Consider the following 71,651-nt stretch of genomic DNA (forward strand, 5'->3'; position numbering starts at 1 on the left):
AAAATAACTTTATGGTTAGGATTACCACAGCGAGAACTATATTGAAGAGGTGCAGGATTAGGAAGGTGAAATATTCTATCCTGTAGAGCAGTCCATCAAGCTCAGAAGAAAGAAAAAAAAAGAAAAAAAAAAAAGAAAAAAAAAAGAAAATAAAAACAACTTAAAAGCTTTAGGAAGTTCCTGAAACTGACTAGATTCACTAGCTTTCTCCTTCTACCATCATATATATGGGATAAAGACTGCTAAGAAGCCTGGTATAGTGGTGTACCCTTTTAATCCCAGCACTTGGTAAGAATACCCTGCCTGTGACTGGATGGTAGCTGCTGAGACTTGAAAATCCCCCACCCCCATGACTTAGTCAGAAATCCCTGTCCCCACCAAACAATAACTTCCGGGATTGCCATACTTTTCCACTAGTTCACTATGCATGTTCCAAAAATCCATAAAAGCCCTCCCCTCTGTTGTCTCTCCCCCTGTTCAGAGGTAGCTACCATTCTGTGTCTATCCACAATAAACTTGTGTGAGGTTCGTTGTATGGTGTGATTTTGTGGTATTTTTGGCTCCTGACTGCCAAGATGCCCTTGCACAGGAGAAAAATCTTTACACTTGGGAGGCAGAACCACAAGCATCTCTGTGAGTTCAGTGCCAAGCTGGTCTATATAGTGAGTTCTAGGATAACCAGAGCTATATAGTGAGACCCTATGTCAAAAAACAAAAAACAACAACAACAACAACAAAAAAAAAAAACCCAAACCAAACCAAACCAAAAAAGATTGCCGAGAGATACTCACAGATTAGCTGAGCTGCCTGGAATTGCTCAGACTGAGTTACCTGGAAGAGACACTCTCCAATCTGTTGGGCTGCCTGCAGGCTGGGCAGTATGCTCCAAGTTCTCAGCTTTTGTGAGCTGTCACCCATGCTGGGGTGAGCTTCAGTGATCCAGCTGTCTTTGAGTCATGTCTACTCTTGTAAGAAACTCTGTATAAGTGTTACAACTTTGAGGGGGAAAGGTTTCCCTAATACAAGCATTGCAGCTCTGAAGGGAAAAGTGTCCTGGCAGTTGGGAGCCAAGGAATACCACAAAGTCACACTGCACCACAAACCTCACAAGAGATGTATTGGGAAGGACACAACAGGTGGCTGCCTCTGCTTTGGCTAGAAGCAGCAAAAAACTGAGCAGGAAGCAGGCTTTCTATAGAGTTTCTTGTGGGGATGGGGCTTTCCAGGATGGCCTGGGATTGGTAGGATTTTGTAGACTGATCTTGGAAGAAGCTCAGGAATTGGTGTGGCTTTGAGCTTAGGGACTGATGGATGTTTTCATAACCTGGAAGTGAGCTTGACCATCTTACCCTATACATATTCCTGTAACTAATCCCAGTAAAAATCAGTGGTTTACCAAGTGGGACTTGGGTGGTATCTAAATTTTGGTTTGTTGTAGCCTCCTTATTGGGGGGCGTGAGTAGTCGTGTGTGTTATATCTATCCAGGAAAAGTTCTGTCACACAACATTATGTCTTTCTAGGATTACAGCATGAGCTCATGAGTTCATGCTGGCATCCTACCACTCAAGAAGCTGAGGAAAGAGGATTTAGAGTTGGAGGCAAGCCTGGGCTAGATATCAAGACCCTATCTCAAAAAGGGAGAAAATGAAATTATACATTCCTAACATATTTGAAATATATGATAAGCTTATGTCCACATCTTTGTTCCCCTAAAGCCTGTTATCCTCTCTGACACTAGTGAATGGAGAATGGTAAGCAAGCACACTGCCTTAGAGTAAACCTCTAGATCCCCTTCCTCTCCGTCACTTTCTCATGTACAACAGAGCTCAAAAGTAAAAAGCAAAGCAAACAACAACAACAAAACCCTCTGCTCCTCAGAAATGAGCCTGTGATTGGAGCTTTGATCATCATCTTCTTTACACACTACCTCTCAGTCTCTGATAACCACCTTTCTCTCTTTGCTTCTGGGTTCCATTAGATTTGATATATGAGTATGAATTAGCTACTTGTTTTTCTGAGCTTGTTTAATTTATGACATATGATGATCTCTGGGGCCATCAATGTGATTGCCAAAAATAAAGTGTCATTCATTTTTATGACTGGTTACTATCCAAATTGCGTATGTGTACCATGTTGTCTTTTATTTTAATGATGCTGTGGTAAAGTTTCATTAAATATATTTTAAGTGAGACAGACAGATGACTAGCTCTTGTTCCCAGTGTTAAAGAGGTCTGGCAGCTAGTTAGAAGTGCCTAGTGTCCAGGGAGCACTGCAGGTGCCCCTAAGCTTATAGGAACTCTTTCTCTGCCCTGCATCACCATGCCTATACAACTTCTTTAGTACTTTAAAATGTATGGATTCAGCAGGCCAGGATAGAAGCACAGGGACATGTAATGAGAGAAGAAAGCTTTGCTCAGGAGTCTAACTGAAGCCTATCACCATTTGAGAATCAAGTCTTAACGCAAGGGACTGGAGAAATGGTTCATTGGCTAAGAGTACTAGTTTCTTTTCCAGGAGACTAGGTCTGATTCTCAGCACACACATGGTGGCTCACAACTGCCTCTGCATACATACACACAGACATACATATAAAAACCTTGGGTATGGGTACAGAGTTCTTATGAGAGAATGGGCTGTCATAGCTTCTTTATTCCTTCATCAATTGACTGATATGTAGGCTGTTTCTATTGCTTGGCTGTTGTAAATAGTGCTGCAATGAGGAGAGGTGTGCAGATCTCTCCTCTCCATACTGATTTCACTCCCTCTGGGCATATACCCAGGACTGTGACTGCTGGGTTACATGCAGTTCCATTTAAAAATTTTCAGGAATTTCCATAATATTCTCCACAATCTTTGTAGCTATTGATATCCCCCCTTTAAAGATTTACTTTTATTTATGTGTGTGCGTGTTTTTGTATGTATATGTACACCCATGTGTGTGTAGGTGCCTATAGAGACTGAAGAGGGTTTAGGATCCTTTCCTAAAGCTGCAGTTATAGGCAAGAATGCTCTATAAGAGCAGTAAACACTCTTAACCATTGAGCATCTCTTCCAAGCCTCTTCATCTTTTCTAACATAGCCATTCTGACAATTGTGTGGAGTGGTTTAATCTTTTTTTTTTTTTCTCTTTTTCTTTTTGGCAAAGATTTTGTTTGTTTGGGTTTTTTGAGACAGGTTTCTCTGTATACTTTTCCTGGTTGTCCTGGAACTTGCTCTATAGACCAGGCTGGTCTCAAACTCTGAAACTGAGCTCTGCCTGCCTTTGTCTCTCAAGTGCTGTGATTAAAGGTGTGTGCCACCGTGTCTGGCTATTGGAAAAGATTTTTAAATTATATTTAACAAATACACTAGAGAATCATGCTATGCTACCTACATTGGATGCGATTCTGTGCATAAGTCTGTACATGCCTTTGCAAGTGGACCTGTGATGGAGAACTCTTCATTTTAGTGTGACCCCCTGCAGTTCTTCTAAGTGAAGACAGCCATCTTTTCTCCATATGACTTCTATGGTTGAATTACCACTGCTTCATGAACCTTTTCCTCAGCTCTGGCTTGCCTTTCTTAACTGTAACTATCACCATGTTACCTATATCAGGAGCTGGAAGTCTGTCTAGCCATCCCTTGATTCCCTTCACAGACATGATATACAAAATTTTTCCTCCTGTCTTATTACATTTGATCCCAGTTTCTACTAGACAGGTCTGGTGGTTTGATGAGAATGCCCCCCACCCCCCCATAGGCTTATATGTTTGACTTATTGGTCTCTAGTTGGTGAGTTGTCTGGGATCAAGGAGATGTGGCCTTGTTGGAGATGTCTAACTGGAGGTGGACTTTGATACCACATCAGGCCCAGTCTTGCCTCTCTGCCTGCAACTTGCTGATCAAATGTATGCTCTCAGCTATTAATCTAGTGCCATGCCTGCCTGCCTGCCCCCATGCTCCCAACCATGATGTGATGGCCATGGACTAACCCTCTGAAACTGTAAGGAAGCCTCCAGTTAAATGGTTTCTTCTAGAAGTCGTTTTGAGTAACTAAGATACGGGGAAATGCAGAATTTCTCTCCAGAGGACCTACCACGTCCCTGCTTTGACATTTTGAATACCTGGAAAGAGCCACAAAGAAAGTTCAAAGGGTACTAGGATATAAATATGATGAATGGTTTTGAACACTATTTCTCTATTGTTTTTTGTTGTTTGTTTTTTTTAGATAATCTTGCTATGTAGTCCAAGCTGGCCTTGAACTTAAAGCAGTTCCATTGCCTCTGCTTCCCAAGTACTGGGATTAAAGGTGGGTGCCACTACTCTCATGTTTTAAAATATGCTCATTATTTGTTTATCCCTTCTTTGGAAAAAGGAATTTTTTTCTTCTAGTTATTGTGTTTGGAACTGCTGAATGTTAGGAGTTCCTGATGTGTTTTGGCTGTTGGTCCTGTATCAAATGCATAGTTTCAAACATTTTCTTCTATTCTGGAGGTTGTTTCTTTACTCTCTTGTGTCCTTTGCTGTGTAGAAGCCTTTTCCTTCTCTCTCTCTCTCTCTCTCTCTCTCTCTCTCTCTCTCTCTCTCTCTTTTTCCTTTTTTGGTTTTTTTTCGAGACAGGGTTTCCCTGTGTAGCCCTGGCCATCCTGGAACTCACTCTGTAGACCAGGCTGGCCTCGAACTCTGAAATCTGCCTGCCTCTGCCTCCCAAGTGCTGGGATTAAAGGCATGTGCCATCACTGCCTAGCTTTTTCCTTCTTTGACTATTTGACACAAGGTCTTTGTATGAAGCCCCTGGAGTTGCTCTCTCCAAACACTCTTAGCATGCCCTATTCCACATGCTGCTGGGATTGCAGGCTTGCCCCTTATTGCCCAGCTGGCTGTCTTTTATTTTGATGAGCTTTCTGAATAGAAAAGAAAAAACAAAAACAAATAAAGGGGAAAGGAAAGGACATGACTGCTCCTAGGTATGGTGGAGGAGAAAAGTCACTATAGATATAAGGGAGGCATAGTCAGAGGGAGACACATCTGGGAGAGTCCAGAGTGGTCATGACCCTGAACCATGTGAGGAGAGGGGAGGTGTGGGGAGAGAGGGGGACTAAATACAGCAGCAGGAGGACAAAGGTGCAAAAAGTAGATAGGTAGCCAAAACATCTGGATTATACAGGGAAGGGCAGCTTAGTCCCTGGGATGGGAAGTTCAGGGTAGAGAGTGATGTATACTGGCCATACTCTGGAATAGGTAGGGACTGAGGGATGCTGGGAGAACCTGGAGGCCAAGTTCTACTAAATAGGTTAAATAGTCACTTCAGCCACTTGTCCCAGGTTTGAAATTTAACACTTTTAGCCTGGCGCTGGTGGCGCACGCCTTTAATCCCAGCACTTGGGAGGCAGAGGCAGGCAGATTTCTGAGTTCGAGGCCAGCCTGGTCTACAAAGTGAGCTCCAGGACGGCCAGGGCTACACAGAGAAACCCTGTCTCAAAAAGACCTAAAAAAAAAAAAAAAAAAAATAAAAAAAAAAAAAAAAAGAATAAAAAAAAAAAAAGAAAGAGAAAAAGAAGAAATTTAACACTTCCTCCTTGTCTAATCTTTGCTTTTGTTTCTAGTGTTTTGGGATGAAGCCTAAAGAAATAATAGCTTGTGTTTTAGTAGTCTTTTTTTTTTTTTCCCATCCTTGACACAGGATCTTATTAGGTAGCCCCAGGTGGTTTGAAATTCACTATGTAGACCAGGCTGGCCTCAAAGTTACATCAATTTATTTGTCTGAGCTTTCTGAGTCCTGGGATTAAAGGTGGCTAGCCTCCTTCATGCCTCCTGCTAGCTTTTAATGTGTCTGTGTCTTTATGTAGGTAGGGGGCAGTGTGTGTAGAGGCTAAGAAACAAGAAGGGGTAAAATAGGCTTGGGGTGCGTGGGGGAGGTAAACTGTATAAGATGTGAACATAGAAGGGTGAAGACTGGGGCAGGGTCAGGGGAGGATGCAGGAAGGGAGATAGACAGAAGGAGTGTGCTGGAGAAAGGTCGGCCCAAACTAAAGACAAAGTTTCTTTCTTTAGGAAGAAAACTTGCTACTTTGTAAGCTATCAACTACACGTTATAAACTAAGCACGGCAATGGGAGGAATGATAACTTATACTAAAAACTTATATGATTCTATAGTCAATCTTGCTCTAGGCCCATATTTATGTTGCTTGTTTTAGAGATGGGGTCTCCTGTAGGCCAGGTTGGCCTCAAACTGATGATAGCTGAGGATGAATTCTTGTTCTTTCCCCCAAGTGCTGAGATTCTAGGCATGGAGCTCCACCATGCCAGACTCTGACCTTTCCCGATATGTGTTTAATTTTATTAACATTTAATTTTATGTGTATATATAATTTTTAAAAAAATTATTGTTTTTTCAAGATAGGGTTTCTTTGTGTAGTCCTGGCTGTCCTGGAACTAACTCAGTAGGCTATGCTTACCTTGACCTCATGCAGAAACTCTGTTTCTGCCTCCAGAGTGCTGGGACTAAAGGTGTGCACCACCAAACCTGTTTATTTTATTTTTTAAAGAGTCTTTCTGCATAGCTCTGAGTATCTGGAAACTTCTTATATATATCAGGCTGGCCTTAAACTCAGAGTCAGAGATCCTCCTGCTTCTGCCTTCTAAGAGCTGGGATGAAAGGCAAGCCACACCTGGCTTATTTTACAGAGTCAAAAAAAAAAAAAAAAAGTCGGGCTACGTAGCTCTGACTGGCCTGGTTCCCATTATGTAGACCAGGGTGGCCTGGAACTCACAGCAATCCTTCTGCCTCAGACTTGGGATTACAGATTTGTGTTGATTAAATTTTCTAGAAAATTTGGAGGTAGTTTGTGTAGGGAAGAGGATTTGTTTTGACTCTAATCTCTAACCTTTTCCTTTTTGTTTTTTTGTTTTTTTGTTTTTTGAGACAGGGTTTCTCTGTATAGCTCTGGCTGTCCTGGAACTCACTCTGTAGACCATGCTGGCCTCGAACTCAGAAATCTGCCTGTCTCTGCCTCCCAAGTGCTGTGATTAAAGGCGTGGGCCACCACCGCCTGGCTCTAACCTTTTTCTATGAGATAGGAAACACCAAAGAGCAGAGAACTCACTGACCTAGCAAAATCGCATGTGGATCTAACCATTTTATAAACCTAACACTTTTGCTGCAAGCACCTATGACCAACCAGCAGAAATTTAAGTCGTTTTAGGAGATCAAGAGCTGGGCGTGGTGGTGCACACCTTTAATCCCAGTGCTAGGGAGTCATAGGCTGGTGGATCTCTGTGGTTGAGCTCTGGGGGCAGGAGAATTTAAATCTCAATGGAAGGAATGTGGGTGGCGGTGGGGTAAAAAAAGGAAGGAAAGATTCCACTGATTTCAAATCCCACTCCATGAAGCTGAAGGCTTGTCAATATTTGTTTTTACTTCTGTGACCCCGGGTCCTGCTGTGTAAGTCAGTTTGAGTTGGAACTGGAGATCTCTCCTACCTCAGCCTTCTGAGTGCCTGGAAACAGGTGTGTACTACCATGCTTAACTGACCCGTAATTCTTGAAAAGGGGGATTTAAAATAAGGGATTTTCACAGGGAAAAGTGGGTTGTTCAGAACAAGCGGCAGACTTGAGCTTGGAACCTATGGCTTCATGTGTGCCTGGCAATTTCTCTAACAAAGCCTGGCTCTGGGTGGCCCTATTATTCTTTGTTGTTATTTTAAGTTTTTTTTTTTTTGTTTTGTTTTGTTGTTGTTGTTTTTTTTTAAGACAAGGTTTTATTATGCAGCTCTGATTGTCCTGGAACTCTTTTTTTTTAAAAAAAAAAAATCTCTCTGCCTTGCCAACTTGAGTGTTGGGAGTAAAGGCGTGGGCCACTAGGTCCTGCTTCCTTGACCTTTGGTGCTTAAAGTTGAAACAGTTCTGCCGGCTGTGGGACGTGTGAGAGGCACATGAAATGATTTTTAATGAGAACCACGTGGTTTAAGGGTTTACTGTAGTTTCCCCGGCACCTGTGTATCGCAGGGCCACACTCACCCTGAACACCTGGGGTCTAATGGAAGCAAACAGATTCAAGGCAGTTGCTTCAGTCTGAGGAATCTCTCGACTGAAGGGCGGAATTTTGAAATCTGCACCTCAACACAGCCCATTCCCAGGCCTTTGTTATGCACACCATTGGGCTCTTTCAGCTACACTTTTTCCGCCGAGAAATGTGCTGCAACTAGTCCCCACCTCATAGAAGAAACTAAGACTAAGTAAATTTGCTAAGGTCACAGACCAACGCTTGAATGTGTTTGTTGCTTTTGATGTGCCTCTGACTTAACCCATTGGGCTGGAGCTTAGAGACAGAAAGCTAGGTTTAGCAAGTGGACCTCAAGAAAACAAAACAAAAAAAAATCCAACACCCAAACAAGCCCAACTCTCAATCAAATGGTTTTGTTCGCTCATTTTGGAAGCCCTGGGTTTGGGAGTTTGCAAAGTTGGGCTGATGAGCTAGTGGATCGTGTCAGGTGGAGCTGGGCACTAATTTCCATCACCAATTTCGAGGCCCAGCTGGAGCGATACACGCCCCCCGAGGTGATCCGGGGGCGGGGGCGGGCAGCAGGCCATCGAGCAGCCCGGCGCGCCACCGCCCGTTGGATTGGCTCGAGCCTCTCCCGCCAGGCCTGCCCAGCTCCCGCGCGCCGCTGGGCCCGCCCCCCGCCGCCATCTTGGTCGTGGAGGAGCGGGCTGCACGCGTGAGTAAATAAGCGCGAGCCGGGAGCGGACGGCTGCCCGGGGCGGAGAGCGGCGGAGCGGACTTCCCGCGTGGGGTGAGGAGGAGCGGGAGTCTCGGCCAGCGCCGCCTCTGCCCCCTCGCGGCCGTGCAGCCTGGGAAGCGGCGGCGGCGGCTGCGGCGGGAGCCGGGCGGGCGGACGGGCGGGAGGTCGGCCTGCGAGCGCGCGGCCCGGCGTGCAGGTGAGGGCGCCGCGCGGGCTGTGCCACCGGTCACTGGTGTCTTCCGGCCTCACTTCAGGGTGGCCGACATGACGGCCCCAGGTCGCAGCCCCCTGGAGCCGCTTCTGGAGACTTGGGAGGACCCCTCGGTGTCTCCCGGAGAGCAGACGGACGCCTACCTATCTCTGACCAGGTGAGGCGGGCCGGCAATGAGCCGAGGCGGGAACCGGGGCAGCGGGGGGAACCGGGCGGCCGCGGGCAGCTTGGGGCGCATCGGGCCATGCCTGCGGGGTGACGTTGCGGGGCGCGGCGGCGGCGGCGGCTGAGGGCTGCTTCGGGGAGGAGCGTTGTTGTCCCGGCCCGCAAACGGGAGCCTTTAAAGAAAAGTTTGAGCCGGAAAGGAGTTTGAAGAGCAGGGCTTCGCACTGCCAACCTCCGACGCCGTGGGAAAGTTGGCGGACCGGGATGACTGGATTTAGTTAGAGTCTTTGACACAGGCTCACTCCAGGGCTTCCCTCCCGGACTCGAACTCGTGATTCTGCCTAAGTGGTTGTGATTCCAGGTGTGCGAGCCCGCAAACCGGCCCCAGAATGGGCTTTAAGAAGCAGAGGCAGGAACCCCGTTTTTTGTTTTTTTGTTTTTCTTTATTTGAAATACTTTAGAAAGTTTCTAAATTTTGTCAGGTGACCGTAAAATAGAAAATATGACTAGGGAAAGGGATTCCCTTTTCTTTACTCAACCTAAAAAAAAAAAAATGTTGAGGCCAAAAAGATTTGAGGCAAGTTACCGCTTATATCTGGTGTAATTTACAATTCTTTTCTATGTATCTTGAACCATCTTTAAGGAAGAGGTTAATTTTCAAAGGTTTGAAAGTAATCTTTAAAAACTTAATACAACAGAGCAAAACAAAAAACCAGTTACAAGTCGATACTGGTGGTTCCAGAAGCCAGACGTGTTGGATGGCCCTGGAACTGGAGCTACAGGTGGTTGTGAGCCACTTGATAGGGTGCTGGGAATTGAACACCAGTCTTCAGCCAGAGCCTCCATGTGTTCTTACCATGGGTCATCTCTCCAACTATGAAAGTAATCCTTAAAATGATGACAGTAGGTGGGCAGTGGTGGTGCACGCCTTTAAGCCCCCACTTGGGAGGCAGAGGCAGGTGGATTTCTGAGTTCCAGGCCAGCCTGGTCTATAGAGTGAGTTCCAGGACAGCCAGGGCTACACAGAGAAACCCTGTCTCGAAAAACCAAAAAAAAAAAAATGATGATGACAGTAATTTTTTGGTTTATGCTTTCGACTAAGCTTATGTTCTATTTCCTTTAAAGTCGGATGACTGGAGAAGAAGGAAAAGAAGTCATTGCAGAAATCGAGAAAAATCTTCCTCGGCTTTTCACAGTTTTAAAGGTCTGTGCTTCTTAATGACTCCATATTGCCTCAGTCTGATCCCACTAGACTGAGCCCTTTGAAATCTTTACTTAGCCTTCCAAATCTGGGATTTCAGGAGCAACTCTTCTTTCTAATAAAATGGTTTTTCACTGTGGATGTAGCATTATCCAGTGCATTGTTAATGCACTGAATACAAAATACCATCAGTTATATTGATTCGACTATTATGTCAAATGATTTCATATGGTTCATCAGGTGCTCTCAGTTACCTCATATGTGTTCTTTCACTTCAGTTCATGTATGCACCACTAAGCTACATCTGCCCTACTTTGCAGGTTAGCAAATTGGTTCATTTGCCTAAAGTGTTCAGGGTTGTCAGTTCAAAGCTTGTCTCTTATATAAAAATAAAATCTGTTTGTGTTTTGGAAGTATAGTTCTGAGTAAGTTGTCCTAAAATGCCAACTATCTTGGTCTACTCTTTAGATAGACAGTACTCATATACATACATTTTTTTTTTGTTGTTGTTGGGGCAGAGGGATTTTTCCCAGATCGGGAACCAGGTAGCTTAGCTAAGGTGACAATCCTGCCTCTGCCTTCCAAGTATTGTGGTTATAGGCTGGCACTGACATCCCCACAGTACATGTTATTTATTTTTATTTAATTAATTTTTGCTAATTTTGCTTGTTTGGAACACTTTAAAAAATTACAGTTAACTTGTTTTCCTTGTTTAATGGTAATAGTTAATATCAGACTGAGTGTATTCTTAGTCTCATCTGACCACTTGGTGACTTCATAACCTGCCATCAACACCTTTTAATCTTGTTTTTAGAATGAAAAGATTGAACTGAATATCCCAACCTTATTGAAATTATTACTATTTTTTTTGACAGGGTCTCTAGTCCAGGCTTGCCTTGGACTTCTTATATAGCTGAGGATGACCTTGAACTTCTGATCCTCCTGCCTCCCAAGTGCTGGGATTACAGGCATGTGCCACCACTTTGCATTTATGCAGTGCTGGGGATTGAACCCAGGGCTTCATGCATGCTAGACAAGCACTGTACCAACCGAAGTAGATCTCCAGTCCCAAATTTCTTGAGCATTTTTTAAGACCGAGAAAAAGTGCCTGATGTATAGTATACTTGAGAATTGCTACATTGCAGCTTGCTTCCCTTTCCTAGTCTTAGAGGAAGAAGGCATCAGTCCATTCTAAAGCTAGGGTGTCAGTTTTGCATTTGAGTCTTTGCTTATTCCTTGTAGAAGAACCATGTTGCCTGTTTGTTTCCTGTCTAATAATTTTAACATTTTTTTAATCTCTTGGCCTTTGTTTTTGCATGGGAGATGTCATTTGTCTTTTCTTAAAAATGTTCTTTCAGTTGATTTTTTTTGGCTTATTTTTTTATGTGTATGGGTATTTACCTGCATGTATGTCTGTGTGCCACATGTGTGCAGTGACCCCAGAAACCAGAAGAGGGTGTCAGAACCGTAGAAATTGGAGGTAGACAGGTTGTGAGCTGCCATGTGTGCACTGGGAACCAAATGTAGCCAGAGTAACTACTGTTATCTTTCCAGTCCCTTTCAGTTGATCGTTTTCTAGTTTCCTCCTCCTTTGTCACGCTTCCCTATCTTTTTTCACTTATTCCCAAAACATTGGGTGATTGGATTAAAATGTAATGAGTTTGGGTTGCAGCTGGCTTTAACTCTAGAAACTCTCTGCTGTCAATGTATTTTGTTTTGTAGGCTCACATTTCCAGTCAGAACTCAGACCTGAGTAGTGCTGCTCTACAGGCTTTGGGATTTTGTTTATATAATCCCAGAATCACCTCAAGATTTTCAGGTAGGTAAAATGATTAGTGCTATTAATATCTGTTGACTTTATAGTTTTAATATAGTTAAGGTACTGTTATCTGTGGATAAATATCACTCCTCCCTCAAGACATTAATTTGGAGCAAGTGCACCTAAACTGAAGTGCAAGAGTCATATCTACCATGTAGGTTCTGGGGACTGAATTTTCTAGGCTAGATGGCAAGGGCCTTTACTGGCACAATCTTTTTAGTAGAACATAGTAAATTGGAAGTTAATATCTGTTTGCTGTCTGACTTAGGATTGATGTGGCAATCATGCCCTTTAAGGTACTTATTAAGATGAAGAGTTCTTATATAATAGTAATAAATGTTACTCTGGAAATGGTAATAAAGTATAGTAGTGCTATTGTTCTGCAGTTGGTAGTTTGCAATTATAAAAGAAACCTACAAGATCACTATTAGAGGAACTGAGGGGTAAGCAATAAGGATCTCATAAGTTGTTATTATTTCCTTCTCTCAGTAGAGTTGCAGTTTTTTCTTTTGTGTAAGTCTCCTTAGCATCCTAAGATGACAATAGTTAATTGAGTTGTGTAAGATTAAAAAAAAAAGGTTAGCCGTCTGCTACTGTATATTTCCTCTGGTCAGGATTGTTTATCTTTGCAAGAAGTGATACTGATCAGCATCTCTGTAGGTTTCGTAATCATCTAATCATCTGCACTTTCTGAACATCCACATCTGTCTTTGTTACTTTTATTTTACTTTTGTAGTTGAGATTTTAAAGATTTTAACTATGCTACATAAATGAAATTAAAATGCTTGTTTTTCAGAGGCAAATATTCAAGAACTGCTTTTAACCTTGAATCGTACCATTAAGAGTTCAGACAAAAATGTGTGTACCAGGGCACTGTGGGTAATATCCAAACAGACGTTTCCTGCTGAACTTGTTGGCAAAATGGTGAGTGTTGTTTTGGGACATCTGAATTATATGCCCAAAAGACAGGTGTGACTCATCTGATTTGTATGTGTTTTTGTCATTTAGGTATCCAGTATTATTGATTCATTGGAAGGGATACTAAGTAAAGGAGAGATACATTCTGCTGTTGTTGATTTTGAGGCATTAAATGTTATTATAAGGTATGCAGTTGGTTCTTATATAAATTAGAATAATCAAGCGTTGGAATTTTGGGGTTCATATATTTGATGATGTGATAGATGTTAAGCAATGGGGCTGGCATTTGCTGCTAAGACTGATAACCTGAGTTGAATTCCTAAAGTCCATGTGAAAGGAGAGACCCTATTCTCTGACCTAAATATCATGAGTGTGTGTAGACAGTCACACTCGTACACATACATGCACACACATAAAAGTTTAAAACAATAATGTTTAAAAAAGTTGAAGAGATGGCTCAGCAGTTAGAGCACTGACTGCTCTTTCAGAGGACCTGAGTTCAGTTCCCAGCAACCAAATGGTAGCTCTCAACCATCTATAATGGGATCTGATGCCCTCTTCTGGTGTGTCTGAAGACAGCAACAGTGTACTCATACATAAAATAAATTTTAAAAAAATTGATTATCCTTTAGACCAAGTTAAACAAGCGAAAGGTAACAAGGTGGAAAACTATCTGTGAGTTGGTTCTAAAAATTGTAGGTTAAGGCTTTCAAAATAAAATGTACTCCTAAGTGAGCCTAGGCAGGAACATCTTTGTACCTTAGTCATAGACATGCTGACAGTACAATTTTGCTTAGTTTTAGTTTTCAAAGGTTTCTTGCAGTTGTCCAACTATTTAACTGGATTCTAATGCTGTGACTGACTTGATTTCTCATATAGTTCTCAAATAGTTGGGTCATGTTACGCATATTTCTGTGTGATGTTCATTTTCCTGATAATTGGAGACTAAATCTCATCAAATTGCCTAAGGTTGGACATGGCCCACCGTGGACGTGAAATAGGCCTTTGACCCTTGTGATTGTAGCCTCTTGAACAGTTGGATTTATAGCTAAGCCTAGCCTGCCCTAACTTCTTGATAATTTAGCTTGACCTCATCTTTTAAGTTTAATTTAGTCATTGGTTTCTTCATTGTAGGCTAATTGAACAAACCCCAATTCAAATGGGAGAAGAGTCTGTGAGGTGGGCCAAATTGGTTATACCATTAGTAGTTCACTCAGCACAAAAAGTACATCTGCGGGGAGCCACTGCTCTAGAGATGGGGATGCCATTGCTGCTTCAGAAACAACAAGAAATAGCCCTGATTACAGAGCACCTTATGACTACTGTAAGTATTTCCTTTCTTTTGTATGTGGTATGAAATAAATGATGGAGTGGCTGGTGGGGCCCATGTTACTGGGTCCTCCTGACAAATCATGCTATGTGACAGACTGGGTATAGTAAGGGAGTTTTATTTGGGGGAAGGGAGGGGAGCGAGGACCTGGAGAAGAGGTAGAGGCAGACAGATAGGAGTAAGAGCTAGGAGGGTAGAAAGGTAGAGAGAGAGAGGAGGACCATCCAGGAACACTGGGAACAGAGAAAGGGGGAAGAGGGGAGGGATGGGGGGTGGTTAAGGGAGCTAGGGAGTGAGCACGAGCAGTCCTTTTTTAATGTGCTCCAATACCTGGAGGTGGCAGCAGGTTGCCAGGACGGTGGGAGGAGCCTAGTAGAATCATCTCTAAGTTAACAGACTTTGCTGAGTTCTACATTTAGGAATTTCTACCTTGAGCTTAAAATTCAGTCTAAATTTATCTATATAGCTACACCTCTGAGGAGTTGTGTTTTGAATCAGAACACAGATTTGGACTGGATGTAGCTCTGTGGTTGAGTTAGTTTAGCATGCACAAAGCCTTGGGCCCAACCTTGGGCATCACGAAAAAATGCAGAAAAGGATTGTTAGTTTAATCAAATTACTCATATAATACATGAATTGAAACATTTTTTGCTACAGTTTAGATATTTTATCCCTTCTCTAATGAGTGAATAAAGAGGGCTTATATTCTGAAAAAGGAAGAGTTATGTTGAATTCATTTTCTCAGCAGACACACACTTAATGCTTATAAATTCATGTAATGCAGTTTCCTAGTTACTGTTTCAGGTCTTAAAAAAGTTTACCAACTTGTATTCTTGGCAATATTTAATGGACAATCGGTTTTTGGTTTTGTTGTTGTTTTCGCATGAATTGTTCTTAGAATACTATTGGCTACTGTGTAAACTTGCCAGGTTTATATATGAGGCATATATATAGTATGAAGAAAAGTGTGACCTGAATTGATGGGCACCTGGATGGTCAGTTGGGCATTAAACTTACTGGTAGAACTAGGTGCTTTCTTTTTACTTTTTTGCTTTCTTCAGAGGATGTATACTCTCATTGTGGAAAAGGTTATTTGGCTCAAAAAATTAATGAATGAAAAGTTCTTAAGTGGATGTTTTGCCTTTTAAAGTATTTGATAAATGTTTAATTTTGTTCACAGAAATTAATCTCAGAACTCCAAAAGCTATTTACGAATAAAAATGAGACTTATGTGTTAAAACTATGGCCTTTGTTTGTCAAACTTCTTGGAAAGGTAAGTGAATTACCTTGAAATTCTTGAATTATTTTGGAATGGATAGTGAATTAGTTGGTATTTTCATAATTTGAACATGCCAGAATTTTTACTTTTTAGTGTGTCTCTCACAAGCTTCTGTGGAACTCACCACTTAGCACATAGCTTAAGGCACACCCCTGCAATTTTCATCAATCCTCCTATATCAGCCTACCAAATTCTGGGATTGTAGATGTGAACCACTACGCCCAGTTTATGTGTATGCATGCTTGCGTGCTCATATGCACATACATGCATGTGGAGGCCAGAAGTCAACGTCAAGTGTTGCTCATTAGGTGCCATCTGCTCTTTCATTTCTTTTTACATTTATTTGTATGGCTGTGAGATATGATAGCCATCAGGACTGCTTGGTGTGGGGGTTGGTTTGCTTACTCTTCCACTGTGGGGTTCCCAGCAATTGAACCCAGGTTGCCAGATCCACCTGTCTTCTGTGCTGGGATTAAAGCATCTGCCACTGTCTGTCCAGCTTTGACCTTCTTTGAGGCAGGATTCTCACATTCCTGTGCATTCACTGAGTAGGCAGCGGTTGCTATGTTTCTGGCACTGGGATCACAGTGCTTGCCTCTATTTCCATCCTTAAAAATATATATGTGTGTTTATTTTAAAAATTTTAAAGTGTGCACAGGGGTTAAGGCAACTTTGTGGAGTTTTTTTCAACTACCACTGGAGATCAAATCCAGGTTTATAGGCTTTTTTGGGGGGAAGGGGAGTTGTGTTTGTTTTTGTTTGTTTGTTTGTTCATTTAGTATAGAGTTTCTCTGTAACAGCCCTGGCTGTCCTGGAACTCCCTCTGTAGACAAGGCTAACTTTGAACTCACAAAGATCTGCCTGTCTTTGCCTCCTGAGTTCTGGGATTAAAGGGGTGGGGTACACAGTAATTGCTCAGCCATGTTTTAGACCTTCTGTATGGCTAAGCAAAAGCATTTGTACTCCTGAGCCATATCACTGGCACTTTTGCCTAGTTTGGTTTTTTTTTTTTTGTTGTTGTTGTTATTTTTGGTTTTTTGAGACAGGGTCTCTCTGTGTAGCCCTGGCTGTCCTGGAAGTTACTCTATAGACCAGGCTGGCCTGGAACTCAGAAATTTGCCTGCCTCTGCCTCCCGAGTGCTGGGATTAAAGGCATGCGCCACCACTGCCTGGCAAGCTTGTTTTGAGACATAGCCTTACTATGTAATCCTGAGTTGAATGTAGGGCAGACTGACTTTGAAGGCCAGTTTTTTGCCTCTTACATGCTTATGTTTTGAACTGGTTTCTGAGGATTGGTTGAACTTGGGTCCTTAATGAATAGCAAGTACTTTATTGAACAAGTTATCTCTTTTCCTAGACCCTTAGCTTTTTTAACTTGCTTAATATATATTTATTACTCCTGCTATAGATTTTTATTTGTAAGTAATGTGACTTTTGTTTACTGGTTAGATTTTGAATTTGCAAGAACATATAGTAAGTGAATAAATAACCTTATGATGCCTTTTCTCCTTTCTTAGGCCTTGCACCGAAGTGGGAGTTTCATCAACTCTTTGTTACAGCTGGAAGAACTGGGCTTCCGTAGTGGAACACCCATGATTAAAAAAATAGCTTTCATTGCTTGGAAAAGCTTAATAGATAATTTTGCTTTAAACCCAGGTATCTAAAAAGTCTTAAGTCCTTTCTTTTGGCATTTATTTTTGTAAATTTAATTGTGTCTGCATGCTGGGTGTGGTGCGTTTGATGAAGGAAAATGTGCTGTGCTAAGAAGGATATTGGATACTTTGTGGAGTCCATTTCTTTTGCCATTATTGCATGGGTTCTGGGAATCAAACTTAACATCAGCAGAATTGTACAGCAAGCCTGAGACATCTTGCTGGTCATGTTTTACTTTTTTGAAGCAGGTTCTAAGAATGTAGGTGAGATTGGTGTTGAACTAACTAGGTAGCCCAAACTAATCAATTTTTTTTAAATATTTATTTTACTTATTTATTTAATTAATATATATGAATACACTGTAGCTGTCTTCAGAGGCACCAGAAGAGGGCATCAGATCCCATTACAGATGGTTGTGAGCCACCATGTGGTTGCTGGGATTTGAACTCAGGACCTTCGGAAGAGCAGTCAGTGCTCTTACCTGTTGAGCCATCTCACTAGCCCTCAAATTTTTAATTTAGCATTGGAATCATTTACTGTTCTGATTTTTTTGGGGGGCTTTATATTGAAATGTTGTTCTTAGTAACTTTACCTTAAGGGAATAGGAACAAATATATAAATAGATTTAAGAGACATTGAACATTGCTAATATATGACTTACCCTAAGTTATTTCAGAAGTTGAACAAAGTGAAAACCTATTTGTGGTGTTCTACCGAGTTAAATGTCATATGTGTCTCTTTAAAGTCACTACAGTAGGTCTGATTTTATGACTACTTTGGAAAACCTGATTTATCAGGAGGAATACAAACAATAATTGAAAAGAAACAGTGATAGCCATTGAATGAAGATATCAATAACTTAGTTTTCTCCCCATAGCTCTAGAAATGTGCTCCAAACTGGATTCCTTTAAACTTATAATGCTCAGGTGGGGTATTTGACATGTATATATGAAAATAGCCAAAAACATCAATATAGATATTTAACAGGCTAAGTTAAGTCTTATAGATTAGAGATGGTGCACTCCTAATCCCAGTTCTCAGGAGGTAGAATCGGTGGGTCTCTGTAAGTTTGAGGCCAGCCTGATCTACATAGTGAGCTCTAAGATCTACAAAAAACCCAGCTAGGAGAGATAGTTTAGATAGTTTAATATCCTAGGTTTGATTGGTAGTGTATGTTTGTATCTTTGTTGCATAACATCTAGATAACATCTTGATAAAGGAGACATACACCATTAAATACTGTCTTTAATGATGTCTCAGTCTTTCTGAAGTATTGTGATATGATGTGTGAGCAAAAGATTGTATCTTAGTTTTCTGTACCCAAGTCAATGAACACATCTAGTAAAAATATTTTTTAAAGAATTGGCTTTGAGGAGCTGGAGAGAGATGGGTTAGTGCTTAAGAGTGCTTACTGCTATTCCTGAAGACACACCCATATTGGAACGCTTTACAGCTGCTTGCATAATTCCAGCTCCAGGGTGTCTGACACCCTCTTCTGGGCTCCAAAGGCCCCTGCACATGGCATGTACTCCCCCAAACATACACACATACATGTAAAAATGAAAGCAAATTTCAAGAATTAGCAAGTAAACAAAACAACAGGACAAACACACATTAAGTTTCACTTTTGTGTTGAAGTCTGGCAGTCATTAAAGTAGGGGGCAAGGCTGACTAAATGTGTAGCTTTCTAAAAAAATTAGATGGCACTAGTGGTAATGGTGCTCATGTACGTATGTATGTTTGTTTTTTAGGACAGGGTTTATTTGTGTATCCCTGGCTGTCCTGGAACTCTGTAGACCAGGCTGGTCTCGAACCCACAGAGATCCACTTGCTTCTTCCTCAGATTAAAGGTGTGGGTCACCACTGCCTGGTCATTATTAGTTGATTTTTAAAATAGCCTTTGCTGCTGGGCGGGGTGGCGCATGCCTTTATTCCCAGCACTTGGGAGGCAGAGGAAGGCGGATTCAAGGCCAGTCTGGTCTACAGAGTGAGTTCCAGGACAGCCAGAACTATACAGAGAAAACAAAAGAAAAAGATTTTTGCCTCAAAACAACAAAAGAAATAGAGGCTGTCCTGGAACTTACTCTGTAGACCAGGCTGGCCTGGAACTCAGAAATCTGCCTGCCTCTGTTAAGGCAAAATCTTAAGTTGACCATGTTGTTGATTCTCCTGTCCCTCTGTCCTGCAGGGCATGAGCCACTATGGTTCTTTGTCTCTTTTCTTTTAGGAAATTAGAACATCCTTGGCTTGAATCCACTAAATGCAATAGCATCCCTTCAGTTTTAACAACCTGAAACATTTGCCACATGTCCACATTTTTGATGGGAATAGCTACCCTGTTATGTTACACTGTATCTGATACTACAGTTCCTGTTCTGGTTTTGGCCTCCTTGTACTGGAGTTTCTCAAAGCGAGAAGTTTATTTTGACCTTTTTTGCTATGGTAGTCTTTAACTTGTGTTCATATTTTCTTTTAAGATATACTTTGTAGTGCAAAAAGACTGAAGTTGTTAATGCAACCTTTGAGTTCCATCCATGTGAGAACAGAAACTTTAGCATTAACAAAACTAGAAGTCTGGTGGTATTTACTGATAAGACTTGGACCTCAGCTCCCTGCCAATTTTGAACAGGTAATATAATTATTATCTATTAACTTAAACATTCATGTTGCTTTTTGTTTGTGATAGTCTTACTATGTACCCCTACCTGGCCTGGAACTCCCTCTGTATATTCCACTGGACTCAAATTCATATATACCTCTGCTTCCTGAGTGCTGAAAATAGGGGTATTCACCACCATACCTGGCATATGTCCTTAAATTTTTACCAATCTAATCTCAGAGGGTTTTTTTTTTTGTTTGGTCATTTTATATCAGTATTGTGAATGTCTTTTATACTATAAGAACTTAAGTGTGTTTCAGAATCCTCTCCAGTGGCCTAAAATAGGGTATCATCTATAAACCTCTACTCATCAAATGCCAACATACCTATTAGTTTAGAGCAGTTATTTTTTATTTAAAAATTTATCTCATTTTTTATGTTTTTGGGTGTTTTGCCTGTATGTGTGCCTGTGTACTGCTTCTGTGCCTGCCAGAGCTGGCCAGAAGAGTGGATCCCTGGGACTGGGATGCTGGTTGTGAGGTGCTATGTGGGCACTGGGAATCAAATCCTGGTCCTTTGGAAGAGTAGTCAGTGCCCTGACTGCTGAGCTATCTCTCCCCAGATATACTTTATGAAATGAATTTAGTGTTTAGCAGTCAGTTAATTAACATAAATGTGCTATTCCATAAGGTTAGTAGAAATAAGATTCTTTTTTTTCCTCCTTAGTGTTTAGCAGTCAGTTAATTAACATTAATGTGCTATTCCATAAGGTTAGTAGAAATAAGATTCTTTTTTTTCCTCCTTGTTCTAGATGACATAGTTATAAGCAGTCATTTAAAATATATACTGACACTAAACACCAAACAGATTAAATTATCTGAACCAAGCCTATTTTTGCAATTTTTTGGTTCCTAATAAAAGAAAACATTAAACGATAAATTTTACTTGTATATCTGTAGTGACTTACTTTTTTGGAAGGTGTATTTGTACTAGATAGAGCCCTTGCTCCCTAATGGTGCCCTTTCATTAAGGCAGGTTCCTACAGTTTAAAATAGATTGGCCTTGAACTTGAGGCTGTTTTTCTCTTTGTTCTCTTGAGTTACTGGCATTATATGAGTGAGCTATGAGCTCCACCATATTGTTTAGGTTTTGTGTTTTTGAAGAGACTGCGTCTCATGTTCAGGGCTAGGACTTGCTTTGTAGCCAAGAATAGCCTTCTGATCCTCCTGCCTTCATCTCCTAAATGCTGGGATTATAGGTGTTTATAGCTTTAGAGTACCAGGGATCAAAACCAGAGCTTCACACATGCCAATTAAGCTACATCCTTAGCCATACTATTCTTGTTTGGAAGGCCTGGGGGACCCTGTGTATACTAGGGGTGGTACCAATGAGTTTTATCACTGGCCTTAGATCCTGAGTTTTAGATAGAAGCCTTCTAAAGTTTGATATAATTGAAAATTGACATTAAGGGATGGAGAGATGACTTATTGGTTAAGAGCACTGACTGCTCTTTCCTGAGTTCAATTCCTAGCAACCATATGGTGGCTCACAACCATCTGTAATGAGATCTGATGCCCTCTTCTGGTGTGTCTGAAGACAGCTACAGTATACTTACATATATAAATAAATAAATCTTTAAAAAAAACCTGACATTAAATAAACTATAATGAAATCCTCAAATTCTGCCAAATTAAGATCCTAAGAGTCTAATCTAGTTGTCTTAATTTATTAGTTGGAAGAGCATAGTGAATAGATGAGACTGGTAGTGGAAGATTTTAGAAGTAAGCTTTAAACTATCTTGATATGTTCTAATGTGACTTCACAAAAGCGATATATTGCTTAGTGGTGGTCAGTATGCTTAACTAGTGCCCCACCATGAGTTTATTTTTTGGTGTAGGTGTGGGTTGTGTTTGTTTCATTTGCATTTTCAAGACAAGTTCCTGGCTGGCCTTGAACTCAGAGATCTGTCTCTTTACCATGGGTTTTAATCTGTAATACCAAAGAAGAATTAAAAAACTTAAATCAGGTAGGCATCGTGGTACACACCTTTAATCCTAGCCTTTGGGAGGCAGAGGCAGGTGGGTCTTGGTGTTTGAGGCCAGCCTGGCCTACAAATTGAACTCCAGGGTAGCTGTGAGCCAGGACTACACAGAGGAACACAATCCCCAATTCACCTCCTCCTACCCCCCAACCCCCCTGCGAGCCAAACAAAAGAAGGGTTGGGGATTTAGCTATATTGACTGATGCTTGCTTAGCATGCCTGGTAGCCTAGAGTCAAACTTCAGAATCAGGAAAATGGGAATGTACTGGAGTGTAACCCTAGTACTGGAGAAGTAGAGGAAAAAATATGTTCAGTCATCTTGGCCATATGTTGAATTCAAGGACAGCCTGGGTGGCAGAAAACCCGATTAGGGGAAAAATGTACAGTAAATACAGGAGTAGCATGTGTAACTAACTGGGAATTTATTTGCCAAAACTAATGTATGCAGTTTTGTTTGAGAATTAGAACTAACCAAAACTCAGGCAAGCCAGGCAGTGGTGGCGCACGCCTTTAATCCCACCACTTGAGAGGCAGATTTCTGAGTTTGAGGCCAGCCTGGTCTACAGAGTGAGTTCCAGGACAATCAGGGCTATACAGAGAAACCCTGTCTCAAAAACAAAACAAAACAACAACAACAACAAAAAAACCTCAGGCAAATATAAGTGTAGAAAACTTGAACCTGTGTTTTAGTTTGTTTGCTTTTGTTTTTTGTTTGTTTTGTTTTGAGACCAAGTCTTGCTGTGTAGTCTTGGCTGGCTAGGAACTTGAGGAGATCCACCTACCTCTGCCTCCTGAATGCTAGTATTTAAAGACATATGCTTGTCCTTAGGAGGCTTCCATTTTAGTTTTTAATGCATGGAATAACCAATAGAATTTAATACAAGTTGAATACTTATTGAATAAAATACTTATGAGTATAAATGTTTCATATTTTTCTAGACCTTAGGAATCTTTTCTTCAAAAGAATTTTTTAGGTTTAATTATTTTTAAGAGTATAAGTGTTTTACCTGCTTATTATATCTATGTATCATATGCTTACCTGGTGCTCATGGAGGTCAGAAGAAGACATTGAGTCTCCTGGAATTAGATGGTTGTGAGCTATCATTAAGCTCAGGAAACTGAACCCATATCTGCAAGAATAACAAATGTTCCTAACTTCTGAGATCTTTCTACCTCCAGATCTTCCGATATTTGGATATAAGGAATAAGACTAAAGTTTAACCATAATTGTTTTATATATAGAATTGTACAAGGCAATTTTATTTTGCTACCTCTTCCATGAGACTGGTCGGTCATGTTTAGGATAAAAAAAAACTTCAAGCAGATCTTAGGGGCGGAGAGATTACTCAGTGGCTGAGAACACAGGCTGCTTTTCCAGAGGACCTGGGTTTAATTACCAGCACCCATGTGGCAGCTCATAACTGACTGTAACCCCAGTTCTAGGGGGCATCCTCACAATTAATATATAAAATAAAAATTATTAATTTTATTATTATTATTAAATTATTTAAAAGAAAACTTATCAGGTCTTAAATTTTTAAGTTGGCTTGCTCTGTGTCTGGAGAAGTTGCTTCTGAATAAGAATACATATCTTGTAAAGCTTTTCCAAACTTAACAATGAAATTATGTCTGGTTTGCTTTTTCATCTGTTAGGTTTGTGTGCCACTGATTCAGAGTACAATAAGTGTTGATAGTATTGCTTCACCTCAAGGCAGTTCATCTCGAGGGTCTGCTTCTCCTGGCTTAAGTCCACTGACTCCTGGACACAAAGGTGAGAGATTTTCTTTCTCTTTGGAAAAGTCTTTGAAGGAGATGAGACTAAGCAAAAAGGTGTCTTTTGTTGTTTTGAGACAGGGTATCTTTGTTAGGACTTGAGGTTAATCTTCATGTGGTAACCCTTTGCCTCTCAAGTCCTGGGATTAGAGGCCACGCTAATATATTCTAATATATTCTTATCTATATTGTCTTGGTTATTGATAACTTTTAACTAGATTATTGTTGGTGGTTGGGAAACAATTTTTTTTCCTTTTACCTTGCTTTGTCATTCGGTCTCATTATGTATGTAGCCTCGCTAGATTTTAATTTTTTCCTTTTTGTGGCAATACTTTACTGTGTAGCCCAAACTTGTTTGAATTCTTTGTTTTTGAGACATGGTCTCACTATGTAGTTCTGCTTAGTCTAGAACCCACTAGGTTGACCACACTGGCCTTGAACTGACATGAATCCTGCCTCCAAATGCTGGGATTGGAAATGGGTACAACCAAGCCCAGCTTTTTTTATGCTACAGTGCTTGTATGGAAAAAAACAGGTCTTAAAGTTTTACATTTAAACAAATTGCAGCTCTGCATTGGGAAGCAATTATTTGCTATTTATTTTAGTCGTTTTCAGCTTACAGTTTCTGTTCCAGTACAGAGAAGCTTGGTATTACTTTCAAGGTTTGTATTAATGCTTGAGAAATTTAACATCATGGTGTTTTTGGGGGGGGGGTGGTTTTTTTATGACAGGGTTTCTCCATGGCCCCTGGCTGTCCTGGAACTCACTCTGTAGACCAGGCTGGCCTTAAACTCAGAAATCTGCTTGCCTCTGCCTCCCAAGTGCTGGGATTAAAGGCATGAACCACCACTACCAGGCTATATCATGTTTTTAAAAGTATAGTGTCTTGAAAGAAAGTAAAACTTGAATAATTTGGTCTTTTTTTTTCTTAAAGGTGCTTCTCCTTATGGAACTCCTCGTGTGAACCCGAGTTCAAATATAGGTGGAATGGCTACAATCCCTTCTATTCAACTTTTGGGACTGGAAATGATGCTTCATTTTTTATTGGGTCCAGAAGTCTTGAGTTTTGCCAAGGAACACAAGATTGTATTGAGTTTAGGTATTTGATTTTGAAATAATTTCATGTGTTTGAAACATTCCAAAACATAACTGTTGGATGGAGGAGAGGCCACAGTTTCTCAACATTTTACTAATCATAATATTCTTGTATTTGAAATGAGTGTAATTTTTTCTTTTTTCCTTTTTTTTGTTGTTTTGTTTTGAGGCAGGGTTTTTCTGTAAAACAGCCCTTGCTAGCCTGAAACAGGAAGAGATCCACCTGCCTCTGCCTCCCACGTGCTGGGATTAAAGGCCTGAGTCATTACGACCGGCTGAGTTTCAGTCTTTTAAGGAAAAATATTTTTAGACATTTAAGAATTTTTTGGGGAATGAGAAATTTGCTTTATAAATGTGACTATTTGCCTTTTGATTTTAGAACCACTGGAACACCCGCTAATCAGCAGCCCTTCTTTCTTTTCCAAGTATGCGCATATACTTATCACTGCTGTGCATGATAGCTTTGTCGCAGTTGGAAGAGATGCCTCAGGTAAGTTTAATCTTGTGTGCTTGTGCATGCATGTGGTCATGCATGTGCCACAGCACATGTGGGTGTCAGAGGACAACTTTTTGGGATTCAAGTTCTCTACCATGTACATCTTCAAGTTGAATTTAGACTGTCAGGATTGGAAGCAGGTACCTTTACCCACTGAGTCATCTTAGCAGCCACCAAAAGTGTGCTTTAAAGGAGATTAAATTGCAAATACTTGTTTGCGGTTTACTCATTGGCCAGATTGTGCACCAGAAATTTTTTTTTTTTGATGTAACTTGTATTAAACCATTAAAAATGGGGAAATTGGAGTGGCTGACAGAATGGGGGAGGCAGAGACAGGCCAATGTCTATGATAATTGATGCCTGTGTTGTCTATGTAGCACATTCCAGGCATGTTAAAGCTACCTAGGAAAAGAAAGAAGGTAGTTGTACAAAGAGATAAATAATAAATAAAGATTTATAAGTGACTAATATAGAGCTCTGACTCAAGCCTAGCCTTTACAAAGTCTTCAGTCTTTGCATTTAAATTTGTATTCAGGGCCCAACAAAAGAAATGTAAAGCCTTGTATGATGGCTTACCTTTGTAAGGTTAGGAGGATTGAAGCAACCCTGGACAGCAGAGTGAGACCTTGTTTTCAAAGTAGACACGAGTAAGGTAGCAAACCACTCCAGCACTGCAGAAGCTGAGGCATGGGTCATTGATTTGAGGTTGACCTGATTTCCAGATCTAGAGCTTATCACCCAAAAATAAGTAGATAAAACCTCCTTAGCTGCTTGGGAAATGAAATATATTTTGTCCCATTATACATGTATGTGTGCATTTATGCATTGTCATGCCATACGTGGAGGACAGAGGACAATTTTTAGAACTTGGTTCTCTCCACTTTGTGGGGGTCTCAGGATTGAACTCTTGCTTATCAGACCTGGCAGTAAGTGTCTGAGGCCATTTCGTTGGCTCTTTTTATTTGTTTTGTAATAAATAAAAGGGTAGGTGTGGGTGTTGGTGTGGGTCGGGGGAGCGGTGGAGTCTAGACTTGGGGAAACTTGCACCTTTTGGAGAAAGCACCTTGGTCTATGTAGCTCTGCTGGCTTGGAATGTCCAGTAGTTCTCTTGTCCTTGCTTCTTAAGTGCAGGGAATAGAAATATCACCAAGCATGGCTATGGTGTCTTTCTAAATCATTGCTTTTCTTTCTGCATAAGTGCGTATACAGTATTAACAGGTTAAAAAAAAAATCCTACAGAAGGAAAAAGAGAAAAGTAGGAAAAGTAGAAGCATTTCTTCTTTGTTATATGGTTGGCCTGCTGTTAGCATGTTGTAGTCCTTAAAAAGTTTAATTTCTTTAAAGAAAGATTGAAATGGTAGTTTTATAAATAGTATAAGGAAGTAATATTCAAATTAGTTTTCAGTTTGCTGTTTCTTTAGTGTGAGGAACTGGAGAAAAGTTTTGATTTTTATGAGTTATGTGTATGATTATTGTCTGAATGTATGTATGTGTACTCAAGGAGGTTATAAGAGGCCAACATGTTCCTTGGAACTGGAGTTAAAGATCAGGTACTAGGAACTGAACCCAAGCCAATCTCTTTCCTTGACAGATGCAGTAGTCAGTGCTATCTGGAAGGAGCTAATTGGTTTGGTGAAGTCAGTAACTGAATCAGGTAAGTATTATCCATGTTCTATGACCTTCACACAGCACAAGTTCAGTGCTTTGATAGCCAGTGCTATCCTTGTTTTGTTGTACTATTGGGATCAGAATTAGGTTTTTTAAAACAAAGTGTTTACTTAACAGGGATTGTTGCTTTGTAAACAATTTTAATAGCTCTCTAGTAGATAATGCCTAAAAAACATGTTTAGAATTATATCCTTTCTTTTATTCTCTAATAGGAAACAGAAAAGAAAGATCAGGTTCTGAAGTTTTGACCCTCCTACTAAAATCTTTGGAAAACATAGTGAAGTCAGAAGTATTTCCTGTATCAAAAACACTGGTAAATAATGTTTGTAAATCACCTCAAAGTCTAAGTTTGAAGTTCAGTTTATATTGATACTTTTCAGATGAGATTTGGCACAGGCCTTTTGACTTAACAGTTTAAGTTCCATTCAAATGTCATTTGAAATCTACACAGTAAACAGTTGTAGCAGCAGCAGCTATAGGCACTGCAGTGTGGTTAAAGGGATCATCAACCTTTCATGAAAATGGAATGAAGGACATGCAACTTGAGTTAAACATTCTAATGTCGAAAGTGCAAGGTAACAATAGCATACTATCACTGACGTGTTAAATGAAAGACTTATTTAAGTAGTAGGAATGGAAAAAATAAATCTATGTAATTTTTATAATATATTGAACAAGTAATATTCTTAAATTCTGAGTCTTACTTGCCTTTTCAGACTGACATTTAAATAACACTGCTGAGTAGTATAGTAGGTAGTATCAAGGGTTGTGGAGGAGATTAAGTTGAATCTTTGTCCAACGAAGAGAATTTGGGTGATTAATTGCTTTCATCAGTTTAATTATTAATTAAAGTGATTAATTGCTTTCATCAGTTCTGAACTTGGGTTTGTAAAGACATTTGCAGTTGGTTTAAATAGTTGGTTTAAATGAATTTATGCTTGCAGAGCATTTTGGACAAGGCTCAAATAAATGCTGTTAACTTCAGAGTATTTCCAAAACAACTGGTTTGCTTTTACTAAGAACTATTATGACACTTTAACATGGTGTGTAGTTGACATTACTACAAGCATAGGAAGACGTTTTGGAGAACAGTTAATGGAGGCTCAAACCTCTCTGGATTTGTAACCTGTGAGTCAATTTGTAGTTAACAAGCTATTGAAATATTTGCTTCTAGGCCTTTTATAGTAAATATGTAATTGCAGAATTTCTCATAACAGTGTAAAAAAAACTGTGAAGGTTCATTTTTAGAAGAATGGTTACATTATGTATATGTGCCCATAGAGCTTTCTTCTCTTTAAAAACTGGTAATAAGGTAGAAGTCTGTTTTCTATATTTTTGAACTTTTAAAATAATGTGAATATGTACATAGTAACCTAAATGTTCTGTAGTGAATCATAAGTGATGGTTACTTCTAAGAAATTGCCAAAAATATAGATGACATTGTAAGATTTTTACTGTGTAACAAGTTTTCAGGTTTTTATGGCTAACTACTGTAAAATCTTTCTTTCTTAGGTTCTCATGGAAATTACGGTTAAAGGACTTCCTCAGAAAGTACTAGGTTCACCAGCATATCAGGTTGCTAATATGGATATTCTTAATGCAAGTATCTTAAATGTAGTGTAGTGATATGATAAAGATTGGCAAAACAAAAAATTCTTTTAGATATCTTAAAAAAATACTTAACTGTAACTGGTTGATTAAGTTAAAACTTGTATGCAAAATAATAGATTGCTGTGAAAAATTAAAGGCAGCGCTATGCCAGTAAGTAGGTGAACAATTTTTTTCCTGCATTGAATAATAGATTCCAGAAAGAAAGTTTTCTGTTAGTATGGAATAATATTACTGGCTACTGCTAAAATATTTGAAAGCTTAATAATATTAGTTTGATACTGTGACAAATTCTAGGTGAGTGTGTTAGTTGTGTTTTGTTTGTAACAGCTGAAGCCTCAGCAGCTGTGATTTCTCACAGAAGGCCTATGATCCAGAGAGCATAGAGATATATTTGATATTTATTTATTTAAAATGTTTATTTACTATTCATTTTATTTTTACTTATGTCTTTGTGTGTGAGTGCAGTACTTGGAGAGACCAAGAGAAGGATCATTCTCCTAGAGCTAGAGTTAAATAGGAGTTTGTGAGCCACTTGATTTGGGTATGAGAACTGAAGCCTGGTCCTTTATAAGAACAGAACACTCTTAGCCACTGGACCATCTATTTAGTTTCCTTTTTTAAAAGACAAACCTAAGACCATCTGTAGTTGGCCTAACTCTGTGCTGTAGATCAATCAGGTTTGCTTCCAAGGTCTCAAACTCCTATCTCCCTGCCTCTGCTTCCTGTGTGCTATCACAGCTTGTTTGTTTTGTTTGTTTTAAAGCCAGAGTCTCACTATCCCACACTGGCTTTGAACTCAAGACTCTTGCTACCTCAACCTACTGTGTGTTCTGATTACAAGGGTGTACTACTGTGCTTGGCATTGTGTGTGTTGTTTAGAACTTGTCATCATACCCTAAATAATGCTAAAAAACAATAACTATTCATGCTAAAGTAAGTCATGTTGAGTGACTGCAGAAAACAAACAGTTCTTTTTACTGGGGATTGTAACTTTGTTTCCTTCCCTTTGCAGGGAACTCCAGCATTGTTCTTAATCCAGTTAATTTTTAACAACAATCTTTTAGAATGTGGTGTAGAAGATGAAAAGTAAGTCTGTACTTTGTTTTTTATTTTAAATCCAGTTGTGGTCTCTTAAGTCTCAGGATGGCCTGGGATTGCTTTGTAAAGAAACTGATAAGAATTCTCTTCTCTCCACTTTCTAACTTCTAGCAGAACAGATGTGTATTACTATGCTCTTTTTGTTTGTTTTTTGTTGTTTTTATTTGGACCATGCCTGTCTAGCCTGGCTGTGTACCAGCCAGGTGTACAGCCATGCCTGTCCTTGAACAAAGAGATCTACCTACCTCTCCTGGGATTAAAGCTTGTGTCACTAATCCTAGTCCCATTCCTGATTATGTGCGTTTTCATGAACAATGATTATATCCAATGAGATTCTTTTGTTTTTCTTTTTCCCTGAAGGCAGGCTTTCTCTGTAGCTCTGGCTGTCCTGGAACTCACTTTAGACCCGGCTGGCCTCTTAATTCAAAGATTTACCTGCTGACTCTGTCTAGTGAGTGCTGGGATTAGAGGCTTGTGCTATTGCTGCCCGGTGAATGAGATTCTTTTTATTGTATATCACAAGTTTGATTTTAAAGTTAACAAATTTTTTTCCTACTTAGAGATGTTTTCACTATATACAACCCAGGCTGGCCTTAAACTTGTGGCAGTTCTATCTCTACCTTCAGAGTGTTAGATTACAGATGAAATGGTCAATTGGACATTTGTGTTTTGTGATGTGGCTTTGAATCTCAGGCCAGTCTCACTCTAGAACTTTGTCAGAGTCCTAGGTGCTGGATTTACAGATGCTTGCTGCCAGGTTTTGTGCCACATATTTTTTAAAAAGATTTTATGTATATGAGTGTTTGGCCAGCCTGTATGTCTGTATCATGTGCATGCTTGGCGGCCAGAAGGAGGGTATCAAATCCTTTGGATTGATGAGTCATGGTTTGTGACAATGTAGGGCTTGGGAACTGAACCCAAATCCTCTGGAAGAACAAGTACTTTAAATCCTTGAGTTATAATTCCAGCTCTTGTGTCATAATAAAAAATTTTAGGTCATGTGGTATTAGCGGCTGGGGAGATAAATAATAAAACTGACTTAAAAATTCATCATTTCTTGCGTTAACCCATTAATTTTAGAGTTTTGTTAAGGATGAAATGCCATTCTGATACACATTGTTCATATTTTTTAGGTTTTTTCTCAATCTAGAAACACTTGTAGGCTGTGTGCTTTCTGGTCCGACATCACCACTGGCTTTTAGTGATTCTGTACTAACTGTGATTAGTCAGAATGCAGAGCAGTTGGCAAACAAGGAGCATCTCTGGAGAATGTGGAGTATGATAGTCACTCCACTGACTGATGTGATTCATCAGGTAGGACACATCTGCTATGACTCTCTCACCCTGGTCTGGACTAATATTTATTTATAAAGGATGCTATGTAGTTCAGGCTGGTCTTCTGTTTGCCACTGTCCTGCTTCTGCTCACTCATTGCTAGGAGGTAGTAGGCTTGTGTTACCATGCTAGTTCTAGTCCCCGTTTCCCTCTTTTGGAAAGAGCATAAATATGAATTTAAATAAAAAATAGGATCTTTTTTTTATGTACTTAGTGATTGATTAGTGTATTTTATTCTATTTTCCATAGTGATAGGAAGTAGTATAGAGCAAATAGTTCCTTACCCTTTAATAGTGCCAATAATACCTACCTTTCTTTATATGATAATGGTCTGTCAGTATCTTACTGTATAGCCTACACTGACCTCCCATTTCCTGTGAGTTTTTTTCTTCCCCATCCTTCCAGTACTTGGATCATTTGAATACTTTGGTTGTTCCCTATCTGGTACAGTTCAACATAACATGGTCTTTGTTTTGTTTTCCCTTGAAACAAAATCTTACTCTGTAGCCAGGCTGGCTTCATGTCCTAGTTTCCCAAAGTTGGTCTTCAACTTCAAAAGGTTGTGTGCTTCACACATCTGTACTGTTATTACTTTTAAAAAGCTTATATGCAGAGTCCAATCATAGGGCCTCATTTATCCTTCCCTTAAGAGTTGAGGATTTCTTAACATTTAAGTGTTTATAGGTTTAGAGTAAGTAGTAATAAGATATGGAACACAAGCTAATTTGTATGTTTTTGTTTTGGTATATTTTGTTTGCTTTTGGGACATAGTTCAAATTTCTGTGGGTATTCATTCTTTAGGTTGATGACAAGTAACTCATGAGATGAAAACTCCACAGATGAGTTGGCTTCTTAAGCTAGCTAGCTTTTCTAGTAGTGCTGTGGTGGTACATGCCTTTAGTCCCAGCACTTAGAAGGCAGAGGAAGGCAGATCTCTGAGTTTGAGGCCAGCCTGGTCTATAAGAGCAACCAGGGCCACACAGAGAAACCTGTCTCAAAAAAACAAAACGAAGGATCCTCACCTTGAATGGTGGTTGAGACCTTTTGTGAGTCTACTGGTCTGACTAATGTTTTAGGGATTATTTTAGGTTCTGTGTGTTTTGAGATGCCTACTTTTATAGCAGTGTTCCCCTAGAACTCATTGTAGCCCAGGTTGGCCTCTGATTCTTTGCAGCCCTACTTCAGCCTTCCAAATGCTATAATTGCTGGTGTAAATAAACTTTAATTTCTAGCTTAAGAGCTTATATCTCTCTTTCTTGGTTTGTTCCCTAAGGTTTCTGAGAACAGCAAAGTTTAGATGAACCAGTTGGTGCAAACAAGAGAATTAATTACAAGTTTTTGTTTGTATTTCGAGACAGGGTTTTTCTCTATAGCCTTGACTGTTCTGAAATCTGACCTGTAGGCCAGATTGGCCTAGAATTTGGAGATCTGCTTGTCTCTCCCTCCTGAATGCTGGGATTAAAGTACTATGTTGCCAGTGCACTTAACATAAAGTATAATAACTGGGCTGTACTTCTAGCTCTAATAATAAATAGGAATCTATGTTGTCAGAATTCTGAAGGCTTAGAAGTCTGTTTTTCTGTTTTGGAGCCTTCTGCTCAGGTAATAGTGGTAGCCAGCAATCCATAACCTTGAATTGTGTCCATATCTTTTCCAGCTGTCTTCTCATGGTAGTCAGAATGCTAAATGTTGGGTTTGAGATCACCATACTTGAGTATGACATCTTGGTTCTGCACAGGTGTTTATTTTCATTTCTGATATCTAGGTCTAGAAGTGTAACATCTCTAGAATATTCTTTGTTATATATGAATTATATTACCATGCAGGGTTAGAATTAGTAGTTTGTAATTAGTAATTAGTAATTTGTCTATATTTTTTGTTTCAGACCAATGAAGTGAATCAAGGTGATGCCTTGGAACATAATTTTAGTGCCATCTATGGTGCATTGACTTTACCAATAAACCATATTTTTTCAGCTCAGACATTTCCCATGGTAAGAACATGTAATGATTGTGTAATGATTTTGTACCTTTCTAGAAATACTGCCATTATATTTGGTTAGCACCAACCCTGATTTTTCTTGAATTTGTGTTTGTGGGGTGGACATAGAGAAGACTGGAATGAGGATATGGTTTTTGGCCTTCTTTGACTTTTGACCTATGGTAATTAATGGTGCTCTTCATGTAGAACATAGTAGAGAGTTGTAACAGGTCCCTCTGACAAATGAAGTGTGTCATTCTTTCACAGACTTAAGAGATGTGTGCATTCTGCTATATATTTGGTATGGTGTTAATTTGTCAATTTTTTTGTTGTTGTTATTAGGGAACCATGAAAACTTTACTTAAAACTTGGTCAGAATTGTATAGAACATTTACTCGCTGTGCTGCTTTGGTGGCAACAGCAGAAGAGAATTTGTGCTGTGAAGAACTTTCTTCTAAAATAATGTGCAGTTTGGAAGATGAAGCCCTTTCAGTGAGTCCCCCCCACCACCTTTTTTTAAAATTGGAGAGAGCATTAAAAAATTAACAGTTTATTGGAACTTCTGTATAAGAGAAGATAAGTCCAAGTCTTTTGTTTTGTTTTGTTTTTTTGTTTTTCGAGACAGGGTTTCTCCATATAGCCCTGGCTGTCCTGGAACTCACTTTGTAGACCAGGCCGGCCTCAAACTCAGAAATCCACCTGCCTCTGCCTCCCAAGTGCTGGGATTAAAGGCGTGCGCCACCACCACCAGCAAGTCCAAGTCTTTATTACCTTGGAGTGCTTCTTTCTCTTAATGCTAACCCTAGTCTAAGCTTTTCTTAACAATACCTTCCTTGTGCTACATATACAGCTTAGCTTTCATGTAGGTTAGTTGCCAATCATTGAGAAGCACATTGTTGAGTGCCTAATCTAACTAGGAAGTACTTAATGACCATGTATTTATAGCATAAACAGTAAAAATATTTATTGTGTGTCTTGACTACTTAGTACTGTGGCTGTAGTAAAATTTTCTGATTATCATACTTAAATTTCTTAGGATTTGCTATTCTTGGACAGGATCTCTCATATTATTATTGTAATGGTTGATTGCATCGACTTTTCACCATATAATATGAAATATCAGCCAAAAATCAAATGTAAGTATTGTCTTTACCTCTGTTAATATAGTATTTCATAGCTGAAATTTCAGGGAAAATGCTTACAGTCAGCTTTTCTTAGTTCACTTTATAAACTTACCAGATTATTTTGCTAATATCAATTAAGCAAATTTTCAATGTAGAGAAACATTGTAAGAATTGTCTACACATCTTTTGGTTAGATTCTCCAGTGACAGTTATGGCTGGGCGCACTCCTAAATTCTGGGAGTTGGCTTGGAGGTTCACCTCCATTCTAGGGCTAGGATGGGCAACATAGTGAGTGAATACCAGGTCAGCCTCTGTTACATAACCTGACTTGGTCATAAAGGAACAAAATCCCAAATTTATTTTTAGTATTTTTTCCCAAAAGTATAAGGTTTTTTTCTTTCGTGTGTGTGTGTGTGTGTGAGTGTGTGTGTGTTTCCTGTTTGAAAGCATGATAACAGACAAGTGATGGTTAGTCTAAACAGCTTGGAATGTTTCCTCAGTATTTGTCTTTAAGTTCTTTACAGATGAGGCACTTGGCCAGCATTTTTTTGTTTAGTCTTTCACTTGAGCTTGTTATACTTCCTCAAGGCTGGACTCAAATTTTTAGTTTTTTGGGTTTTTGTTTGTTTTGTTTTGTTTTTGTAATAGAAATACCACAGAACTAATGTAATGGTGGTAATTTATGCTGTTGGTTGGTTTATGTCAAATTTTCATTGTAATGTTAACTATTAAGTAATAAATGGTATATTGTGGCTACCATAAGAGACTGAATGTCTGCCCCCACCCCCCTTTGTTTTTGTTGTCTTTTTGCCTCAGATCCGAATAGCCCAGGCTGGCCTATAGCTTGTCTTCTATGTGAGACAGTCTCTACTGTAGATTGGCTTCTAATTATGTAGTAAAGGATGTCCTTTACTTCTGATTTTCCTGTCTGTACCTGCTGATTGTTGGGATTACAGGCATGGTGGTTTTATTTATGTTACTAGGGATGCAGCCCAGGGTTTTGTGCCTGGCAGGCAAGCACTGTACCAACCGAGCTATATATCCTTAGCTCATATATTCCTTGTTCTCAGGAAGCCTGACTTAGGATTTTATCATCACTTGTTAATGCAGCTTCCTTAATCAGTGATAATTTGTTTTTCACTTAAAACTGTCTTTTTGGAGATAGGATCTCACTTGTAGGCTAGGCATAGCTTGGAACTTTAGAGCTTGTGAAATTCTAAAATTTGTTGGTGACTCTTCTGAGATTAAAGTCATGATCGTGGCCTCCACTCACTCTGATTTCTGAAGTGATCACACTACTTTCACTTGATTACATTAAATTAGTCTATATTAGAAATCAGTTGAGTTCTTATGAGTTATATCATAAAATCCCTGTTTTAAGTTGTCATTCTCACAAAGCTTATCTCATAGTTGTTGAATAGAATTATATATCTGTGTGTCTTATTTATAGTGTATGTGAGTATAGGTTTCAAAGAAAGGTCCATGTCTGGTGTCTTTTATTAGTGGTTTTCAAACTGTGGGTTACCATACCATTGGCAAACCTCTGTCTCCAAAAATATTTGCATTACTTTCCATAGCAGCAAAATGACAGCTATACTGAAGTAACAATTAAAAATGTTTTCCACTACAACATGAGGAACTGTATGAAAGGTTCGGAGCATTCAGGAAGATTGAGAGCCATGACTCTTCTTTTTTTTTTTTTTTTTCCTTTTTTAGATTTGTTTATTGTATTTATTGGTGCACTGTAACTATCTTTAGACACACCAGAAGAGGGCACCAAATCCCATTACAGATATTACAGATGGTTGTGAGCCACCATGTGGTTGATGGGAATTAAACTCAGGACCTTTGGAAGAGCAGTCAGTGCTCTTAGCTGCTGAGCCATCTCTCCATGACTTGTTTCCTACTGCCTAGTTTTTTTGAGACAGGATTTCAGTAACCTTTGAGTTCACTGATTGTTTGGGCACCAAAGACCCCCACCCTCATATTCTTGTTCCTTTTCCCAGCATTGGGATTATGTAACATGTTCGGCCTCTCCTCCTTTTTTTTTCCCCTGTTTTGTAGATGCTGAGGATACAGACTTATGTCTTCATGCTTGTATAGTGAGCACTGAGCCATTAGTCTGTCCTAAATTCTTTTTTCCTTTGTACTTGGGTATACATCCCAGTGCCTATACTTGTTAAGAGTGCACCTTAGTATAGAGTGACATCTCACAATATTTTGACATTACCACTATTTATGAGTTTTGCAGAATATTCAGCCTTATCTTGTACTTTTCCTACAGACTGGAATTATTCTCCCTAGAAACAGTTTTTGTTTTGTTTTTGTTCTTTTGTCTGAGACTAGGATGTAAAAACCCAGAGTAGTTCATTGCTACTACGGTACATTGTTTCTGGGTCCCTTTACTGAGGACATGGATGTTATCTCTGATACCTGTTTTTGTGGATAAGCTTCAGGTTGCAGTCAGATTCTTGCATTTGTACCTACCCAGTTTAGAGAACTTTGTTGCTCTTAGCCTGCCTTTCCTTTCCTTCCTTCCTTCCTTCCTTCCTTCCTTCCTTCCTTCCTTCCTTCCTTCCTTCCTTCCTTCCCTGCCTGCCTGCCTGCCTGCCTGCCTGCCTGCCTACCTACCTGCCTACCTGCCTACCTACCTACTTACCTATTGATTGATGGATCAAATTTGGTCAGACAGCTTTTTGTTTTTGTGACAGTTTCCTGACATCCCTTATCACCTTAGCCATATCCTGGTACCTTAGGCTCAACATTTAGTATGAGATTTTCTCAGTAGCCAAAATTCTTTTATTTTAATGTATACTTAGATTGAAGAAACTGCTTCTAGATTAGATGATTGACATTTTTAAGTGGCTACCTTGATTTCAGTTCATAATGAGGCTAGTAAAGTATGAGTTAGACTATACCCTTTCCTTAAACCTGAGTTTTCCCAAGACTTGATTGTTTTACAGAAACAAGTAACTTTAAGGTTTATATGAAGTTTCAGTTAATAGCAAGAACATGTATATTTGGTTTAAATGCATTTATGTATATTATATATGCAAATATATACTTGATTTAAATTCAAAATATAAGTTAGAGACATCAAAGTACTTAAGTTTTTAATCAACTCAATTATGTCTTAGCACCACAGAGATCTTCAGATTGGTCCAGAAAGAAGAAGGAGCCCCTAGGGAAATTGGCTTCTTTATTTAAGCTAATTGTGAGAGTCATCGATTCTTTCCACACTCTAAGCCTCAAGGAAACATATTCTGATACACTACTTGCTATTGGTAATTCTATCATTAGCATGCTTTCCAATGTATTTGGACATATTTCCTTGCCCTCTATGATCCGAGAAATATTTGCAACTTTTACAAGACCCCTGGCTTTACTGTATGAAAACTCAAAGTAAGTATTTTTAGCTTATTAATTTTGAATTAACTACATTGATTTTTTTTATGTGTTTTGTCTGTATATATGTCCATAAATGTATTTACATATATGCACATGTAGAGGTCACAGACTGCTATTTTTTATTACTTTGTACCTTGCTGCTGCTTCATTTTTCTTTTGTTCTTTTTTCCCTTTCTCTCTCTCTCTCTCTCTCTTTCTCTCTCTCTCTTTCCAGGGTTTTTCCTCTGTAGCCCTAGCTGTCCTGGAACTTGCTCTGTAGACTAGATGCCTCTGCATGTACCTCTGTCTCCTGAGTGCCTGCATTCAAGATGGATTGCACCACCAACCAGCTCTACCTTGCTTTTAGAGATAGGACTTCACACTAGCTTAGAGTTCACCAATTCCAGCTCCAAGCTCTAGGAAGTGGGTGCTGGGGATGCAAACTCATGTCCTCATTAATTACCTGAACCTCTGCTGGGCCCTGATATATGTAATTTAAACACAATAACTTTGTTTTTCTATACACTTTGTCTGAAACACTTAAAAATCAAAAAATTATTAGGAGGTATGGCAAAATAGTAAGTCACCAGACCCTCGAATCCACTCTGAACATTATATAAAGATCAGAGATATGCAAGTAGTTACCTTGAATGCTAGGGGTCTGTTTTGGGTGTTTAATTTTATTTTCTAAATGTTTATTACTTACATTTACTTTATGTTTAATATTTGGCATCTTATTCTTGAGACATTTTATACTACTGTTTTGACTGTTTGACCTTATTTTTGTGGCTATATTGCTTCACTTTGAGACTTAGTTTGATAAGTAGTATAGTGATAGCATTTAAAAATATAAATAGTAACTATCTTACATCTTTCTTCCTAGGCTTGATGAAATTCCTAAAGTATATACTAGTTTGAACAACAAGGTAAGTGGATAGTGTCTATAAAATAGACGTTATCAATGAGGACAGGGTATGGTTTAGGCGACAACCTTTTGTATACATAATTGGTTTTTGAAGCGGTTATATTATTGTTGTTTTGCACTTATGTTTCCTGTGTGCGCATATACATGCATGCATACATGCCATAGTGTCAGACATCAAAGGACTTGTGCAGGAGTTGGTTCTCTCCTATCATGTAGGTCCCAGGAACTGAAATACCATCAGCCTTAGTGGAAGGTCCCTTCTCTCCTTGCCACCTTACTTTTTTTTTGTTGTTTTGTTTTTGTTTTTTTTTTTCGAGACAGGGTTTCTCTGTATAGCCTTGGCTGTCCTGGAACTCTCTGTAGACCAGAAATCCACCTGCCTCTGCCTCCCAAGTGCTGGGATTAAAGGCATGTGCCACCACCGCCTGGCACCATCTTACTTTATTTAAATTTTTTTCTTTATTAAAAAATGCATGTGCATGGGTATATAATTGTACATAAATATATTCTACTATGGAGGTCAGAAGGAGTTCTCAGATGCTGTGGAGCTAGAGTAACAAGCAGTGCAGGTGCTGAGAACTGAACTAAGTAAGGTCTTCTGGAAGAAAGTTGCAGGTTGCTATCCACTGAACCCTCCCCAACCCCATTGTGTAATTTTTAATGAACATAAAATGATGGGATATAGATGCATTCTTAAGTAGAATTGTGTTTATTTTAAATTCATGTTTTCTCAGATATCCCTTTTTATGTGAGATTGTGGAATATATTAATAAGTTGTGTAGATAGTTATTAATTACTGTTAGAATTAATAAGAAACCTTTTTCCTGTTAATAAGAAAGAGCTGTGAATCAAATTACAGCACCCGATAGTTTGTTCATGTGTAAAGAGGAGTGCTTATTTATGATGACCATGGTGTTGCTTAAAGATGGTCCAGATTTTAATGGAAATAGTAACATTCTACAAATTTGTTTTCCCGTTCTTTTTCCTAGTTAGAAAAGCTATTAGGAGAAATTGTTGCTTGTCTACAGTTCAGCTATCTTGGAGCCTATGACAGTGAACTTCTTAGACAACTTTCTCCACTCCTGTGCATAATATTTCTTCACAAGAATAAACAGATTCGGAAACAGAGTGCTCTGTTGTGGAATGCTACATTTGCTAAAGCTACAGCCCTGGTTTATCCTGAGGAATTAAAGTATGTTAGCATCACAACTTCCTACAACATCTTGTTCTGTAATGATCATGTAAACTTGAATTTGGGTACACATAAACTGCACAGATTTCATCGTATCAGAATATGTGGAAGCCATTAAACTTGGGTTGATTGCTGTTAGTGATTTTAGGGAAACAGTATATGCCACAAGGGCAGAAAATCGAAGGTTATTAATAAAGCCAGACATTGGCAGTAATATTTAAGTTTTGGTTTTCTTTCTGTCTTGTCCCTTTTGGGGGGGAGGGGGCAAGGTTCCAGCTGTCCTGGAACTCTCACAGAGATTCACTTACCAGCCTCCTGAGAGCTGGGATTAATGGCATGTCCCACAACATCCAGCATATTTTACTTCTTTAAAACAAATTGAGAAAAAGATTATTTAACATGAATGGGTCTTTTGCCTATATGTGGGTCTTGCACCACCTGCATGCCTTGACCTTGTGGAGGGAGAGAAGGCATTGGAACTCTTGAACTTAGGACTGTGGGCTGCCGTTTCATTTAGAAGAGCTCTTAATTGCGAAGCCACCTTATTAGTTTTGTCTTTTTTGGTTTTTTTGTTTCTGTTTTTGTTTTTCTGTTTTTGTTTTTTTTTTTTTTTTTTGACAGTGTTTCTTTGTATAGCCCTGGCTGTCCTGGAACTCACTCTGTAGACCAGGCTGGCCTGAAACTTAGAAATCCGCCTGCCTCTGCCTCCCCAGTGCTGGGATTAAAGGCGTGTGCCACCACTGCCCGGCACCTTATTAGTTTCTAATATTTGAAAATGTGCGTATGCATTATTTTTAAACAAAATGACTTTATATCCATGAGTATTTTACCTACATGTTGTATATCTTTATACCATGTGCTTGCCTGGTGCTTGTGGAGGCCAGTGAGGGCATTGGATCCTCTGGAACTGGATTTATGCCGTGATATGGGTCTTGGGGAATGAACCTGACTTCTTTGGAGGAGCAACTAGTGCTTCTAACCACTAAGCCATCACTACTCCCTCACGAATTTTCTTTGTCTTTTTGAAATAGGCTTTGAGTTTGTCATTTATTTTAAGACCAAGTTTCCCACCTATAATATAGCTTGGCCTTGAACACATGGTGATCTCTCTCACCTTCCAGAGTGCTGCAAGTGTCTTGCTCTGAAAGTTAAGGAAGTTTGGGAAGGCTGTGAAAAGTACAGAGAAAAAATCCAAATATTGTCTAATTTCTACAGTGTTGTATGTGTGTAAGTTAAAGTTGAAAGTCATAGAGGTAAATCCCAAGTTTGAGGCCAGACTGAGATTCATGGGAACCTCTTTCATAATTAAAGTAATATTGTTAGCATTACTAGTACATTTCACTTATATATGTACTTTTTTTAAAGACCGATATTAAGACAAGCCAAACAAAAAATTTTGCTTCTTCTGCCTGGTTTGGAAAATGTTGAAATGATGGAGGAGTCCAGTGGACCGTATTCAGATGCAGTAAGTTTTTTTTTGTTTTTTTTTTTAAGTTAAATTTGAGTAGTTAGATATGAGTGTGCAGCAGTAATCAGAACTTGAACAGGAAAGAATTCAATAATACCTTTTCCTCAACCCACATGAAATGGGATCTTTTAGAAAACAAGCTTTCCACTCAGGAATAGGTATGTACCTATATTTTGATTCAGAAGAAAAAAAAATACAGTAGTTTACTGTGGGGATTTTTGTTAATGTCCAAAAGAATTCAGCCAGTGAAAACAGTTCAGCTTGTTAGTATAATCAGTATAATTTAGTGTGTCATAATTGTACACCGTGGTATGAGAGAAAAATAATGCTAGATACATTTGTGTTCTTCGTTGTACTTATGGTTTATTAACCTTTGTTCTGAAATGTTGAAAGCTTCAATTTTTTTTCTTAAATTTCAAGTCTATGTTGAGTATTTGAATTTAGTAATTTGTATTTTCTAAGTTTTAAGTTGATAAAAGTAAACACTATAAAACTGACTACACAAGTAGGTAAGTATCAGCACTGCATCTTTCCTTTGTTTTCAGTAGGCTTGGATAGTCAGAAATTTTACACCATATAAATTGTGTAATAATTAGACTAGTTTTGACAACCTGACTAGAAGCAGCAGAATAGTAGACATGTATTTAATGTGTTCATTTTATCTCAATAGACAGAGAATTCACAATTAAATGTCAAGATAAGTGGCATGGAAAGAAAATCAAGTGGGAAGAGAGATTCCATTTTGGCACATACAAAGGATAAAAAAGAAAATGTGAAACTGTCGGCCAAAGTATGTTTGCAGAAGTATATTTACTAGAATTTTAAATATTAGCTAGCTTAAGAATACAATTTTTTTTTTTTCCCAAGACAGGGTTTCTCTGTGTAGCCCTGGCTGTCCTGGAACTTACTCTGTAGACCAGACTGGCCTCGAACTCAGAAATCCGCCTTCCTCTGCCTCCCAAGTGCGCTACCACTGCCTGGCAAGAATACAGAATTCTTAATTGGAATAAAGAGCTTAATTGGAATAAATTTTGGTGTTGTGGTGGGATAGTAGTTGAAGAAAGTTGGCTTAGCTTGTAGATCTAGAAGCCCAGAGGGATTTCTTGTTAGTAATGGCAAACCTGTATGACGCTTAGTCTCATGGTCATTCTCATAAGAGGTGAAAGGATTTGTGAAGAACACAGTATAGTGCATGACAATAATGTAGATTTTTGGTTACAACTTTGATCATACAGCTTAATTTTGGATGATGTGGTGCGTAGATAAAACATGTATCTCTAACTCCATAGTCTTTGTGTCCTCAGAGGTTTACTGTTTATCTTCTGAATATTAGAGTTAGGAGAAAGCAAAGGGCATTTAATTTTTTTATTGTGAATATTATATTGGTTTTATTTACATGCTTGCGAACAGAATTGGTAGGGTGAGACAGGAGAATCATAAGTTTAGTCCAACCTGCACTGCATAAAGAGACCTTGTCTTCAAATGAGAAAGGTATTGATTTCATGCTTCTAATCACTATTGAAAAATAATGCCAGTGTTAGGAAACAGAAGAATGAGAAAATAGTTTGCAAACTCATACATTTATTTTTTTTAACAATCCACAGCTAAAACTAGAATCTTCATCTCCAAAAATAAAGAGTGGTAAGCCTTTGGAAGAGGAAAAGTCTACTGACTTTGTCTTCATACCCCCAGAAGATAAAGAGACAAAGGCAAGGATTCTAACTGAGCACCAGAAAGAAGTACTCAAGACAAAACGGTTTGTGGGCTTTTTAACTTGAGCTCTATGTAGATAATGTTCTATATCTTATGTGCATCCATTTTTTTTTTTTGTTTGTCTTTTTGTTTTTTTGTTTTTTGGTGCCTGGTGAAGAGATCTTACTTAGGACATTGGTTATGCTAGGCAAGTGCTGTACCAATGAGCTGTTATACCTAGCCTGAGTATACTAAGTTTTAAAGGCAGATGATGGGATTTCATGGTATTTTAATTATCTAGAAATATGCCCAGTGTTTCTAAACTTCCTAATTTTTTCAAATTGTTTATTTACGTCCCAAATGCTGCTCCCTTCCTGTCCGCTCCTCTTCACCTCTGAGAGGGCACTACCTCTCCCTCCCCCCAATCCCCACATCCTACCCCAACCCTGATTCATCAAGTCTCTGCAGGATTAGGCACATGCTTTCCCATTGAGGTTGTTTCTAAACTTCCTTTAGTGATATCTATGAATATTGGAAGGGAAAGTAGTTTCTTAGGGAAATCTATAAGCTTTTATATGATTCATTAAATATACTTTGATAGAATAATTTTGACTTTTGATGGTGTGAATATATATTACCAGGTTTTTGGAATTTTTATAAATAATGTTTTTACTAGGTGTGATATTCCTGCCTTATATAATAATCTGGATGCTTCACAAGACACTTTATTTTCTGCTCAGTTTAGTCAAGAAGAATCAATGTAAGTATAAAACTTTTATGACTGATTTTCTGATGATATAATTAAAACATAATCTAACTTGTCTGTTTATCTTAGGGAAAGCCCCACTTTAACTGAAAAACCAAAAGAAGATGCCAAGGTAATTAAGGTATAAGCAGTGTTTGAACTTAAGGTTTTTTTTATAATCATCCTTCTATTATGAGATCGCGTGTATTATAAGGTTATAAATTATAAATATGAATCTTTATTTCATTAATTGTTAAAATGTATATGAGTCTCCTAACTCTGAATCATATACTAGCAGAATTGTGCATATGTATGCATTTAAAATACACTGTAAATAAGTTTTTGCGGTTGGAAGCCATTAAAGCAGTGACTCACTCAGGTAGCCCAGGATGGCTGTGAGCTGTTGTGGAGCTCTAGTTCCTCTTAGCTGTCTGATCTGCCTCTTCCACCAGTCTTGGCCTCAGAGGCTTTAACTGCATCATCAGTTTAAAATATGGTAATAGTTCTTTATTGGTACTTTTGGAACATTAGCAGTATTTTGAAAGTTAGTACCTTTACCACAGTTTTTTGAGTTTCCCAAGAAAATTTTAATTACCACAATATTACATTTAAGTTTCCCAAGTAAGTGGTGTTTTTTATGTGATCTGTGTGCTTTTATGTAGGAAGAGCAAATGGAGAGTGCCATTTTCATCCCTCATGATGCTCCGGAAAACTGTGGAATAGACGAACATCCTGAGAAGCCTTCTTTACCAAATTATGGTGGCTCTGTTGCTGAAACCAATCCAGAAACATTGAGCACTGGTTTTGATGCTAAAAAAGAAATATTAGTTTCATCCAAGATAATGCCAGCTGAATGTTCATCTAGTACAGAAACTTCTATGGTCAGCAGTAGTTCAGTTTCTAATGCCACTTTTTCTGAAACTCCTCCACAGCCTACAAGTCGGAGACAAACCTTTATTACTTTGGAGAAATTTGATGATTCAGAAACTAGACCTTTTAGTCTATCCCCCTTGAATAACATGTCTTCCACTGTTACAGTGAGAAGTAACCAGGATAACACAACTAAGACTGATATGCCACCAAAAGCAAGAAAAAGAGAAGTGATTCACTCAAAATCTGATTCAGAAAAATTAGCGAATGCAGGTAAGAAATCAAGCCGGAGATGGAGTAAAGCTGAGCAGTCAGTTAATAGAAAGTCTAAGCCTTCACTGACACCTGAACAGGAAGAACATTCATTCGAAAATAACCCTCCTGATTTGCTCAGTCCAACAGAATGTGTGTCAGAAAATCATGATCATCCTTCTGAAGCTACCCTAGAGCATGAAGATAGAGAATCTAAACCAGCAGTAGAAAGTGCTTCATTGAAAGACCTAGCAACAGAAGAGAAAAATGTAGGCATTAATATGGAATCTAAAGAAAATACATCCTCAGTTGTAGCATCAACAGAGCAAATGGTAAATGAAGATAGTCAAGCTGCTGCAGTAGCTCCAAATCCAAAAACACTCAGACGGTCTTCAAGGAGGCGTTCAGAAGTAGTAGAGTCTTGCAGTGACAGCCAAGAGAAGGAAAGTGGTCAACAAAAAAAGGAAAGACGAAAGGAAGAAGAAAAAACAATTTCAAAGAGTCCGTTGCATATCAAAGATGATAAGTTGCCCAAGCAGAAATTAACTGCTGATCCACCTATACAGGAAAATTTAACTGAAAAAGGAAATAGTTTACATGCGAGAACTTCAGGGGAACCCAGTGCTAATGCTGAAATTGACCAAAATAGAAGAAAGCCAGAACTTGAGAATGTTAGTTCTGAAGGTATTGGTACTCTGGACAATATAGATAAGTCATCTGAGAAACCTTTAAGAGGGCGGACACGTTATCAAACAAGAAGAGCTTCTCAGGGTTTGATTTCTGGTGTTGAAAACTCAGAATCTGATAGTTCTGAGGCAAAGGAAGAAGTTTCTATAAAGAAACGATCAGGGAAATGGAAAAATAAAAGCAGTGACAGTGTTGATATTGAACAAGAAGAAAAAATGGTTGAAGAAGAAGTTATAAAAACTGGAAATCAGACACATGATGGTCAGGAAGTTCCTGATATTGGTATAAATGCAGCGGCTCCAGTTTGTGAAAAAAGTACAAATAACAATAGGGTGATCCTTCAGGATTCTTCTGGGTCTGCAGATTCACTGCAAGTTCTACTTACAGGTGAGGATAAAAGTAAGACTAGCAAATGTGTAGACAGTTCATTTGTAAGTCTACCTGTGCCAGAATCAAACCTCAGGACTAGGAATGCCAGTAAGAGATTATATAAACGAGATACTGATAGTAATGTGGACATTTCTGTGTCTCCTGAAAGATGCACCCAAGTAGTTGAATGCCAACACAAGAGAAGTAGGAGAGTCAGGAGATCTAAAAGTTGTGAGTGCTGTGGGGAAAAATCACAGTCCCAGGAAAAGTCATTTATTGGGTTAAAGAACTCGGAAAATTATGCCATAAAGAGCGTGGAGACAAAAAAGACAGATACACAAGTACCTGAAACTGCACCTGAAACTCGTGAAGCTAATGAGCATGCCGAAACAAAATTGGTAGGTGAACAGCCTATTGTGAGTTTTCATTTGGATCTTAAAGAAGAGAATTCTACTACTGGTGATTTAATTAAGTCTGAAGCTGAGTTGGAAGAAGATAGTAAAAATTCCCTTCCATCTGAAATAGTAAATATGAAAGAAAAAACTTACGATACAGATGCTAGTGAAGCAGTATCCAAAATCCAAGAGCCATGTAATGAAGAACACAGTGCTGCTGAGGCTCCTTTCTTAAGTGATTGCAAAGACATTTCACAGAAACACCTTTTAGATAACAAAGTAAAAAGTCCAGAAACTATTCTGAAAGGAGAGTTTGACATCAGCAATGTAGGGAAGGCATGCAAAGAAATAGCTGGGTCCAGTCCAGAGGGAGTTGACACTAATTTTAGAAACGATGCATTTGGAACGGCTGTCTCTGAAAAGAAGAGTACCCAAATGGATGTTTCCATAGATGAGGCAACAGAGGAAGATAATAAAAAGGATGAATGTGAAGCAGTCACAACTGAAGTGAATGTTGAAGGAGTAGCTACTGAGGACTTCAATTCAAGTATGGGTCTTTCTGATACTACCACACCTGTAAGCAAGGATGTTCAGACTGAGCAGCCAGCCAGTGGGGAACTAGAAGGGGATAGCAATGAATCTGATACAGGCTCATGTGAGGAAATGAACAAAGAAATGGAAAGTTACAAAGCCCAGATGAACACTGAAATTGACAATGCCAGGGTAAAGGATATGGACAGGATTGCCAGCACCTCCAAATCTGAAGAAGCATTGATTGGAAGACTAGATGTCAACACTGAGAGCTTTGTTAGTGACATTGAAATGAGTTCTGAAGAAGAAACTGTTAATTGCAAAAATGAAACAAATATTGAACTTATTAATGAATTAGATAAAGCAAAATTAAGTGGTAATAAAACTGCAGTGGGAAATGATACTCTGCAGGAAGTTTGCTTTACTTCAGTGAAAGTGGAGGATTTACCACAGTCTCTGGTATCTGAAGTGGCTTCTGAACTTGGAGCAGAAAACAGTAATGCATCTCCTGAAAAGTTAGAGCTGGATCCTTCTTTTGGATCAGCAAGTGAAAGTCCTAGTGGTATGCAGGCACGCTGTGTCTGGTCACCTTTGGCTTCTCCATCCACAAGCATTTTAAAGAGAGGACTAAAAAGATCCCAAGAAGATGAGATCTCACCAGTTAACAAGGTAGGAGAAATGACATGTCATTAATCTAATGTTTGCTTTTACTATGTGAAACCTAGTAAAGGATAGGGCATTAGTATCAGGACCACTCACTATGGAAAGGATAGGAAGGGTTTCAGGTAGTCTTGTACCTCATACTCAAGAACTTGATGTAGGTGTGCACATGGGACATAGTAGGTAGCTCTCATTTAGGATCTTCCTTTTCTAAAATCCAATTCGTGGAATCAGATTTAAGAAGCCAGGCAGCACTGATTGTTGTTGATCAAAAGGCTCAGCACTTAATACATGTTTGGACTTATTAATATGAAGACAATTTTAAATAATTTGTAACTACCTTATTTTTTTTCTTTCCTGTAATCTTTATCCCCATTTTTCCATTATTGAGATTAAATTGAGGGACCCATTTATATATGCTCTATTACTGTACCACATTGCCCAGGCCTTAGTTTTTTGAGATAGGTTAACTTAGGTGCATGCCACCAAATTGCTTCTCTCCTATCCAGTTTTTGTTCCTTTTCAAGGTTGGAGGAATCCAGTGCACAGTGTTGAGTATGTTTGGCAGATGGCACATACTCTGTCACTGAAGATTCCCAGGTCTTCATTTAATATTTCCTTAATGTCTGTTTCTCCTGCACTGAAGTATACACATGAAGAGTTTCAGAAAAAATGGATTATCTAGACAATTTACTTTAGCTTTTGGGCCTTTTGCTTACATAGGTTGTTAAATGAATGAAAAAAAATGTAACCTTTGCTTGACATAAAACATGTCCTAAAAAGATGTCATGTTCATCTTTGCAACTTAATCTTGAAATTGAGATGATACTGTAAAATATGCATTTGAACATATGTGTATAGTATTATATAAAGACGGTGCTTTGATGTTTACCTTCAATAAGCACATGTTTTTGAATTTTTTGGGGGTGTGTGTGGGAATCTCTTGTTTTCTATGCTGACCTTGAACTGTCATTCACGCCTCAGCTAAGGTTATATAGTCTTTATCACCATTGGCTAAAAAGTATATATTTTTAGATTTATTTTAATACTTTTAGTTATATGTATGAGTGTATTAGGATATGTGCACAATAGTGCAAGTGCCTATAGAAACCAGAGATCAAGTTATGGGCAGTTGTAAGCTGCTTAATGTGGGTGTGAGGACCTTTGAAGTGCAATGTGTGCTCTTTTTTTCTGTTTTTGGGGGTTTTTTTCTTTTCTTTTCTTTTTTTTCAGACACGGTTTCTCTGTCTAGCCCTGGCTGTCCTGGAACTTACTCTGTAGTCCAGGCTGGCCTTGAACTCAGAAATCCGCCTGCCTCTGCCTCCCAAGTGCTGGAATTAAAGGTGTGTACAACCACTGCCTGGATGATTTTGGTTTTTTGAGATGAGGTTCCTTTGTGTCCTGGCTGTTGTGGAACTTGCTCTGTAGACCAGGCTGGCCTGGAACTCATTTGCCTGCTTCTACCTCCATCTACAGGAGTGCTGGGGTTAAAGGCATACACCAACTGCCTAGTTGCAGTATGAGCTCTTAACTGCTTGAGTCTTCTCTCTACCTTTAGATTTACAGTCTAGGAAGATATATTGAAAATGCTTCTGAGACTTCAGAGATGAAACCATTTAGGAAGATGTAATAGCCTTTGATTTTATGTGTTTTGGTTTTGTTTTTATGGCAAAGGGCCTCACTATGCAGTTCTAGCTGGCGTGGTGTTCACAAATTGGTAGCTATATGCCTTTTTTTCTTTTCTTTTTTTTAATTTTCTTTCTTTTTTCTTAGAAAACAGGTTTATTGTGGACTGCAAAGGATAGTAAGGCAGGAATAAGATGACAGATTCTTCAGAAGGCTTATACAGCTTCACTAGCTATTACTACTGTACCACTGTTCGGTAGGAACTAAGATTTAGTGTCTCTCACTCACTCACTTTTCCTTCTTTCCTCCCTCCCTCCCTCCCTCCTTCCCTCCCTTTTCCTCCTTCCCCTCCTCCTCTTCTTCCTTCTCCTCCTCCTCCTCCTCTTCCTTCTCCTCTTCTCTTTCTCTCTCTTTCTTTCTTTTCTTTCTAAGATAGGGTCTTGCTATGTAGTCCTGGCTATAATAGTTATATGATATCTCTGTTGTATATTTAGCTAATTGCTCAATGTGAACATATTGTAGACCTTTAGAAGAAGCCAAATTAGCCACAGTGAGGTTAAAAATAGATAAAAATTGTTGCCCCGTGGCTATGATATTTGTATTGCCTTCAAAGAGTTTAGGACAGGGGCACAGGAGATAGCTTGGGTGGTCTAGTGTTTGCAAGGCAAGCATGAGGACCTGAGTTCAATTTTTAGAACCCACATTTAAAGTAAAAATCCTGGGCTGGGTGGCATGTGCCATCTTGGGGAGACAGATAACCATATTCTGGTCTGCTGCTTAGTAAGCCTAGTAGTGTACTTAGGGAGTTTCAGGTCATTGAGAAGCATCATCTTACAAAATTAAGTTGTACAACACCTGAGCAGTGACTTCGTCCCTTCAAAGTTGTTCTCTGACTTCCACATGCATATGTACACAAGTTTACAGTGATGATTAATAAGATATACCAGAAGCTTACCATCTATAGTGTGTATAATATAGTTTATTGGTTAACTAAAATCAAATTATACAAGATTTTTAAGAGATTTAATTTTTATTGGTGTGTATGTTTGTATATGCAAAAGCCAGTGCTCCTGGTGAGCACTGGCTGGTATCAGATCTCTTGGAGCTGGAGTTAAAGACGTGTAGAACTGGCTTGTTAATGTTGGTGCTAGGATTTGAACTCAGGCTGTCATGATTATGCAGCTGGTGCTTTTAACACCTAAACTATCTCTTGAGCCCTAGTTTTGTTCTTTGAAGCTGAGGTTTCAGTATGTAGCTCCAGACTGGCCTCAATTTGGTGATCTGCCTCAGTCTCCTGATTGCTGGGATCACAGGTATGCACTGCCATTCCTGTACTTTGTCTTTTAGACAGGGTCTCACTATGTAGCCCTGACTGATCTAGAACTTGGAAGTTAAACTGTGCAGACTAGGCTGACCTCAAACTTAAGGAAATCTACCTGCCTTTGCCTCCTGAGTACTGGGATTGAAGGTGTGCACCATTACATCCTGCATATTTATTGTACATTGTTAATTTAAAGAATTTGATTAAAGTTTTGATCATTGTAGAAGTAGTGTAGTATATAATTAGGATGAGCTGCAGTATCTGAAAGATTGAACAGTTATGCAGGAGGGTTCTAGTAAAATAAGCTTGGAAATACTTGCTTTTGCACAAGCTCAAGGTGTTGTCTTCTTAATGAAAACTTACTCTGTACTTCCAGGTTAGACGTGTGTCCTTTGCAGATCCAATATACCAAGCAGGATTGGCAGATGATATTGATAGGCGCTGCTCGGTTGTTAGGTCTCATTCTTCAAATAGCTCTCCCACAATAAAAAGTGTTAAAACTTCACCTACTTCACATTCTAAGGTAAGCTATGGTCTTCAAAATATGCATATGTCTTTATATAAACTTGTCTTTGAAGATCAAGAAACAGTCTGCTTTGCTTTGGATATATTGCTTTTTTATGGGGAAGCTAAGGCCATCAATATATCTCACAGGTAAATTAGTAGTTTATCCTATTCCATTTTCATTTCCTAAAATTTTACAAGGGTGATTTTAGTTGTACAATTTAACTTACACATTATAGTTGCCTGGGGTTCTGAGTGTTTTTTTTCTCTACTTCTATCTAGCATAATACCACTTCAGCCAAAGGATTTCTGTCCCCAGGATCACAGAGCTCTAAATTTAAGAGCTCAAAGAAATGTTTAGTAAGAAGTGCTTTAGTTTTTATGTAATTTTATACTTTTCATGTTCATCTTGTAACCTCTACTTAATGGCTCTTGAAATTTATTTTAAGATTACAGAAATGGCCCAAGAATCCATGCTATCTCCAACAGAAAGTGTCTATCCAGCTTTGGTGAACTGTGCTGCATCAGTTGACATCATTTTACCTCAGATTACATCAAACATGTGGTAAGTTGTTATTTAAGCTCATGGTTTATATTCTGAGGAGTAGGCATTCGGGTGTTTATGTTTGTTTTTCATCCTTATTTTGAGTCATAGTATTGCTAAAACTTCCCAGTTTTAGGAGGGGAGTTTAGCTACTAAGGAAGCTAAGGATCACCAGTTCATGGCCTGCCTGAGATGTTTTAATTTTCTATAGTAATGATGGGAATAATCTGGGACTAGGATTGAAGCTCAGTTGGTAGACTGTTTAGCATTGATGAGGGTATAAATTTCATCCTTAGTACTACAAAATCCAGAAGTGCTTTTGCAGGAGCGTTAGGACCAGCTTCAGGGCATCCTCTGACACATGGCGAGATTGAGGTCTGTGTCACATTTGATTGTTGATTTAAATTTCTAAGACTTACAATATGAAGGGACATTAAAAAAAAAAAAAACCTTAATGAGGTTCACCTGTATGAACCCATGTTCATACGTAATATACAGAACGTAAGTTCAGTGTACCAAAGAGTTCTTGATTTTGGATCCTTTCTCTCCTTCCTCCATACAAACTGGGATTATTAAAGGATTGAATTGCCAGGCATGGCTCAGGATTATCTTAATGGTCAAGCTTGTCAGTGTAGAATTAATTGGTATTTATTCTTCTCACACATTTATACTTCAGAAGTAAAACATGCATGTATCCTGATATGGATAAATAAAGGCTTAGTGTTTGCTTATTTTTGTGTGTGTGTATGTCTTATTTCATCCTACTGTTGACCCTCTTAAGATTAGAAGTATCATTGTAAAATCAAAGCTTATTTATGAAGGTTAGTGCACAAAATTTGCAGAGCTAAGTAGGTTGTCATGTAGTTTCATATAGGTAGACCTCATTGAGGGTCTTTTGTTTGTGCTTCAATTTAATCGTTTTCAGTGTTGTTAGAAATGTAATTAGCGTATTTTAGATTTATATATGCCTGTTTTGCCCACAAGTATGTCTATATACCATGTGAGGCTGGTACTTGGAGGCCAGAAGGTGTCAACATCCCTTAGAACTGGAGTTGAAATGTACCCCTAGAAGTGCAGTAAGTGCTCTTAACCACTGAGCTAACTCCCTCCATTCCCAGACAACCAAATCTTAAGAGACTTATTACATGTTGTTTGGGAAACTGAGATAATTTCTTTAATTACTAGACTGATCAATCAGAACATAATTTCTCAATAAGAAACTTATTCTCTAGAGAACTGTCAGACATGCATATAGAAGTTAGAAGGAAGCCACGTTTAGAAAGGGTCTAGGAGAGGATAGGTTAAAAAAAAAACAAAACCCAAAACTGCATACACCTGATGAAGGACCTGATACAGGAGAATTATATTTCACTAGATATTTGCTTATCACACTATATGGGTTAGGTGGACTATATATAAACTCTGACTGAGTTTAAGTGGAGAAGTGCTCACAGATAATTTATCAGTATAAGCATAATTATGTTTTCCTTTCTTTTCAAAAGGGCAAGAGGTCTTGGACAACTTATCAGAGCCAAGAATATAAAGACAATTGGCGATTTGAGTACACTTACAGCCTCTGAAATAAAAACTCTTCCTATCCGTTCTCCAAAGGTGTTCAATGTAAAAAAAGCCCTCAGAGTATACCATGAACAACAGGTAAAAACTTGTCATTTGCCTGCGTGTATATGCCTGTGTCCCATGTGTGTACTCTACTCTTGAAATTACTTGATTTTTGTATTATTTTTGATACTTAAAAAGAAAATTTGCTGACAGGTTAATTGTATAAAAGCAAGCAAAACCCAGAAACTAAACTACTAATTTGCAATGTCAAAGGTAGAATTTCTGAAATATTTTTACTTTTTAAGAGTATTTTTGTCTAATGTATGTGAGTGTGTTTGGTTGCCCATATGTACCATATGCATGCAGAACCCTGTGGAAACCCAGAGTGTAAGATCCTTTGCAACTGGGCATTATAAGCATGCTCTGTTTATTTTGTTTATTTTATTATGAGCTTATGTGTGCATGTATGCACACACACGCACATAACACATTTATTTCACATGATGTGACTAAGTCAGTAAAAATGCTGTTATTACTAAAAGTAATATCTTTATCAAAGGAGATTCATATAGACCCATTGTTTTTGGGGTTTTGTTTATTTGGTTTGCTTTTTGAGACAGGGTCTCAGTATATATCCTTGGCAGTCCAGAAACTCAAAACACAGAGATCCTCCTGACTTTGCCATCTTCGTGTTCATAGCAAAATTGTGTGCTAACATGGCTGGCTTCCCATTATCTTTTCTTTTGTTTTCTTTTCTTTCTTTCTTTCTTTCTTTCTTTCTTTCTTTCTTTCTTTTTTTTTTTTGAGACAGGGTTTCTCTGTGTGGCCCTGGCTATCCTGGAACTCACTCTGTAGACCAGGCTGGCCTTGAGCTCAGAAGTCCACCTGCCTCTGCCTCCCCAGTGCTGGGATTAAAGGCGTTTGCCACCGCTGCGAGGTTCCATTCTTTTTTTTTTTTATTTATTGTTATATGTAAGTACACTGTAGTGGTCTTCAGACACACCAGAAGAGGGTGTCAGATCCCATTATAGATGGTTGTAAGCCACCATGTGGTTGCTGGGATTTGAACTAAGAACCTTTGGAAGGGCAATATAGTCTATTGTTAATAACTAACCATATTAGTGAAGAAAATCTGAAGTCATTATCTATTCCCCATTTGCATTCCCCATTCCTGGACATTACTTTGTTTTTTCTGTAGGCTTACCTACTTTGAACATGGTTTAATATTGGAATAACACAAAATCTGGTTGGTGGTTATAGGTTTATTACTCTGACTTCCTTTATATCCGAATAAGTATTTGGTGGATCTACCATATTTTCTTTATCCATCCCTCAACTGATGGCTTATGTGTTGCTTTTCTCCTTTGGTTTTCATAAGAAATCCTTCTTTTAAGTTTTTATGTGGCCATAGTTTTATTTCATTTGTGTCACCATATAGGATTGTTGAGTCATGAAAACTTTGAGCAATTTTTTGAGCAGTAGTCACGAAACCTGGGATACCTTATAAGTCTTATTATGCTGTTGACCCTTTATAAGGACATTATGCGCAGTGAGCAGTGCTCTACCAATGAGTATCGTTGAAAATAAAAGGTATCTGTATCGTTGAAAATAAAAGCCACTGATTTCTACCATTTCCACATTCCTGAACTTGGGAAAGTTTATCAGCCTTTGATACTATGTTTTCTAAGAGATTATATAAAGTAATAAATTTCTAACTCTTTGAGGAAACACTGAATAAATAAATAAATAAAATGCAGATCCAACTACATTTGTTTCCAGAGTACTGGGATTGCAGAATTGCTCTACCACACCTGCCACAATGTTATATATGTCCAGCTTTTAGCACATGTTTTTTAAACAGCATTAACTGAATTGATGGGGCATTTCATTCAGTCTTGTTAAAAATGTTTTGTTATTTCTGTTTGTTACTGTTTTAAATGTATAATCAAGATGAAATCTCGCGGACTTGAAGAATTTCCAATTTTTGATATTTCTGAGAAGTCAGTAAATGGAGTAGAGAACAAGACCCTGTCCACAGATGAAGAAAGGCTTGCCTCAGGTATGCTAGCTACGCACAGTAGTTCCATATGGAACAGACATTCGTGGAGAACATAACTGTGTTAATGCTTTTACATTTTTTAAAAAACGGTTATTTTAGTATATACACTTTGCTTGTATGTATTTGTGAGCTTTGGCTCTTCTGGAATTTATATTAGAGCAGTTGTAATTTGCCATGTGACTGCTTGGAAATGAATCCTGGTCCTTTGGAAGGACAGACTTTTAAGTAGTGACACATTTCTCCAGACCAACGCTTCAATTTTAATTTGACCACAGCTGTTAACTCATCATATCCTCTGCCCTTTTCCTGTCCCCTGCCAAGTACATAAGGGAAAACCTATTTAAGTGTGTCTAACTGGTTTTCTCTAATTGTGTCAGTGTTTAGTCCATCAAGGTACAGATAAGGATGTTGACATTTTGTTCAGTTAATTTATGCAGAGTAACAAGATTTTTTCTGGCATTTTTTTTTTTAAGATTTATTTATTTTATGCATGTGAGTACACTGTAGCTCTACAGATGGTTATGAGCCTTCTTGTTGTTGGGAATTGAATTTTAGAACCTCTGCTCGCTCCAGTCAACACTGTTCACTCTGGTTGTCCCAGCTCGCTCAGGTCACCTACACTTGCTGAGGTCAGCCCCAGCTCGCTCCGACCCAAAGATTGATTGATTTATTATATAAAAGTACACTGTAGCTGTCTTCAGAAGTGGGCATCAGATCTCATTACATGTGGTTGCTGAGATTTGAACTCAGAACCTTTGGAAGAGCAGTCAGTGCTCTCTCCAGCCTGGCATTATGTTTTCTTGAGCAACTGTCCTGTAGCCTATTTCCTTCCATTTTCAGTTTGAGTCGAGACACAGATCAATTTTAAAAACTGGATTTATAGCCGGGCGGTGGTGGCGCACGCCTTTAATCCCAGCACTTGGGAGGCAGAGGCAGGCGGATTTCTGAGTTCAAGGCCAGCCTGGTCTATAGAGTGAGTTCCAGGACAGCCAGGGCTACACAGAGAAACCCTGTCTCAAAAAACCAAAAAAAAAAAAAAAAAAAAAAAAAAAAAAAAAAAAAAAAAAAAAAAAAAAACAGCAACAACAAAAAAACTGGATTTATTTATATGTGTGTGTGTTTCCTCTTCTAGATTTGATTGACCCTGTGAACCTAGATACCCCATTGTCTAAAAATCTTGTGGCACAAATTAGTGCTCTTGCTCTTCAACTGGATTCAGAAGATCTCTACAGTTATTCTGGAAGCCAACTATTTGAAATGCATGAAAAGCTTGGTACCATGGCAAACTCTATAATAAGAAATCTACAGTCACGTTGGAGATCACCAGCCCATGAAAATTCCTAGTATTTTAAGAGAAATGTAAAGTTTTTTCACCATCAGATTTTATTTTTTGGCTTTTAGAAATATTCACACCATTTAAAGAGGAAACTTTTGTAAAGTTGATAAAATAATCAAATCCTGAAAGACAGTGAATTCCTAGGTCAGTTTTATAAGTTCGTTAGATCTTCCCTACTGTATTTTCTTGGCCAGTACACATAGTTTTTTAAGGGACTTAAATGTTACTGAAACTTGAAAGCAAAAGAAATATACATACTTTTTTTTTCATGCTTTAACTCATGCATATTTTGGTATAGCTCATGCAGAAAAGATTTTAATTAAGATAGAAGAAACGTTTTATTTACACTTTATTGAATTGATAGAGATGTTTATACTCTTTCAAAATATTTATATTTGTTGTGCCTGGTGGAACACCTGTACTGAGTCATAAAAAGAAAGAGGGCATTTCCTGAAGATTACAGCTGTAGCGACTCTTTGAAATACCAAGTTTCAACTTTTTGGGTGTTAAAATAATAATGCTTCATTCACTAAAATTCTATTCATTTTGTATTTTCAAATACCGTGCAGCAGCCTTTGTGAAAATATGCTCTTTTTGAGGTAATAGTGTTCACCCTTAAATGCATGACTTTGTACATTATGTATAGGAGACAATGTTTTTAATTTATAAAGTTCAGCCTTCATTAATTGCATGAGTTTTTCTGCAGCCTTTTGTGAATATGATTGTTTTGTGTAATAAGAAACATTTGTATATATTTAATATCAAGATATCCGTGTGGATAGTAAAAGTGCTTCATTGGTCCCACTGTGGATATTTGTAGGAGTCTTTATCTACAAATACAGCAACAGATAGTTTTGTATTTAGTTAAAATATGAGTTTATTTTCTAAAATGTCCAGAATAATTAAAATTATTGGAACCAGAAAATGTTACATGCCACTACCTTTTTTTCTTATGGTTTGGAAAGAGGATCCCAGCCACTAGAAAATGTGCCTCCCTCATATGTTTCTTCTTAATGGAGAGTTACCCTGGATATTTTCATTGCAGGTTGTACTATAAACCGTCTGCAGGGATACCTGGTTTTTCACATATATTGAAAACTAAACTTGGAAGAAATTTGAAACTGCCATTTTTATATGTATGTTTCTGTCGAGTTAAAAAAATTAGGATATACATATATATATATATATATAATTAAACCATTTGTAAATTTTACCAAGTACTTAGTGCCTGCCTTCACATATTTGTTTCATGGGTTTTGTTTGTTTTGGTTTTTGTTCTTGAGATACAGTCTCTGTAGCCCAGGCTAGCTTTGAACTTGTATGATCTTCCTGTTTCTGCTGTCAAGAGTTCTGGGATTGCCTGTGTTTTATGTTTTCCCAAGGATATATTTTGCTTGTTTTCTGAGTAAAATTAGTGAGTGATCTTAGTTTCAAACATAACCTCTGCTTAGGAAGACACTGCAGCTTAAAGCAAGTGCCTTTTGTAGTTTAAGGTCTCCTTTTTACAGCAGAGAACCCCCCTGCTGCTCCTCCTAAATAAAGCTGGTGTCACTTTTCATAATCATAAATCATTACAGATATTTTTGGAACTAAGTATATCTACCCACAAAGAGGGTCATAAAAAATCTGGGATTGTTGCCCTAAGGACTTAGGAATCAATAACAAATGAGAAAAAGACTATTTAATGATAGATAATGAGCCGGGCGGTGGTGATGCATGCCTTTAATCCCAGCACTTGGGAGGCAGAGGCAGGCGGATTTCTGAGTTCGAGGCCAGCCTGGTCTACAGAGTGAGTTCCAGGACAGCCAGGGCTACTCAGAGAAACCCTGTCTCAAAAAACCAAAAAAAAAAAAAAAATCAATAATGGTGATTTGCATAGTCAGGTCACTTTAACTACTGAGGTATATGTGAATACTCAGTGAGCGGGAATGATGAGTATGGGGATAGATGGACAGCTCATTGCACAAACTACATTCTTTTTTTTTTTTTTTAAAGATTTACCTATTGTTATATGTAAGTACACTGTAGCTGTTTTCAGACACTCCAGAAGAGGGTGTCAGATCTCATTATGGGTGGTTGTGAGCCACCATGTGGTTGCTGGGATTTGAAGAGCAGTCGGTGCTCTTAACCTCCAGCCCCACAAACTATATTCTTTAACTTGGTTTACTCCCTTGTAGGAATAGCAAAGTTTAGGGAGCTCAAAGTTTATTAGTATAGCAAATGATTTGCTTAAATTCCTGAATTTAATGACAGCATATCTGAGTTAAGTCATATATCAGTGAGATCATGTTTTACCATAGATCAGCTTATTGAATCCTCATTGTTCTTAAGGTTGAGTCACCTTATTTTCAGTATTCCTGGCCTGGCTTTTTTATTTTCTCTGTTATTTCCTAAAATAGCAAAAAGCATTAATATTTCTGAGTTGACTCCAAAGAATTGTTTTACATGAAACCCCTTCAGATCTTTTCTAATGGTTAATTTTTTAAAAACAGAGGAAATATTGGCATTGTGATGCCCTAGTTGTATGTATTTAAACAATAAATCTAGAGCTGGCTAGATGGCCCAGTGGCTATGGTGCTTTCCACCAATTGTCATTATGGCTTTGAGCTCCATTCTTAATTTACGTGGTGGAAAGATAGTGGTCCTTTAACATCTGTTTGTACTTGGTGCACACACTTGTGCATGTATATGCACACACAAATGTGTAAATTGAATTTTTAAAGGTTTTATTTTCTGTGCATGAGTGTCCTGCCTGCATGTATAGATGTGTACCATGTGCATGCCTGGTGCCTGTGACAGTCAGAAGAAGCCACCTAATCCGTAGAAACCAGAGGTAGACGGATGAGCTACCTTGTGGGTTCTGGGAATCAAACTCAGGTCTTGTGAAAGAACAGCAAGTGCTATTAATTGCTCAGCCATCTTCTTTTTTTTATTTTTTTCGAGACGGTTTCTCTGTATAGCCTTGGCTGTCCTGGAACTCACTCTGTAGACCAGGCTGGCCTTGAACTCAGAAATCCTCCTGCCTCTGCCACCCAAGTGCTGGGATTAAAGGCGTGTGCTACCACCGCCCGGCTTTTTTTTTTTTTTTTTTTTTTTTTTTTTTTTTTCTCAGCCATCTTAATCTTAAAGATGCTGTAAAAATTTTCATGTCTGCAAATATAGTTGATTTTCATATTCAAACTGAATTTATTACTGTAGATGCCATTTTGTTTCAGCAAGTTAAACTGCTACTAAGTACTGCAGGGTCTTGTATTTCAAATACTGGTGATGGGTCCAATTAATAGGACTAAAACAGTTTCTAAATAGCATTTAAATCTAAAGATTAAAAGCACAGTTGTTGAATGTGAATGACATTGTTCTTGGACTTTTTTAGTACATCTTAAAGGTAGCCAGGAGCACACATAGTTAGAATGCCAATAATTTAAAATCTTAGTTGGAGGCTGAGGCATATGACATGTTTGTGCTAAGGTCAACATGGTCTACAGAAAAGAGCCTGTTTAAAACTCAATTAATTTGGGGAAAATAGGGTCTTAAAAATACATGTAAGTTAATGTTATATTCTGCAGATATTAGCTGCAAAAGTTTTGTTTGATCTAAGATACACATATGAAAATGATGAAGTATTGGTTCTGAAGTCAGTGGAAATATTTAATACCATTACTGCTTCCAGACTTGACTGATTAAGACTCAGGTTTCATGTGATTATATTTGTAGTTGATTTCAGAGGCCGTTGGTCAAGTTCACAGGCTGTAGAACAATTGTGGGCATTATTGGGGTGACACTTGGCTGGGGCAGCAGCCTATGTTTATTACCAAAACTCTAGCTCAGGCTGACCTGGAACTCAGTCTCAAACCCTTTTGCTTCAGCCTCCTAAATGGTTTTGCCAGCGGTCATAGGCATCTTAATTTGTGAGGTCTGATAACTTAGTTAATGGTTATCTGTGTTGTTCCTGGCTTTATATATTTCTTTTTGTATCCATTAAAATCCATGTCCTTTAAGATTTGTAGTTCCTTTTAAAAGTGCTTTTAGTAGCTATGCAACTACACTGAGTTCTTAGATGATATGATTTTGTCATAACATGTTTTCCTATACATAACAAACATTTCTGCAGTTAAGAGACCTGACCTGACCTAAGATGTTAAAAAGAATAACCTCTCCCATGTAACTGTTTATGCTTTAGTTAGAGCAGAGTGGATGTTGTCTTTGTTGATTGGTAATTGGGTATAGAACTAACTATTTAACGTTAAACACATATGCTTATTAGTGTACAGGGAAGTGATAGAATGAGTGGGAAACAGGAGAGCTGAACTTGTTTTTGAGGCAGTCTTACTTTAGCCCCAGCTGACAGTCAAACTTTGGGCAATCTCCAGCCTCAACCAAAAATTAAATTTGAAACAAATTTAAATTTGATTTTGTTGTAGGCCTGGCTTTCTGTATACATTAGGCTGGCTGGCCTCTTGAAGAGAGATCAGTTTGCCTCCAACTTCTCTGTAATCATTAACAGTGTGTACTACCATATGACACTCACTTAGTCAAAAATTTGATGATAAAACCATTTGGTGGAAGGACAGGCAATCCTGTAGTTTGAAAATAGTGGTTGGTTCGGAATGTTTTTCTATTATGCATAACACAGTACCTTTTCCTAATTAACATGATTATTTTAAAATACATAGTCAGGGATGTGGTAAGCAGCTTGTCTAATTCTAGCCATGTTGGGTAGAGATAGGAGCAAGTGTTCAAGGCTGGGAGAACTATTTTGTACATAGTTTAATAAATGTCTAAAGCATTTTAGTTTTTATGGAATTAAGAATTTTCTAGAAAACTGGAATTGAGTCTAGAAACCGAAGTATAGTAGGAGAACTTAGTTATTACGGCCCAAAGCAAACGATGTCTTACTTCCTGCATTTTTGTGTATGTGTGTTCGTTTTTGCCTGTGTTTATGCATGTGCACTATGTGCATGATGTGCCCACAGAGGTCAGAAAAGGGCACATCTTCTGGAACTTACAGTTCCATATATATAGTTCCAGAAGGTTGTGGTGCTAGGAATTGAATCTGGGTCCTCTAAAAGAGCAGCCAGTGCTCTTACTTACTGAGTCATCTTTCCAGCCCCACTTTCACTTGTTTTAAACTATTGGGAAGATTTTTTTACAAGTTATTTTGAAGCAGATGAAGAAATAGTTCTATGTCCTTAGTATCCAGAATTAATTGTATTGTGGTAGTCAGGCTGTGTTTGGCTGCTTTCCTAATTTGGTGACAGTTAAGTAATCTGAAATTAGCCTACAGTCCTCAAGTATTTATTTGCCTCTTAATTTAAGATTTTGTTAGTCCTTGTTAACAGAGGATGATTTTGTTCATGTTTGGTATGTGGTCAGTTTAGTTACTGCTAGACTGGCCTGAACTCCTTTCCTATTAGTCATAAAAGTTTGCCTTTATAAGATAGTCCTGATTGTGATTGTTCTACTGGTGTCCTAATACACATATAGTATGAAACAACTACTTATTTTTGGTGAGTTAGTTGCTTTCAGTCCACTTTAAACACTGTTCTGCTAATAGCCTTAAGAAAATTTAAACCAGTAATTTGTTAATATTTTGCTGCCCTTGGTGAAAGTTTAGTTTATACTCAAAGTATATTTGATGAGATTTTCTAATTTTAAATTAAAATCTAACAGAAATATCTGATAATTATATTAACACTAGTAGCTGAGAAATAAGAGCACCATCCTAAGGGGTTTGTGGTATTGACAGTCTTGGAATAGGCAGTCTACTCTTAGCATGTCAGGCACATGATTGTTGAGACTCTTTGCTTCAGAGTAAAATTGCTCATAAGTAATTGAGAGCTGGCCGTAATAATTTGCCATTTGAAACTGATTATTTTTAAATGTACTTTTATTTAAAATAAAAGTATAAAATGAATTCCTGGTGTTTATTTTTGTTTCTTGATTTTGATATCTGGTTTGTATTGAGACCTGAAGGGATTAAGGATGACATGATTCAGTACTAGTATTTACAGGCATTATGCCATGCCAACAAATAAATAGTAACCCCCTCACCCTGCATTCACCTGGGTGGCTCTGTAAAGTTTCTGGCTTGTTGTATTTTGTTTCATAGGTTTCTAAATTCATAGTTATTAAATAACGAGAGAAAGTGTTATACTGCATTTATTTATGTGCCAGTTTTGTGGGCACAAACTAGGGTCATTTGAAACTTTGGTCATTTGGAAAGCAGTAACCTTTACTGAGAAAAATACATCAATTTGGTCTGTAAGAAAGTCTCTGGGGGCAATTTCTAGGATAATGATTGAGATGGGAGAGACCACTCTACTGTGGATGGTACCACCTTTGGACAGGTAGTCCCAGATTGTATGAAAGACAGGCTGATCAAACCAAAGTAGAGTTTCTCCATGGTCCCTGCTCCATTCCTGTCTCCTAAGTTCTGCTCTGCTTGAGTTCCTGCCCTGGCTTTCCTCAGTGATGAGTTGTGATCAGTATGTATTAGTTATGTTTCAATTGCTGTGATAAAATACTATAACCAAGGCAACTTAAAAGGCTTAATTGAAGCTTATAGTTGTAGAGGGATTGGTGTTCATCCTGGTGGGTGGGGAACTTGTTGGCAAGCAGGCATAGTAGTGGAGCAGCAGCTGAGAACTCATCTTGATCTATATAAATATCATGGGACTGAGGGAAGCTCTTTAAGAAACCTTAAGCCTCCCTCCCCGCCCCTCCCCCCCCAGTGCCATACCTCCAGTAATAATACACCTCCTAATTCTTACCAAATAGCCAACAGGGTGTTCAAATGCCCACAAGCTTTATGGGAAACTTCTTATTCCAATTATTGCATGTAAGCTTACTAAATCACAGTAAGTGTCTACCCCAACCCCACGCCAAAAAGCCAGGCGGTATGGCACACACCTTTAGTCCCAGCACTTGGGAGGCAGAAGCAGTGGGATAACGAGAGCTACACAGAGAAACCTTGTACCAAATAAAAGAGTCTGACTAGAAATTGGTAATAGAAGCTTGGAACATGTTTTCCCATAGGGCATGTTTGGACATACTGCATGGGAAAGCCCTTGAGTATTGAGTATTCTTTGGGCACTTGGAAGATAGGAATGAACATAGAAATGCAGATTTAAGCTGTTTGTGTGTGTGTGTGTGTGTGTGTGTTGTGTGTGTGTGTGTGTGTGTGTTCACAAGGAAGTTTGATTCCCTCAAATACTCAATATTATTCATCTGAGTGGTGTTTTAAATTAAGAATCTGGCTTCTGATCAGCTAAGACTGAAGAATCTAATGCTTTAGAGCTCCAAAGACCAGCACCATTGAAGTGAAACTTTGGTTTTACTGAGAACTGATGTTACAGTAGCTGGGGTTGAGAACTCTGAAGAAAAGGCCAGCATCATCGAGGTGAAATCTGGTACATATTTCCTGTGTTCAGCAACCAGAAGTTGTGGTCTTGAAGGCACCAAGGAGTCATCTCAAGGTGTCAGTTGAGTAAATCTCCCACATAGTACTAATTTTGGCTGCATGGAAGCCACATGATTGAAGCTACTGAGACACTTCTATATTGGAGAGTCCAGGACTGTGGCAGGTGTGAAGTGGAGTCAGCCTGAGATTACAAAATGGGCTTCTTGTCCTGCAAATGACAGAGCTGAAGAAGAACTCCTAAGTAAGCCCTTTAGAGCCAGAAGATGGTGAGTCCTAGACAGTAGACAATGAGCTATTTGAAGTACACTGAGATTTTGGTTTTGCTTTGATTAGAACTATGCCCTGATTCTTTGAATAAGAATTTAACTCTCTCCTCTCCCAGTCATCCATAGTTGCCTTTAAAGACAGCTTAGACTTTTATTGAAGTTTTTTTTTGTTTGTTTTTGTTTTGGTTTTTCGAGACAGGGTTTCTCTGAGTAGCCCTGGCTGTCCTGGAACTCACTTTGTAGACCAGGCTGGCTTCAAACTCAGAAATCCACCTGCCTCTGCCTCCCAAGTGCTGGGATTAAAGGCGTGCGCCACCACCGCCCAGCTGAAGTTTTGACTGTATTATGCTTGTATTGGAGATTCTCAGGTTGCTCCCAGGGTGGTGGTTTTTTTTGTTTTGTTTTGTTTTGTTTTGTTTTGTTTTGTTTTGTTTTGTTTTATGTGAGACTTGGGTACAAGGAAAAGATTATAGATAAACAGCAATAATTTTGTATGTCAGATTGACAGGTAGTCAATTGGGCTGGTTAAGTTTTTCTCAGCTTGACACAAAAGAGCCACTTAGAAAGAGGGAACCTCAACTGAAAATGCCTCTGAGTAATTTTCTTTTTTCTTTTTAAAGAAATACTGTATATGAGTGCACTGTCAAGTCTCTTCAGACACACCAGAAGAGGGCATCAGATCCCATTATAGATGGTTGTGAGCTAGCCACCATGAGGTTGCTGGGAGTTACAACTGTGAAAGAGCAGTCACTGTTCTTAACCACTGAGACATCTCTCCAGCCCAAGTTATTTTCTTGATGATTGGTATGGGAGGGACCAGTCCAGATACTTCTGGGGTATATAATAATATGCCAAACAAGCCATGGGGAGTCAAGCCAAGTAAGAAGCATTCCCCCTTGGCTTAATTTAATTCTTGCCTCTTCTGACCTTAGGTTCCTACCTTGACTTCAGGTTGCTGAGGTCATGGCAGTGATCACAGTAGAAAGCAAACAGTATTAGCACCCAGCAACTCTGCTTGGAGTCTGTTTCAAAGATGTCAGCTTGGGTGTTTTCAAGGATTGAAGACAAAGTTCTGGGCCTCTTTCCAGGCTTCCTGGTCACATCCTGGCAGAGCAGGGCTTCGGGAGAGAGGCTTACAGAAGCATCACTCAAATCTTTGGCTTTAGCATTTCTTCCTGTGTGCCTTTTTGCCCACATTTACTTCCCTTGAAAGAACAGCAGACCTATTTGGCTAATCTCATCTAAACATGAATGGGGCAAGGTAGGGCATGATACAGTCCAAAATATGTTTAGGCACGAGTGTTAATTTTTTTCCTCTTTATTGCAATTAGAAGGTGAAATAAGTAACTGGTCTTGAGGCCCTGTGCAGCTTAGTAGTCATGCTTGTAGTGGAGATTCTCAGGTTGCTCCCAGTATACTGGTAAAAATAGAACAAGCAGATGTGGGGAGGGGAGGCCCAAAGGTAGGGAAGTAGGGGGAATGGGTGAAAGTTAGGACATTAGTGATTGTCCGCTTCTAGGATGTGGTCAATGTTAGGAATCCTTTGTGGGATTTACAGTGAAATCTCACTAGTTAGATTTATGTGAAGTTATAGGAAGAGTGAACTGGTTGGCTGGAAAGCAAACCAGCAAGATTAAACATTTTTGAGGATAGCTGATAGAGGAGGATTCTCTACTTCTGTACTTAAGTTGCAAATTGTTGAGGCTTTAAGAAAAATCTAGAATTAAGAGATTTCTTTATATTATTAGCAGCTGATAAATATGATCAAGACATTGTAAAAACTCACTCAGATCATTGTACTGAAGTGCAGCAGATGTTTTAGGTATTGCCAGAATTTAATGATAGATGGCTGCATATTGCATTAACTAATTTTCCCAATATCTGTTCACCCCACGTAGGAGCCAGTGAGTGAGTACAAGTGTACCTAAGTGTAATTAAGTGAGTTGGTGAGTTCACTACAGAGAGCACTGGTGAGGGGTTATAGGAGTCTAGGAAAGCTCAGAGGAGCTTCATCAATGTAGAGTACCACCCAGCACATATGGCAACCTCATGGAAGTTACATTATGGCCTGCTTTCAGTTAACCTTCCTCTTCCTATATACTCTGTTGCCCCAAATCTCTTGCAACTCTGGCAATCCCAGGGGTGTCCTATGACCTTTCCCTTCCTCCTACTCTAGAATGTTAATAATTCTGCTTCTGTTCCAATAGATTCAGCTATTGCTGTGTTTTCCTTAGGTGATTGCCAGGGCTTCCTGGCCCATGGTAATCTCTATATTATGTTGTTGTCATGGTGGACCTAGAGGAACACTGCACTCGGATTTTCACTGAGTGGAATTGAGTGAAGCTTGGAGACTAAGGTGAGAATGAATCATTGGGAGATTCAGGCATTGCTAGGGTTTGGTCTAGAATGTTTTCTAAGGCTTCCTAAGGTTTGGTCTCTGTGGTGCTTTTGGTGGGTGATGGGACTGGAGGTTTAGGTCACTGCAACCATAAAGGACTGTAGTGCCCTGGTCTTTTCTATTTCCAGCTATCTGACAAAATAGCCTCTTTTGTCATATGCTCTTATCATGATGGTTCCGCTTTGCCAAGCGGTAATGGGACTTGTTAGGGACTAAGCAGAACAGCTGATGGGGTACTCCTGTGCTGATGCACCTTTATAATACTTATTTTGAGCTAAAACTATTGTGCAAGCTGGGTATGCACAGTTATTTACCCTCTCCAAAGTGCCTTTTAAGAATGAATATAGGCCTTTGTGCTAGTTAAGAGTGTTTTTTGTTCTTTTGGCTTCTTGATTCAGTGAGTTAAGAGTCACCTGGGAAGGTTCTGTAGAAGATTGCCTGTAGAACAATTTATGGGACATTTTCTTAATTCATGATTGAGGTGCAAGGATCTAGTTCAGAATGGGTATTGCAACTCCTGGCAGGGGGAATAAGCCTTGAGGTGCAACCCATTAAGCAGCATTCTTCTGTGACCTCTACCCTGCCCTGGATGCTCTCAGTGACATGGAAATGAAAGATAGATAACCCTCTCTCCCTCCCCAAGTAGTTTTTGGTCAGAATATTGTATCACAACAATAGAAAGCAAATGAAGATAGCTTCCCTAATAAATTCCTTAACCTTCTTTTGTTGGGGGAGGACATAGAAAAGATTCCCATGCAAGGCCTTGCTTGCTGCATGTAATCTGTTTATTTTTTGTGTTCATTTTGGCTTTATAGTCACTGTGATTGGAATCCATTGTGTTCCCTTACTGGACTAATTGGACTGAAATCTTCACAAAACTGTTGAGTCCAGAAGTATTAAGTTTAGGACTTTTGTTGTAGTAATGAGAAAATCAACATAGGTATAGAATGCCCTTTACTTGGGACTGTGAGGACCCCAACTTTCTCATTAATATGACTTTAATTATGTAGTTCAGCATCTGACATATAGATGTTTTCTCCCTACATATAAATAGGTGATTTTTGCTATTCAACCCCGTAAGTCTCAGAATCATGTATTAAGAAACTTAAGGAAAAAATGGACACCTGCCTAGCATTCCCAAGACCCTCGGTTTGATCTCTAGCATTGTCCAAAACAAAAAACAACTAAAAAACCTGCTCCAGATAGCACTATTGCTGTAGCTATCATGTTATGGAGGCAGTCTTTAGATCTTTCAGAATGATAGTTTGTAAACAAATGGTCAGGCATTCATTGCTGGTTGTCTGGAAAGAGAGTAGAAACCTCCTGTCTCTTCACACAAGGATTTGCCCATTGCATTCAGGTGGCAAGAATCCCTCAAGTTAAGATTGCTTCAGGTGGGTCTCTCCAAAGCTCTTAAGGAAAGTTTGCTGAACTAAGTATGCATTAATGCCAACCTAAAAAGTTGGAATTGCTTCGATTCTCTAATCAAGAGACACAGGCTAGCCGAAAGAATTAAACAAAATCCAAAATATATGTAAAATGGATCATTTTGAGAGTGTTAAAAAATTTAGGTAACATAATGGGAGGGGTGGGTTTCATTTTAGGCATAGAGGCATTTTGCCTGTTCATACGTGTATACCATGTGCACATGATCTTTGGGGCTCCAGTTCTGAGCTGCCACGTGGATGCTAGGAATCACACAAAGAGTACCAACTCACCGTTCCAGCTCCAAATTTAAGTAACATTTAAATTCAGACTTTATTAAAGTTTAGCCCATGAACAGTTTATTTCAGTACTATAGATTTTATTTATTAGTTTCTAGTTTCTCAACAGTTTATATTGATTGTCATCCTTATAACTTACAGAAATTAAATTAGAAACACAAGCATTAGCACTTAAGTGGTTCTTTCTTTTTTCCTTTTACTGTTTGGATGTTCAGAATAATGTCAAAATATTTTTGTAATTGGGAAGGACTGGTTTGGTTACATAAGACTACAGAAGCATTTAAAAATTCTATTATGAATTTCAACTTACTTTAAAGTTAAAACAGAGTTCATAATGTAAAAGCTTATGTTAAAAATAAGTTTTTACATGTTTATTGTTTCTAGCTTCATGTGTAAATCCAGGAAAAAATGAAGCTGTAAGTCTATTATAAGAACTGAACAGATGAATTAATGTTAGGTTTCATGGAGAATAACCATGGTTTCTATAGAAGAGATTGTAATACATGAAATGATAACTGATACAGGTGAAAACATTAGGGAGCTTGAGAGCCTGGGGTATATTGAAGTCTCCACTGAAATGTTGCCTGCAGAGTTGCAGACACTGTAGACTGATGGAGGTCTCGAAGTGTTTAAATAGCTTCCACATAGTTGGCAGGGAGCATTCCGGTCCTGCCGGTCCTCTGCACAGTGCCATACATCCAGCCCTCATCAATTGCCTGAGCATTCACTATAGCATCTCCATCTTTAAAGGACACTTCATCTGCATCTGCAGCCATATAGTCATATATGGCACGGAATATTTTCTGTTCATGGGAATGAAAACAAGGAAAACAGCATATATTGATTGGTAAGAGTATGACTTTTTCCATATCAAGTTACAAAGGACTGTGCAGCTACTGCGAAAACAAAACAGCAAACACCTATAAAATATTTGCAAGTCATTCGCTGCTAAGTTTATACCTGGAATATATGAAGTCCTCCAAATCAATACCAAACGTATTTAAATTGCTAAGGCTAAAAGTAAAGACTTCCCCAAAGGAGCTAAGTGAACAGTCAAGTGGAACTGGAAAAGATATTTCATTCACTCTTAGCCACATACTCAAGCTATTTAATCATTTTTTCTGCTGGAGAGATGCCTTGGTTCGTTAAGAGCACTTCCTGTTCATTCAGAGGATCTGGGTTCAGTTCCTAGTGGCTCACAACTGTAACTCCAGTTCCAGGGGATCTGGTATCCTTTTATGACCTGTACTTATGTTGTGCACGTAAGTACAGGAAAAGCACTCATACACATAAAAATCTTTAAAATGTAATAAGTAAAGGGAAAGAGGCTCTCCGTAGGGAGCAGAGGAATCCCAACTTGAGTCAAGTACTGAGTTAATGTATATTATTGACATGACTTGTCCATACCAAGGACTCTAATGTAAAGCCTGTGTACAATGCTTTAGGCCTGGCAAAGCTTTCTTTAGGTGTCCTACCAATGTTTATGGTACAACTGATAACCTTGTACAAAAACTAGCAATGGCACCTTCTTCCTGGATTTTACAGCCTGAGACTGCTCAATAACCTACTGATCCATCAAACCATCTTTTCAGAAAATACCAGAAGCAATATTTTGGACTGAAGAGAATAAGCATAACTGAGAGACTAGGAATAAAAAAAATGAAGCTATAATAATTGAAATATGAAAAAAAGCTAAGACCATAGGCAGCAAGTAACTCCATCCCCAAAAGTTGGTATTAATGGCCTCAGTTCTCTAATCAAGGGATGGGGGTTAAGTGGAAGGATTAAGAGACAAAGACATAGTTCTTCTGTCTACAAGAAACTCGACTAAAGAGGTACCACGTTTAAGTGAAAGGATAGAAAAGAATATTTCAAGGACATGAGTCTAGGATACAAGCAAGTATAATTATCCTAATAGTCAACAAAACAGAGTTCAAGGAAACCATTAACCAAGAAGAGATTGTATTTCTAAACATAACGCACCAAACTCTAGCATACCCAGTTTAATAAAGTGTACTTCCAGAATTAAAGACAGATTAATTCTCAACTCAGTAGTAATAGATGATATAACTTACTTTCTCCAGGAGACAGACTATTTGGACAAAAAACAGTCTGAATTGAATGACACACAGCAAATAGGCCTGATATCAATGGAATAGTTCAACTAATACTAAAGAATATACATTTGTACTCCGCAACCCATGGACAGTTCTCTAAAGTAGACCACATCTTGAGATATAAATCAAATGTTAACCAAATTCAGAACAATTGAAACAAAAACATTCATTTGTTCTGACCACAATGCAATGAATCTTAAAATCAACTGTAAACAAATTATCTAGTAATGATGCAATAATACATTACAATAACACATTAGTTAATGATCAGGTCAAAGAAATAAAACTTGTGGAACACATTAGAAGCAGTCCTAAGAACAAAGGTGTGTGGGCTGGAAGGGAAAGAATATGATCAAAGAATACTGCGTGAAAAATATTTTTAAGTAAACCAGAGCACAAGAAAGTAAATGATTTAATGGTACAACTCAAGCAACAAGAAGCCAAATCCAGTGGACAGGATGAAATAACAAAAATCAAAGCAGCAATTAATGGGAGAGAAGCACAGAAAACAAAGAATGAATCTAAGAGATGATTCTTGAGATAAAACCAACAGACTTTTGGCCCAACTTGCCAAGAGAAAGAGATGACTAAATGAACAGTATCAGAGATAAACAAGGAAAACAACAAATTCTGGTTTATAAGGGAATGTTTTTTTTTTTAAAACCTATTCTCCATTAGAAGATCTAAAAGAAAGAAAAAGGAGAATACAATCTTGAATAGACCCATAAGAAATAAGATTGGACCCATCATAAAAAGCTTTTCAACTAATAAATGGCTAAGCCCAGACAGATTAATAGCAAAGAATTCCACCAAATTTTCAGAGATCTATAGACAATCCTCTTTAAAATAGAAACAAAGGCACTTCCAAATTTTTTCTATGCAGCCAGTATCACTCTTATCACCCAATTAGGTAAAGATGAAACAACATAAGTTACGGGCCCATAGATTATGGAGGCAGAAATCTTTAATACAGTACCCACAAGTATACATGAAAAAGATGACCATGATCAAATTGACTTTTTCCCAGAGATGCAGGGATGATATGTAAGTAAATGTAATGAGTGGACTTTCAGACAAAATTATATCCATTTATCTTATTGTAAATAGAAAGTTTTTGATAAAATCCAATGTCTTCATTATAAAAGTCTTAGTGTGTGTGACAAAGGCTGTGTTTGGCAAAAGTGCAGCCTTGAAGCACTTGCTATAGCTATAAGAAAGTTAAAGGAATGCAAGTTGGAAAAGGAGTCAAACCATATTTATTTGCAGCTATATTACCCATAGATCCCAAAACTTCCACCAGACAAGTAGAAATGATCAACACTTTCAGTAAAGTACCAGGACACAATCAACTCCATAGGTAACAATAGCAAACATGTTGAGAAAGAGATCATAAAAACATTCATATTCACAATAACCTCAAGAAAAATATCTTGAAATAAATTTAACCAAGGAAGTGAAAAACCTCTACTATGAAAACTGAAG

General features: G+C 38.5%; 2 protein-coding genes and 1 pseudogene across 43 annotated transcripts in view; 1 reads left to right on the top strand and 2 right to left on the bottom strand.

Annotated features, from left to right (window-relative positions):
• Window positions 1-3,356: 3,356 nt before the first annotated feature.
• LOC116091985 lies at window positions 3,357-4,095 on the bottom strand (annotated as a pseudogene).
• A 4,521-nt stretch (window positions 4,096-8,616) lies between these two features.
• Window positions 8,617-57,461, top strand: Rif1 (replication timing regulatory factor 1). 8 transcript variants are annotated; one of them, XM_031370210.1, is made up of 36 exons: window positions 8,617-8,701; window positions 8,980-9,093; window positions 10,227-10,305; window positions 12,025-12,121; window positions 12,918-13,045; window positions 13,130-13,224; window positions 14,174-14,363; window positions 15,550-15,642; window positions 17,166-17,304; window positions 19,779-19,930; window positions 23,595-23,712; window positions 24,649-24,813; window positions 25,189-25,299; window positions 26,897-26,959; window positions 27,186-27,286; window positions 28,486-28,572; window positions 29,597-29,670; window positions 30,816-30,996; window positions 32,903-33,010; window positions 33,340-33,489; window positions 34,034-34,133; window positions 37,259-37,523; window positions 38,392-38,434; window positions 39,423-39,625; window positions 40,991-41,090; window positions 41,764-41,883; window positions 42,698-42,849; window positions 43,462-43,545; window positions 43,621-43,672; window positions 44,193-47,303; window positions 50,618-50,764; window positions 51,028-51,105; window positions 51,195-51,310; window positions 52,792-52,945; window positions 54,800-54,908; window positions 56,041-57,461. In XM_031370210.1, exons 2-36 carry the CDS (start codon window positions 8,990-8,992, stop codon window positions 56,250-56,252), a joined length of 7,281 nt encoding a protein of 2,426 aa, XP_031226070.1. In that variant the 5' UTR covers window positions 8,617-8,701; window positions 8,980-8,989; the 3' UTR covers window positions 56,253-57,461. The 8 variants fall into 8 exon arrangements, with proteins under 8 accessions (XP_031226070.1, XP_031226068.1, XP_031226071.1 ...); XM_031370208.1 differs by having other exon boundaries at window positions 8,642-8,776; XM_031370211.1 differs by having other exon boundaries at window positions 8,642-8,776; window positions 43,621-43,663.
• Window positions 57,462-68,111: 10,650 nt separating this feature from the next.
• Neb (nebulin) overlaps window positions 68,112-71,651 on the bottom strand; it is a 195,210-nt gene continuing 191,670 nt past the window's right edge. For all 35 annotated transcript variants that reach the window (XM_031370219.1, XM_031370217.1, XM_031370252.1 and 32 more), the window contains one exon: window positions 68,112-68,855. In XM_031370219.1, coding sequence (XP_031226079.1) covers window positions 68,682-68,855 — 174 coding nt within the window. In that variant the 3' untranslated portion in view covers window positions 68,112-68,681. The remainder of the gene's footprint in view (window positions 68,856-71,651) is intronic.

This window comes from Mastomys coucha, unplaced genomic scaffold (genome assembly GCF_008632895.1).
Source record: "Mastomys coucha isolate ucsf_1 unplaced genomic scaffold, UCSF_Mcou_1 pScaffold15, whole genome shotgun sequence".
Lineage (NCBI taxonomy): Eukaryota > Metazoa > Chordata > Mammalia > Rodentia > Muridae > Mastomys > Mastomys coucha.

Bases quoted from the DNA above. Each gene is read 5' to 3' on its own strand.
- Rif1 (XM_031370210.1), top strand. From the start codon at position 8,990: ATGACGGCCCCAGGTCGCAGCCCCCTGGAGCCGCTTCTGGAGACTTGG. The intron at 29,671-30,815 runs GTAAGTCTGTAC...CATATTTTTTAG, and splicing joins TGTGGTGTAGAAGATGAAAA to GTTTTTTCTCAATCTAGAAA. The intron at 47,304-50,617 runs GTAGGAGAAATG...CTGTACTTCCAG, and splicing joins AGATCTCACCAGTTAACAAG to GTTAGACGTGTGTCCTTTGC.